Genomic DNA, 72,089 nt, shown 5'->3' on the forward strand with positions numbered 1-72,089 from the left:
ATCGCGATGATGTACCGTCGGCTCCAACATGTCCAGTTAGGCATTATTACCCTACGCATGCTCCTATTTTGCACCCCCACTCGATCCGACGCTCGGGGTCATACCCTACCGGCATCATCCCTTGAGTGTCCTAAGTGCTCAAAATTGTCAAACGTTGACGGGCCCTAACTCGAAATCCATGGCACCTATGAACAATTTGTTTGAACCTATGGGGCCATGAGAGGGGTCCCTACAAAAGCCTATCTTGGTTTTTCAAGTTGCCCTACGGTTTTATTAGGGCAGCAATTTTTCGGTTGGCAAAAAAATTGTCAGTCTCACTCAATCAAATGTTGTCAAGTGGCCGATTTCTCGTTCTTCTCGTCGCGATGACGAACTGTCGACTCAGACATGTCCAGTTAGGCATTATTACCCTATGCATGCTCCTATTTTTTCCCCCCATTCGATCTAACGCTCGGAGTCATACCCTACTGGTGTTGTCTCTTGAGCGCTAAAATTATATATAAACAAGCATTACACTATAGACACATAATGATCATCAATATTTCCATGTATTGTATACACATAATTACCATTACACTTGCATGTGACATCCATGAAGGGATATGCAAACATGATTTTTTTTATTATTATCAATACAACTACACCAATGTACTCATGTACAAATACATGGACATTATCATCAATATAACTAAACCAATTTGCTCATGGACATTGTATATCATCATAACAATGTTACATCAATTCACATCCATATACAAATACATCATCCCACTTCATCTGCATCAGACATCCTCATGTCCTAAGAGAAAAGCTTATGTACAACAATGCCTGCATATAAATGAAGACCAAAATAAGTAACCTTTTTATGCGGAATGAATGTGCTACAAGAAACAAATTATAACACTTAATACAAATTAGTTTGGCAAATTATAAATAGATCATTTCAAACATTTTTAAGATGCACAAGATTGTATAAATACGAAACTTACCAGTTTCTCTGCAAAGTATACAAGCATAACTTTGAAGAACGACGCATCTTGATTAAACCCCTTCTCACTGCATTTCTCTGCATGGTTGAAGATGATGGTAGATATGGTCATTTCTAAATAGCAATACATTCACTTGACTTAATGTTTATGCACAAAATAATATGTACCATCACCAAGAGAGGGTCTTGTCAACGACGAATGATCTAGCATGAACCTGTATATAATAAAAAATCATAATGTGATGTACTATTGTATATCATCAATAAAGACCTGCATGAGCATACAGGTTTTGTGATAATTATATCATCAAAAATTGTAAAACTCATCAAATGCATGATAATAAGTCGTTTTGCAAAAATACGTCCCTTCCGATTATATCGTGTACCCGCTATGTGCATGCAAAAACCGTGTTGCCAAAAAAAAACGTTCATCAATAGACCTGCATTTTCAATACATCCTTAATATACACGTAACAAACTTGATCATTAAGGTTTAATGATCATTGTTCGAAATGAAATGCATGATAAAAAAAATAAGGCACCATTAAAGACCTACTACTCAAGTGTGCCTGAAGGGTCATCTCTTTGTTTAAGAGTATCCAGTATTGCTTCATGATCAACATTAGTCACTGTCCATAGCTCTTTGGTCTTCGGTTTTGCTTGATGCTTCAACAACTTGACATTTGTAGCTATAATAAGGTGTGAATACATTATAATGGTTTTGTGTCTCTCATAGTCTTCAAATACAGGTATGCCATTCTTTCTAATCATGTATGTTCGCAACCAAGTTCCCACAACAACAACTGAACCTGTAGGATATGTGAACCCGCCATCATTTGTCATTGGTTGTGTTAGCTTTTGTTTTCCCTGTACACATCGTGCCAACCAATATTCTTATCTCTCTTCATTCCCTTGCGGTGCAACAACTGCAAAAACATGTCCTCGCTGTACAAGATCTGATAGACGATCATACTCAAGTGAACTTTCCATGTCATCATTTGACAAAGATATTGTTTGAGATAAATGAGTTAGATAGTGGGGAACCCACGTATCAACCCTCTCACTTGACTCTCACTGATCCCAATCACACCGAACACAACTCTGACAAAAACAAGCCAACGCTCGTGTCCAAATGGTCCATGTACTTGCATCTGAGCTGAGAAATGAATGCATCTTTGAAGAATCTTTAATTGTTTGACAATCCAATCTATCTCCCACTGTTCCCTCCTCAACCAACCAAAAGAATCCGCTCATTGCTAAATCAAGAGTACCTCCATGTGACAATGCTGAACTACACCAATCAACAATAGAACGTGCATCAGAGAAATTTGCACCTGAAATCCTCAATTGCTCCTTAACTAGAGCTCTCTTCAAACATGCACCTGCTCCATCATGCTCTCCCTTCCCATGCCTTGCCTAAAAACACACCAAATATGAGGTATACGCCTCTCCACATGCATTCCACTCAACCAATAAAACATACGGGCATTCTTGAATTGACCCGTACAGTTATCTGACCATATTATATGTCGGTCAATTGCAATATCTTTCTCATGCAAGAACTCAAAAAAATTCTCGAAAGAATGTTGCACATATTCGGAGGAGTGTGATCTATCATCACTCATATAAAATTGATACTCCTTGATTATCTTCCTGTCCTCTTCTGTACTATCAGGAGCATGTCTATATGTAATGTGAACAAAAATAGCAATCTGGACTGAATTGTAGTACTGAGATTGTACCTCATTTTGTGGTTGCAATGTATAGTTCTTTGCAAAATCAACCACCGATACTATAGTGCCAATCGGGAAAGAGTTCTTACACATCTTGAACTGTTGATCCAACCACTGAGACCTATGGGTGTGCCTTGCATACTTGTAGAAAAGATTTTCCTTAAAATCCAAAATAAAATCAGCAATACTCACTTCTCTTGAGACTAATTCGCATCTAGAACCTTCACCTCCACTCTTCAAAGTATATTTCACTATCTGATATCTTTTTTTCTCAACATAATTATTTCCAAACTCGTGTTAGTTGCCCTCATGAAAACATGAAACAAACTTTGACAACCCACCGCATTCTGAGCATTCCTCATTCAAACAATCAATTCTATAGAAATAGTAGCCATCATCTCTAGGGCATAAAAATAGATCTTGCAAGTCTCATGATGATCTCGGAAATAACATTGCACCACACTCCTGCAACATCTCATTAGTATGCATCATAGAATGAATATGACATAAAAGTTCATGATACATTGAAAACTCCACATGGTACTTGCAACAACAGGTATTGCGAATATTAAGAGGAACACAACAAAATGGTTTCAAAGATTCAAAGGCCCTTTGTGATATTTGCAAAGTTGGATGTAATTCACAAAATTTTTTGTACAACATTGTTTGGCTTGATTCCAAGAAATGTTTGGGATGCGGTGTGCGGTCTCGGTTGCCGATTCTTAATTTAAAACGTCCTTTACATTGGGTGAAACTCTAGAATTAGAGTGCTAAAATTGTTGAATCTCTTCCTTCACATTGTCAGTCAACTTTCTATCAACACGTGGAAGCCTCCCACCAAATGCCCATGTATCTTGTTGAAGTGGATTGTCAAGTCTTTGTCTTCGCGCAAGTGCTCTATCAGAAGTTTTACGGTTTATGTTAAAATCAACACAAGTTTGTCTCATTTGACGAGCCTTCCTCAATTGATGGCTTACTAAGGAGGTTGTAATCACTCTTTGAGTGGATCTCTTATCTCTTTCTTTGATATTCTTTCCAATAGAATTGAGAGCATCAAATAGATTTTTTGCAATAATAGAATTTCTCTCCATCTTCTTGTTCATACAAATCTTCAATTTGTTTAGCAATGGTCTCATCTTTATCATCTTTAGCAATTGAACAAAGAGTTGGCATTGCTCGGTCAATGTCTTATTGCTAAAATTTTGGTTGAAAAGTTGTGTAGCCCACAACCGAACGGTTCTTGTTGACCTCTTGCCTTCAAGATTCACAATAATGTTCTCATTGATTTCAAATAACCATTTTGGGGTTCTTGAAGGTCTTGGATTTGGAATTTGTCTTTCATCCATGAGAGGGTCTTCATTTCTAAAGTAATTAGGTGTTACATATGGTTCACTTGGTTGAGCAATTCCACCTTCAATGTTAAAGTTTTCCACATTTTCACCTCCTATGTCAAAATTTTCCACATGTTGAGCATTTTCATTATCACTTTCAACATTTTCAAAATTTTCAATATTTTCACTTTCAAAATCTACATTTTCATTTTCAATAACTTGTGGCACATTTTCAAATTCAATTTCCTCTTCAATTGAAGTAACATTAGCAATATTTAACATACCTTGTCTTCTCCTGCTATGACATTCTCTATCTCTTTCTCTCTACACTTCAATTTGGTCATTTGAAAGTTTTCTTTTGCGTTTAGACTTTCGACGACTACTACTCCCCATTTCCCTCCACACATGGTCTTTCGTGATTGATAATGTAAGTTTTCACTTTAAGAATCTCCCATAAGCACAAATTTGTCTCTAGCTATCTGAAAACCCGTGATCCTTGACAGAAAATAGAACATGCAGACTGTGGGCCGTTGGAATCTACAAAATGGCCCACAAACCCTTTTTCTCCTGGTTTTTTGTACTAAAATCGGATATCCGATTTTTAGTACAAGAGAAAGAGAGAGAGAGAGAGAGAGAGAGAGAGAGAGAGAGAGAGAGAGAGAGAGAGAGAGAGAGAGAGAGAGAGAGAGACCATATACCCCTAACGACATGATTTGGTGTCTTAAGGGGTCCTATGGTGTCCATAGGGGTCATACAATGTCTTGTGTCTTGGGACACCATAGGACCCCTTAAGACACCAAATCATGTCGTTAGGGGTCATATGGTGTCCCATGAACCCTTATGATCTCTTAGGACACCATATGACCCCTAATGACACCATATTGGGTCGCTTTGGGTCATATTGTGTCCTAAGCGGTCATATTGTGGCCTACGACCCCTTAGGTCATATTGGGTCCTATGGTGTCGTTAGGGGTCATATGATGTCCATAACGGTCTCTCTCTCTCTCTCTCTCTCTCCCCTAATGTCTCTCTATCCCTCTCCCCTATTCTCTCTCTCTCTCTCTCTCTCTCCTACCCATCTCTCTCCCCTAAGCTCTCTCTATCCCTCCCTCTCTCTCTCCCTCCCTCCCTCTCTCTCTCTCCTCCCACTCCCCCCTCTCTCTCTCTCTCTCTCTCTCTCTCTCTCTCTCTCTCTCTCTCTCTCTCTCCCCCCTCTCCCCCCTCTCCCCCTCTCCCCCCCCTCTCTCTCTCCCTCTCTCTCTCTCCCCCTCTCCTCCTCTCTCTTTCTCCCTCTCTCCCTCTCCTTGTCTCTCTCTCTCTCTCTCTCTAAAATATGACTAATAAAATTCGATATCGGATATTATCGGATATCATATTTCTACCATCACCATTAATGTGGCAGTTCAATAAATAAAAGGCGGCAATGGGAATTTTTTTGGGGACCACAAATTTATATATTAAAATCGGATATCCGATTTGTGTAGTCAAATTTTCAAATTTCAAAATTTGGCTCGGGAATGCTTTGGTATTTGGCTTGGAAGTGACAAGCCTGGAAAGTGAACTGAAAAAACGTGTTTTTCAGTATTCCTTGATTTTCCAGACTTTACACTGGTGGTTGACGACTTTTTTTGTAGCCAAAATTGATAAAAAGAAAAGGGTTTTTTAAGGACGTTCCCAGATTTCCAACAATATAAGGCTTGTCTTATTTCGACTTTAATAAATAATTATTATTTATTTTCTAATTGAATTCTGACAATAGTCCTGGTTGATATACTGATTGAAAAACACTCATAACTTTCAAACGGTATAACATTTTTTGAATCCGAAACATGCGTCACATTCTATGCTTCGTCTAATATAGGGAAAAATTAAAAAAAATTAAATTTCATAAGGTTTTGACCAAGTTAAGGTGGTCAGACGTAGGAGTTTTTGAATTTCTGAAAAACTGTAGTAAAAAATTCATAAATAATTATTTACTTTATAAAAAAAAATAAAAAATATGTGTCACATCCAGACATGAGTCTAATACTTATATTATAAATATTATAAAAAAATATTATGATTTGATTGTGATTAGGGTGGTCAGACATACGTCTACTTCTTATTTTCTTCTTGAAAGTTTAGTACCACTACATTGAAATTTGAAATTTTCATCAAATAGGATTTTTTTTTTCCAAAAAACAACTTGTAGCTTAGAAACTACATTCAATTTTCTATATATTCTCTTCTTACATATTTTAAAAATAATGTTCACAACTTATTCAAATTTTCATGTCAAGTTGCATAACTCTGATTTTTTGAAATTTGATTGCCACTTAAGGGCCTGTTTTGGCACACCATGATCCTGCACATACCCTTAATGCACATGTTTTTGATTAAGTGAAAAGAAGGTTTTGAAGGGGCCCCAAAACCCTTTACATCAGATTAAATAATAGATATAGCATTGAAAGCCCAGCTAGAAAGAACAACCAGAAAAAAATAGGGACTGCCCCTAGAGACAATAGGCAACCCATACAAAGAAAGGGCCAGAAAAACCAGCCTAAACAACCAACTACAAGGGCCCTCAAGTTTTTCAATTGGCCTTGTGGGAATGAAGGGTCATATCAAAAGAAGGCTTGGACGTCTTAGAATTCTTCCCCTTAACAGTAATCGAACCTTCTTCAACTTTAGCTGCCGCAACTGACCAATCCGAAGGGCCCAACACCGATCTTTTGGGACTGGAAAAAAGAGTGTCAGAAGAGGGAGCAACAACCGTCGCGAGCACATGATCACAACATGCAAACGAAGTTGTGCGAAAACCCTGTGAAGCAGTTGGTGGGGTAAGAGACACCATCGCGAACACATGACTGCAACCAACAAATGGGGCAAAAGTTGTGTCAACACACGGTGAAACCAATGGGGTAAGAGACACCAATCCATTTTCGGTAGAGGGGAAAACATCATCCTGTATCACAACATCTTTAATCTTAGTAACGTCCTTAGTGACATTCGAAGAATCTTTCATAGTCAATAAAGAATCCGAACCAACCAAAGTAGAAAACTCAACATCTAATGATTCTTTAGAAGATTCCTAACTGTATAATGCCAGTGAGAGGCCCCTGACCACCAAGAGGTCGAACAATTTTTCTTCTCAAGCCCATAATTCTCTCCCGCATGGCCATTTTTGAAGCATCTATGACACCTGAAAGGAATACCCTCATAATCCAAGGTCTGGACCCAACTGCCAAAAGAGGAGTTAATGGCGATTTCAGCTGTAGACCCTTAGAAACATCTAGCTCAACCAGAATGCGAGCAAAAGTAGTATGATAAAGCCCATAGGAGTCATTATCCACCATAATGAAGTTCCCAATAGCATCACCAATTTCCTCAAAGAGAGAATCAACCCACAAGTGAAGAGGAAGGTAAGGAAGCCTAACCCAGACTAGAATTTTGTTGAACATCTCTGAAAGGGGATTAAAATTAGAGTGCTAGGGTTTGGCCAAAAGCAACATATTATCTTTCTCATAGAAAAAACTTTCACACATGATAATTTTTCTTCTGTCATTAGCATCCTCAAATTTAGCAACAAAGAAACCTTTACCCATAGGGAATATGTGAACTGTACCATAAATGAGGGGATCCTAGTGCTAGGAAATCCATCTATGCAACTTTGGGAGGCTGGGCCAGATACCCTTGAATCTATAGATTGCACTATGATCCATGAAGACCTTAACATTGTTCTCTATTTCTTGTTCAGACTCCTTATTCACATTAACAGAAACAACACAGGAGACAGGGATAAACCCTCTCCCAACCCCTCTGCGTGAGGACAATCCAAGGGGACATGTTAGCCTAGAATCACTTTTCTACATTTCAAGAGGACAATCCAAGGGCCACAACTAAGGATAGCCTCAACATGGTTAAAGTTCAATGAAACAAAAATTAAAGAAACCTTTAGTAAGGTTTTTCATAACATCAAGACAAATCCCATGTAAGAACCAAGCCTTGTTGATCTAGTTCTTGAGCATACTTGTAGGGGGTACCCTTCTCACAAGATACCCTATCAAGGTAAAATTATTTAACCATTAGCATGCAATATCAAATTTAGGAATGAGAAGAATAACATCTAGGGGTGTTACAACTTACAAGGGACACACTTCATGAAACATCACAGGGTTAAAATTTCTAGCTCACTCAAGCAAGGGTGCCATTAATAATCATCGTTGATCCTTTAGCTCCAACAATAGTAATTGTTGAGTTATAAAAACACAAGGTCATTTAAAAAGAGTGAGAATTCTTGTAGACATGACACCTTAAAAAGTGCTACAATAAACATAGAAAAAAGCTAAAGGATCTTGCTTAAGAAGGCAATATAACATGAACACTAACAAAACCAAAAACTCTTTAAGAGAATTCACTTTCTAAATAGAATATTCAACATTTAATCCAATCTTCATATATAAAACAAACAACTTTGTTAAACATATAACTTATATAAACCACATGCTTGTAAAGGCCAAACAAAATTGTTCTCTTTGATAGTAACATATAAATTCAAACTTAGACCACATTTACATTTATATTTATTTTCCTACCAACTATTAGAATCCTTTCACTATTGTCCAAAAACTTGTTCACCTATTCTTTCACCAAAATAATTATTATTCATTTTTTAAATTTAATACATAAAACTTAAATTTTAATAAATATTATTTTGATATGGTCCAAAAGGAAAAACATTAAAATCAACGTTGTACAAAGCAATATGATATGGTTTGATTTGTACGTGTCTATTCTGGCTCCAAAACAACAGTAGGACGTCTTACACCGTCGATTTTACAATAAACGACTGCAATTGACTAACAGGTCGCTATCACGCTGTATGAAAGGTCTGTTTTCGAACCATAATAACCACGAGAAAAAACGATGATAGAAAGACCATCCTGATGATAAAATGACGTAAACCAGAACAAAGGAATCTGGCTCACAAGACGACTGAATCTAACCAGATCTCATTGATCTATTTAACGTCACGCAACGACTGAATCTAACCAGATCTCATTGATCTATTTAACGTCACGCAAACAAATTACTTAGCCTACCTCCTGTAAGTCAAAAGAACCGAAAAGTCCGGTAAAACTAAAACAGAGAAAGCATTCATATTTAAACAAATGTTTGCTTCATTCCGTTTAACGGAGCTGCGGCAGCTGCTGAGTCAGATTAGGAGAAATTTGTGAAAAGAAGTCAGGTTGGATTGTTTGTTAAGATGTTTCAGATTAACCTAAAATTTAGAGTTTGAAAAGAGAATCTATTTATCTTATAAATTCTTTTGGAAAAAAAAATCAACATTTTTTCGACTTAAATTTTAAGATTGAGGAATGTTCATTTTATCTGAAACTTAGAGCTAGAAAAGAAAATTTATAAATTTCCTGTTCTGAATTTTGCCCGTCTTTCAGATTTTTAAAAAAATATTTGAAGATTTTCTACTTAAATCACATTAGAGTCGTTTCTGTTCTGAACTTTGATAGCTTTTCAGATTTTTAAAAAAATATTTGCAGATTTTCTACTTAAATCACATTAGAATCTAAAACTACTCTAATATCATTTTAAAATTTTTCCAGGGATCAACTAGAAATTGAACCTAAGATATCATGATAAGCTTTTTCATGTCTCAATTAAGAGTTGAATTTAGTATTAAGAGTTGAATTTAGTATAACCTATTTGCTGGTATCAAATAGGAGTTGTATTTAGTATAACCTAATTGCTGGTAGAATATTCGACCACTGAACTACTAACCTACTGATCTATCTGGAATTTTCCACCAGATCAAAATTTGTTCGAATACTACCAACTCTAATTGTAATTTATATTTTAATGACCTATTCTCAGACTTTTTTATATTTTGTAAGATTCTGATTTCTATTGCTTGGATTAGCAAAACATAAAAAAATTTAGCTTGTCTGTAAGGAGTCCGATGGAATGTTTGTTTGTTTCTAATGTTGGGAGGCCAGAGTCTTTTTGATTTGAAGGTAGATATATGGTTTCCTAAGCTCTGAAACAGAGAATGTGGATCTTTATTGTTTTGGCCTCCATTTTCTTTTAAAAGATGAGAAGTTTCAGTGATTTTATTGCTTTGTTAATCTTTTGCAGATCGCAGAAGTTAAAAAAAGAATGTGAATGCATCTGTAACACAGGTATGTCTGGGTACATCTTTCATCTATGTAATTTGGAAAAAATATATTAGATGTCTTTTTTTATAAGATTTATTAAAGATTTGAACTTTTTATATATTTGAGGAAATGGATCATATAATTTGAATATTAATTTTAAGAAAATTAATTCAAATGGTTAATATATTTTTAATTATCAATTTAAATTATATTAATATTTAAAATATAATTTTATTTTATAAAAATATTGTTATTATTAATATCTATTTTTTGGTAAATATTATTTTAATGATAATTGTTCATTAATTATTATTAATTATTTTGAAATAAATGAAAAATTGATATTTTTAGTCCATATAAATATATAATTTTTGTAAAGTCAAGATGTACTTTTTTAACTAAAATTATCTTTGTTAATATAAGCCTTACAAAAAGTAAAAATAACTATTATAATATTATCTTTAAATTAAAAAAAAATATAACACCCATAATCTCTAATACCATCTTAGAACAATGGTAGCACTTAGCAGTTTTGAAAGAAAGAAAAAGGCAAAGTAAATAAAGCAACAACATTGACATGTTTTCATTTAGAAGATTTAAATTCATGTTTTTATGTTTTCAGGTTACCTCGGATTAAATAGTATGTGGTTGGTTAAGACAATAGTATGTGGTTGGTTAAGACTTAGGCTGCTTCTTGTGAAATAGTCTCCCTTCATAAAAAACCATGTATATATAAATCACAATGATGTCAATATATGTATAAAACAAAATCATTTATAAATAGATTAAATAACTCTAAAAAATAAATTAAAATGTTTCTTTGAATTGAAATTTAAAAATTAATATAAATAAAATAAAATAAAACAATTCTCACATAATTCTAAAGTAAAATAAAATAATTTTAAGTAAATAAAGTATTTTTTTAAATAAATAAATAATATAAATAAAATAAATATTTTGTTATTTCAAATAAAATAAAAGAATTAGAAAGTAATTTTTTTATAAATATTAATAATAATTAAAATTATTACTAACATTATGTAATAAAATGTATTTATCATTAATTATAATATTACAAAGACAAATAGTATGATATTAGCTAACACTTATTAATATTGTTATGCTCATTTTTAATTTATGTTATTATTATGATTATTATTGTTATTATGTATAAAGTTATAAATTAAAAGTCTTTATAAATTTATGATTATTATTGTTATTATATATAAAGTTATACATTAAAGATCTTTATAAATTATAATATTGTTAGTTTGATGCATGATTTTGATATATTTTTTAGAGATATCTCTTCTAAAATTATTTAATGTCAATACTATATTTAAATGATAACAAGTGATTTTTCATATTTTCCATTCTATCATTTGTAATATTGTAATCATGCTCATTAATTATTGTTTATATAAATATATGTTATTTGGCACAAATAAATTATAATGTACATCCCACTACTTTGATGGCCTTGTTTCCAAAACATTAATAGATAGGAAAGTGATTGTTTTATTTCTCTATTTATGGACAGGTAAACCTTCTATCTATTGCTTTCTTTTTCATTTGTCTTCTTCTTTGCATAATGAAATTTGTCTTATTTAGTAGGTAACCCTTCTATCTATGATATGAATGAGCTTGTAGGTATACCTGCTTTTGTCTTTTCTTGTAAGCTTTTTGTGAAAATATTCCTTCTCCTCTTTCTATTCATAAATATATTTGAAATTGACACAACCGTATTTTTTTTTATTACTATGTGAACCATGCACGTAGTTAAAGACTAATAAGGTGCATGAGAACACCATTAGTTTTGTCCCTACCATGATGCAAATATGCATTTATGTCATCAACTGATTTTGTTTTGGGGGATAAATTTCAAGCACTTATTTTTCAAAGTTCTAAATGAAATGGTTGGCCACAATTAGCGTAAAGAATAGCCCATAGATATAAATTTATATATTTTGTTCATATATATATCACTTCAAAGCTAAAGAATATTCAATTAAGACTTAAAATTTGATCAATTTTGTACTTTCTTCATCAATTATTTGAGCAACGATTTCTAACACTTAATCATTTTTTGTGACGAAGGGCAAGATGAAAGAAAAAGGAGGTTCTTTTGTTTTCAACTTTCCATTCTTTTTTAAATCCAACAAAATCACAAAAATGTAAGGATAGTCTTTCTTGAATGAATTCACATACCACTTAAATCTTTAATGTTACTCTCTTGTGTCCATGCTGATAATGATCTAAAGGGAACCAATCTATGAGGAAAAAATTCTCCCAAGCCCACATGTTGGCTCCACTATATATAGGCCACTCCACCTCTCTCTCAACAAAAGCAACCTTGTTATTCTACATATTACATGGTTAATATTTATTTTTACAATTCAAATATATATGAATTTATTTGATTTTTCAATCCACACTTAATCCTAGCTAGAAGAATCTTGCTATCTACTTGGATGCACCTAGCCATGGATAAGTACTAGTTAGTCCAATTCAAAAGTTTGCCTCTGATTTTGTTAAAAGCTAATTACACATTTCTCTTAGAGGCATATCAATGCCAAAGGGGATTCTAAGACATCTAGTGATGGCACAATGCTTCAATTTTCCATAGTGGATTAAGGTTGGGTTAGGTCATAATGAACTTAGTTTCATGCATGACCAAATTAAAACTTGAGAGGTATAAATACAAGTTCCAACATATCATTTGTATATGAATCCATCAATTAAAAACTTTTTTTTTCTATTATGTGTATTTATAAGACATTGAAACATGTTCTTTGTGTGTTATTATCAACTAGAGTTTGATCAAACTCTTTGCCAAAAATAAAGACAAGAACACAGTGAATCGATGGTGGTCCATCACCTAGCTTAATCCCTCTTATATGAACATTGCCAAAATATAAATAAAAAAATCAAACATGTCACTCAAGATATTATGTAACCTAAACAAACATATTTTTTAAGAAATAAATTTATCTAAACTTGAAAGAACATTAAATAGACTCAATAAACTATAAAAAATACTCTTAATTGATTTCAATAAATACACCTACAATCACATCAAATGAATCAAATAACTCTTCATTCTTAATATGTTGATTTTTAAATAATCTAAGATTCATGGACATCTATAACATTTGATTTCAAATATTTCCTATAAGAAATGCCTTTTTGGATATAATAATATTAGATTAAACATAAAAATTCCCTATGCCCCATTCCTTTTGTGCCAACGGCTAATGCTCTGGATTATCTGTTCCAACATGTGGTGCCCAGTAGTCTTTTATCCATGGTATTTCTCTGCAATGGAATGCTAGGATTCTTAACTCTCATTTTACAGATGATGCAGGCTTTTCCTTTGTGATTAAAAAACAAAAAAAAATTAACTCAAAATAATTTATGTTACAAAGAATAATGGACCACTGTTGTGTAAGAGTCCACTGGAATTCTTGTCACACAGACAGCCAATAAAAATCTACCCACAACAATGCCGTGACATTTAAGGAGAATATTCTCTCAACAGCTCCCTGCAAACAATCTACTCCACTATTCTTCCCGCCGTTATTTGACGGGAAATGATGTAAGCCAAGATAAAGGGAATCTGGTTTCCTGGTTTCCCTGAAACCAGATTCCCTTTAACGTGATGTAACCAAATTACTTCCTAACTGCCAGTCAATGGAATATAAAAAGAGAGGACAAAGGTTCGAATCAACCAATCTATTGTTACAAGAAAGAAATTCTTGTTTGATTCTGTCCGAGGGAGCTTCGGCAGACATGGAGCCAGGTTTGTTGAATTTTGTGAAAATTTGAGATTGGAATTCTAGCTAGAGTGTTTCAGATGTAGCTGAAATTTATAGTGGAAAAGGAATTTGATTTTAGCTGATGAATTTCCTGTTCTGTGCTTTGCTCTGTTTGCTGTTACATTTCCTGGTTGGACTTACAACTACCTGTCTAATTAAAGAGGGCGTTGGAGCCCCCCTCTATTGGATCCTTTAAATATAGAATTTAATCTTCAATTACGTTTATGTTATAAGAGATTATAGGCTTCAGCAGTTCATGGATTTACGATGAAAAAGCTTCTGAAAAAAATCGTTTGTAAGAATTGAAGGAATCTACGTTTCTGCTCATACTTTGTGACTCAATCTTGTATAAAATTCAAATATACGGTATACAGGTCTCCGATTTTCCAGTAGTTTACGGTCATAAATCACATTCTAGACCGAATTAAGTAGTTTACTCTTGAATGGACAGCATATAGCAGTACAGTAATACTGTAAAATGAATCTTATCGGTAGAAATAAAAAATCGACTAAAGACAGCATGAATAAAGAATTAAAAATGTTATCCCAGAAAGTTTCAGTTATAATTGCTTAAAGCACCGATAAATCCTCAACTATAATGAAATCTATTTTGTTTAGTTGCAAAATTAATAAGACTAATGAAAATCCTGGATCTGTGTGGAGAAAATAACTCTCGGAATCTGATTTATGAAAAAATGAACCTAGTTTGAATCTGTTTTGAAGTCCTGACAAGAGGTATAGAAGAACAATCTTATCACACTGACGGCCACAGAAAAATCTGCCCACAACAATGCCGGAGCCTTTAACCAGAATAATCTCTCACAGCTCCCTGCAAACAACCCACTCCACCATTGTTCCCGCCGTTATTTAGCGGCAAATGATGTAAGCCCAGATAAAGGGAATCTGAAAGCAGATTCTGTTTAACGTCCTATCTGTAAGTCAAAAGAATATAAAAACCAGAAAACAAAGAGAGAGGACAAAGGTTCGGATCAACCAAACCATTCGTACAAGAAAGAAATGCATGTTTGAATCTGTTGAGGGAGCTGCAGCAGCTGTGGAGCCAGGTTTGTTGAAATTTGTGAAATTTTGAGATTGGAATATTAATTTTAACAGATGAATTTCCTCTTCTGTGCTTTGCTCTGATTGCTCTTACATTTCCTGGTTGGACTTACAACCACCTGCCCAATAAAAGGGGACGTTGGAGCTCCTCTATGGTATCCTTTGAATAAAGAATTTAATATTAAATTACATTTAAATCATAAGAGATTATAGGCTTCAGCAGTTCTTAGATTTACGATGAAAAAGCTGCTGGAAAAAATCTCTGGTAAGAATTGAAGGAATTTACGTTTCTGCTCATACTCTGTGATTCAATCTTGTATAAATTTCAAATATACGGTATGCAGGTCTCCAATTTTCCAATAGTTTACACTCTTATAATCACATTCCAGACCGAATTAAGTAGTTTACTCTTGAATGGAAAGCACATAACAATAGACACTAATACTCTAAATGAACCTTAGCAGAAGAAATAAAAAGTCGACTGAAGGCAGCATGAAGAAAGACTTAAAATGTGATCCCAAAAGGTTTCAATTATAAATTCCCAAAACAGGGATAAATCCTCAACTATAACGAAATCTATTTTGTCCCAAAATGTTTCTGTTATAATTACCCAAAACAGGGGTAAATCCTCAACTCTAATGAAATCTATTTTGTTTAGTTGCAAATTTAATAAAAGTAATGAAAATTCTGGATCTTAGCGGAGAAAACAACTCTCTGAATCTAATTTAAAGAAAATTTTGAACATGGTTTAAATCTGTTTTGAAGTTCTCGCAGGAGGTGTAGAAGAGCAGCATCTTTTAAAAAAGGAGCAGATACCTAAATCTTGATGTTTGATTTATTCTGTGTTTTGTTCTTGGTATATATTACACGGGTTTTCCTTTATACAAGTATATTTGTCTCTCTATTGTGAACCTAGTTTATTTTTACACCCACCATATAGAAATGACCCCTCACCAACTAACAGTAAAATCTTGAGTTCATACCACATTCTTTTATTTCATTTGGGGAGATCTGGAAGCTACTATTGGGGGGCTAGACCGTGGCTCAAACCTGGTCAGCGTTGATAAACTCCCGGAGATTTACCGGCAGATTAGCCTGGAAGCCCAATCCACACCACTTATATGAATTAAGATTCCTCTACCAGTCAAGAATGGCATTTTCTGAAAATCTTATATGAAAAGCATTGGGCCCCGACACAGCGCAACAGAGTAGTTAAGATAATTATATTAAAATCTTACATTCGAGTAATTCTACCAGAGTGATATTAAAAAAAATAAAGATATTAGCTTTCTAAAGCTATTTCTTCCAGGCTAATTCAATATTGAAAACTATTAGTTTTATACTTTCAGTGTCTCCTCCTGTAACTGTTGTCATCATCCTTTCCATTAGAGCACTCTATGTTTTGATCTTCATTCTCAAAGTGTAACTCTTTCTCTTACGATCAATTTTAGTATTCCAAAAGAGTGCTTTTCTTGATAATTTCTTGTATGGCATCTTTCTTATTCGTTCCAGATTGGGGGTAGATTAATTACTATGTCCCCATCTTATGTGTTTTGGGTTTTTCTGTTCTATCCGTGTTCCAGCTCACTAGCTGAGCTAACAGGCTCAAATGCTGTACTTAGCGCAGTTGACATTTTGTTTTGTGTTTATTTCTGTCATTGCCAGGTTATATATTGCTTGCTAATTTAAGATTGATAGCTTGGATGTGGCTATGGCATGCTTATGTTTTATAGCTATAAATTGTTCCCATTATGCGAACTCAACTTCATGTAGCTTATATTTCTAATGGCTCGTCCTCAGAATTTATCTACTGATTTCTATTGCTTTGACTGCAATAAAAATATAGCTTTTCTGAAAGAAATCACATGCAGTGTTCCTTGTTCCCAATTTTTAGAAAAAAATAATTGCATTATTCGTGTAATTTTAAAAACCCACATTACAGTGCCAGGAATATTTTTAATTTTAAGAGAAGGTAAATGGTTTTTCTTTCGAAGGAAGCTCTGCAATAGATTATGCCTGATCATTTATTGTTGTTTGTTTCTATTTCATTTTGAAAGAAAGGAAGCCTTGGTGATTCTTGCTCCTTATCGTTCTCTTGCAGATCCTTGATTCGACAAATATATATATCTTTCCTCCCTCTCAAATTCTTTGAAGGAAAGATTAATTGAATCCAAAATGGCCCAAGAAAGTTTGTCAACATCGCTTCTGAGCTCTCGTGTGGAGACTATTCCCAAGCATTCGCTGCATAGATCAATTGCCAGAGCAATATTTGCATGTAAGCAATGCACATTTTTGTTCTCTTGTTTTTATTTCTTTGGAATTATGTTTTAAATATTATGTTAATGTGTTTTCTGTAAGAAAATAAATTTAGTTTTCTGGATTCAGCTACTTGTTGAATATCTGGCAAGGTGTAACTTCCTAATTCACATAGTTTGTTACTGTCATCATCCAGTATGATAAGACACAACACCATAAAACGTGAAAAAATCTGTTAGTTCACTGATAAAAATGGTTTGAATATTTCCACAGTGTCTAAATGACACTGATTTTGATCATATTCTCCTATTCCTGTATTGCCCATTTCTATTGCCCTGTTCCCCATCCCTGCTAATGTATTTATTTCATCAAGGCTTGTCAATCGTTGGTATTCTTCAAGCTTTCGATCATATTAGAGATCTCAACTTCTGTATGGACACCATGGAATCCGTTGCTTTCTCTTTTTTACTTCTCTTCCATGGGTCGATACACATTGCATTCTGAGCTCAGAGTTAGATATTTGTTCTTGATCACTTTTGACATTTGGATCCATTAAGAGTTTCATTCCTCTGCAATTTCTTCTCTTAATTATGAGATCTATTGTGGCTTCCAGTGTACTCAGGATGACATATTCATGATGTCTGAAGACTTTGATGGTGCTGTGCTCTATAAACAGGACTTTACTATTTGCTGTTACACTGGGGAGTGTATTACCATGCGCTCTTCATTCTTGTTACTTTTCCATGACACCTTATCATGGACTCCCTATTCACATAGTCGCATAGTCATTTCCATTTACAGAATGCATGTACAAAATTACTTTGAAAATGTGTTCCCTTCTAAATGGAATTTGGTCATCCAATTATTTGTTTTGTTTGATATTCATGAAGTATTGATGACCTGAGGGTATCCCAATAATATTCTGCTCCCATATGAGTTTCCTTCATAGAATGAAACAATACTCCATGTTTCTGTTGCGGAAGATGAGAGCAATAGCATGTACTATTAATAGTCCAAATATCAGAGTATCCTATTTGCGGCTGAAAGGTCTTCCTTGCCAGCACCTAAAATACTGGTGTGATATATCATCCTGGTTTTTAGAAGTTTATAAGATTTCTATTTATGGCCAGAATATTATGCAGTGCTTTTGACTGTATTGGATTTTCATCTTCTCTTTCCTATCAATCTTTTTACTATCTTATTAGGTACCATGACTCAAAAATTGTCTTTTTACATTCTAACACCATTGCCTCTTTTTCTGGTGGAACTGAGGATGAGAGATTAAAAGATATAATATCATTTAAAGGTGCTAACTTTCACTTATTCCATTGTAGTGCTTGCAGCTACACTGATTGCTCTTGCTTGTATCTGGACATTCTCAAATTCAAATCACATCGGAGCTTTGCTTGACACAGAAGGCTGGTTTCAAGAGGCAAAGACTGAAGTTATAGAAGCAGAACATGGAGTTGTTGCAGCAGATGATGAACGTTGTTCTGATATTGGGACTGATGTGCTTAAAGAAGGGGGTCATGCTGTGGATGCTGCTGTAGCAACTTCTTTGTGTCTCGGAGTAGTGAATCCAATGTCAAGTGGTCTAGGTGGAGGTGCTTTCATGATATTAAGATCTTCAAATGGGGAGAGTCAAGCCTTCGACATGAGGGAAACTGCACCTCAAGCTGCTTCTGAGGTATAATGGCATGCTGAAATTCAACTGTTGATTTTGATTATGATAGGATTTCATAGGAAAACAATGTAGAACCTCAAAAGAAAAAAACCATATTATATAGCTGCATTAAGTGAGTTTTCATCAAGTATATCGAACATTATTACAAATAACAATCCAAATACATATAACATATCCTGGCATTAGTTATCAGTACTAGTTGATATAGCCTTAGGAACTAGGTAGAAATCACCTAGATATTCACAGTCCAAATATGTGATTTGAAATTAATTTCTAAGTGTGATAAGTATCTGCTATATCTCAGTCTGTGCTCCAAGCCAATTAGAAATTTGTGCAATTTGTGAACAATGTTTCTGACACGATTTAACTTTAAGCCTGGCATTAGTTATCAGTACTAATTGATATAGCCGGAACTTGGTACAAATCACCTAGATATTCACAGTCCAAATATGTGTTTTGAAATTAATTTGTAAGTGTGATAAGTATCTGCTATATCTCAGTCTGTGCTCCAAGCCAATTAGAAATTTGTGCAATTTGTGAACCATGTTTCTGACACGATTTAACTTTAAGCCTGACATAAGTTATCAGTACTAATTGATATAGCCGGAACTTGGTACAAATCACCTAGATATTCACAGTCCAAATATGTGTTTTGAAATTAATTTCTAAATGTGATAAGTATCTGCTATATCTCAGTCTGTGCTCCAAGCCAATTAGAAATTTGTGCAATTTGTGAACCATGTTTCTGACATGATTGAACTTTAAGCCTCTGTTATCTTGTTGAATATCCTCTCTTTATGTGCACCTTCTAAGCCATTGTGCTACACCGTATTGTGGACTTCTAAGAGTCCAGCGTGAAACTTTGTAACAGGAGCCTAAAAGACTCACAAACTGGAAATCTTCGTTTTCTTCCTCTTCCCCATATCACACCTTTGCTACCACAGTATTTCAGTGTTCCTATTAAAGCATTGGCTGTGTTTCATCAAGATCTTGCTCTCATTTCATGAGAAATGCTAGAATATATATTTGTTATCTATTTTTCCAGCCTATTTATTTCTCTTGTTCTCTTGTACCTATTACAATAATATTCTTAATATTCTCTTTTGAATAATGTATTTCATGTTCCAAATGTTCTTCTAATATTTCTCTTCACGCTTTTTAACTCAGGACATGTATGCAAAAAATCCTTCAGAAAAATATATAGGTCCTCTCTCTATGGGTACACCGGGTGAACTCGCAGGCCTCCATCTAGCATGGACACAGCATGGAAAATTGCCTTGGAAGAGGCTTGTCCAGCCTGCCTTAAAGTTGGCATCCGAGGGCTTTGTTGTGATGCCTTACCTTGCCCTTGGCATGAAGACCTCAGAAAATAGTATTATGGCAGACAAAGGTCTCCGAGACATCCTGACAATCAACGGAAAGCTACTGAGTGCTGGTGATATTTGTTATAACAAGAAGTTGGCAGAGACATTGCAAACAATCTCTGATTATGGACCAAGTGCCTTTTACAATGGCAGCATTGGGAAGAGTCTAGTAGCAGATGTACAGGAAGCAGGGGGAATACTTACTTTCAATGATTTGCAAAATTATAGAGTGGAAGTGATGGATCCAATTTCAGCAGATGTCATGGGATATACAATTTTGGGAATGCCACCTCCGTCTTCTGGAGCCGTCGGGCTTATTCTAGTGAGTACATACATATTTCCAAAATTGCATCATTCTTTCATAAGTCATCCACAACATTTGCATTTGAATATTTTTTAAGCTTCCAAGCAATGAATCCATATTAGTGCACAAATAGTTTGACAATTCTGCAGACTGTAACACATTCTAAATTAATAAATCTATATTAGTGTACACATAATTGGGCAATTCTTCACCTTATAACCAATTCACACCCAGATGTCATGCTATATAGTGCATCAATGATTTTTATTGTCACAATTCATGACATTGCTCTTTGATGGTTGTAAACCAGCATTCTAAACCTCCATTGCTAACTGTAACAGACTCTCAATATACTTGCAAGTTATGGAACAGCTGATGCTGTAAAGGATGTATTGGGCCTACATCGTACGGTTGAAACACTTAAACATATGTTTGCTGAGAGAATGAATCTTGGTGATCCAAAGTTTGTTAACATCACAGATGTGGTAGCTGACATGCTTTCTCCACAGTTTGCTGAAAAACTTAAAGAGAAAATATATGATAACACAACATTTCCACCGGAGTATTATGAATACAAGTAAGATCTTTTGTCAGTTAAACTGCTATAATTTTTTTTGGATTGATTGCTAATAGATCTTTTTAATTTGTTGGTTTATATACATGCTTCAGTTTGCCATTTAAGAACTTATATTGAACGTCTACTTCCAAGCTTTGATATGTCAAATATTCTTGAATTCCCTTAATATATAGCCAATATGTTATGCAAAACAGAAGATAATCTAAAGAAACTTGAAATTGTTTTGCAGTCATTTCAATTTCAAATTGACTTGTGTCTGCTGGTGCTGCCTTTTTGCAGATATAGTCAACTTAGAGACCATGGAACAAGTCACTTTTGCATCGTAGATAGTGAAAGGAATGCATTGTCAATGACAACCACAGTGAATTATTATTTTGGAGCCAAAATGCTTTCTCCATCTACTGGGATTGTGTTGAACAATGAAATGGATGATTTCTCCACACCAACAGATATTTCCCCAGATAAACTTCCACCTGCTCCAGCAAATTTTGTCAGGCCTAATAAACGACCACTATCTTCGATGACTCCTACAATTGTTCTCAAGGTACTTTCTATCTTTCCTTTTTCTACTTAAAAAATAGGATTGCAGTATTGAGGTCAATCTGTAATAACCACTCCTGCTTATTACTAATTTTATTTTAATATTTTTTATAATTTCATTATATCTTCAATATCATCTTGATCAAGCAATTTCTTTTCAATTAAAAGAATTCGTTTCATAACCTTATTCAACCATAACAAGGGGAGTAGCTCTACACCACAAATGTACAATTTTGCATTGAACAAAATAAACTAATGTAACAAGACAAATCTCTAGATCCAAACCTGATCGTTGAGGGTTCATTCAAAATAAACCGCATCTCTTTTGAGGAATTAAAGGCACTATAGTTAACAAGGCTTCATCCATAGTGATCTACATAAGGACCAACTTACATGTACGTCACATATATACACATAGTGATTAACTCATACATACATCATAAATACATCATATATACACAATATGAATAACTTAAAACAACATGCGCATACACAGTGGCTATCTTGCCTTTTACTTATAACTGAATAAATATACTTAGAATGTAAGTATAGAATGTTAGATAGGATTGACATATTCATGAGCAACTAATAAAAAGTATATACTGAAATTTATGGCAATAATATTAAAGCTAACAAGATGTTACCTTCAGCCCAGATGGAATCCAGAACACATTTTACAAAAACTCCTTTGCACCAGCTGGGTCTGCACGACAACTGTAGCCAAAATACAGAATAGAGGATATTGAATTTGATTGAAAGTCATCAATATGAGAAAACAAGACTGTTTAATCAATCCAGCAGAGTTCTAAGTAGTTGCCACCAGTGACCACACTGTAGGAATGAGAATGATGTATTTAGGATCTTTATATCAATTTTCTTTCAGTATAAGGATCAAATCTACTCGGACTTGTATTAAGGGAACTAATTCGTTGTAGTGAGAGCCTTCCTCGTGGCAAATTCAGAGCACTTGATTTCCTATCTCTTTTTTTCAGTTCTTAATAACCAGTTTGTATAGAGTTGCTGTTTAGATGGTGGAGAAGCTCCTAGATCTTTGAGGGACTATGGTGCATCTAGATGCAACAAACAGAATATATGGTTTGCTCCAGTCTTCGTGATACACTAGACAGAATTCACAATCTTTTAGTTGGCTTTATCATCAAACTAAACATACACCAATTCGGCCTGGACAATTTCCTCTTCATGAGAACATATTATATACTAGGCATTGTTGGAATGTGAAGTCCGAATTGGGCTCTTAGCTTGAGTGGTTGAGTCATCTTGGATTCCCCTCTAGCAGTGGTTGAGTCATCATGACCTTCTTAGCTAGTAGTGGTTGCATCATCATGGATTGCCCATTAGTTTTGTTAGGAAACTTTCTATAAATAGTAATTTTGACATGTGTTTTACATGTAGTTGTGCGAGGCATAATTACTATATTCAGTAAGTTGTCTTCAAGTAGGACTCTGCAACTCGGTTGTTTTAGGCTGCTTGAAGTCATGTTTTGAAGTACAGTTTTGAGATTGTTGTGACTCTGAAATTCCTGAGAATCAATACAAAAGACAATTTGACCATGGTTTTTTACTGATATATTTTTACCAGATTTTTCCACGTAAATCTGAATATTATGTGATTTATGAATGTAATTTTCTACATTAGTCTTATTTTCTTACAGGCATTATATATTGGGCTGCATTACTAATTATTTTACAAGTTAGAGGTAGCCCTTGCATGGTAGCAGAATTGTGGCTTATCACATGCGACATTCCTCTGATTTTCCTTAGATAGGTGCTATTCTTTGCCAGCTGTCTTGCACTTATACCATATTTAGGTGTGTTTCCTTTCCTTTTCAATAGGTTGTCTAGAAACCTCTTATGCAGTCTCTATGATTTTATTAGTTGCTTGAATCTTACGATCCCATTAACCACTTTTGTAATCCCTGGGCATTGTTATTCTTCCTTCTCCATTTCTCTCCAGAAGCAGAACCAAACAGCACTTCATGTTTTCTTCTACCTAACAAGTAAGACCAATCATCAAGCATGATATCCATTGGGGAAATTCTCATACACATTACCAAATCACAAATCATTTTTTCAAGACATTCATGTTGAATATGTAGCATAACAGTAGTCCGTGTTCAGAAGGAAAAGCTCTTTATGTCCTAGCCTATCTAGAAACAGCTGCAATTGTATCCCAAGTCAGCTGACTGCTAAAATGCACACTGGATGCAAGGCAGTTTCTAAATAATCTTACAGTGCATATGCACTAAAAATATAAGTAAATTCGATACCATCTTTTTGTATCCTTAGACATATAAGTAAATTCCAGGTTCAAGCTTGATGGCCATCCATGCCCGTCCACCTAATATTTTTTCGATCATTTGTGTTAATCCCACCTCAATAGAAATTAAGAGAAAATTATAGCCCTCATTCTTTCAAACTACATTACTCATGTATGCTCAGCAGGCAACATCCATAGGTTAAATGCATATAGCACGTATAACCCTTTACAAAAACTTTTCTATCTCTATTACCAGCATCTGTACTGCCCCTATGATATCTGTAGTGACTTGTTTTTAAAACAGAGCAAGTACAATTTTCCACTTTTGTCGGGTCATATTTATGGCCATAAGATATGCAATGATTGGCATTTAACAGTAACAGACCATACTTGATGTTGATTCTATTAATAGACAAGCATAACACACAAATGCAAGGCTTTTTGAATAGACAGAATGTATAAAATTCATTTTCAGAGGTTTTGTTTACTATTAGCGTGTGCTTACTCTGGAATGATCTTCCACATAATTATACAGATGTCAAATGCATTTATTTACACTAATGAACCCCAATTGTATGCAAGCAGGATGGGCAATTGGCAGGGGTACTTGGTGGCAGTGGTGGACTGAATATAATTCCTGCAGTCGCTCAAGTATTTTTGAACTATTTTGTTAAGGGGTTGGAACCATTGGCTGCTGTGAAAGCTCCAAGAATCTATCACAGGGTATTCTTATTCGTTTTCCAAATTTGATTAATTCCTAGAATGCGTTATGAATTGCTCTACTTAGTCTATGATTTCATAAGGAGAGACCATAATTTATTTTTGTGTTGTTGTGTGGCAGCTGATTCCAAACATTGTTTTGTACGAGAACTGGACAGTTGTGGATGGAGAACACATTGAACTTTCAGATAAGGATAAGGTGGGTCTGAGGGAGAGAGGTCATCAGCTACAAGCGAAGTCTGGAGGTGCCATATGCCAATTAGTTGTGCAAAACCTGCAAAACCCTATCAAGAAATCTGTTAATCAAGTCTTTTATGGGTTACTCACAGCTGTAAGTGACCCCAGGAAAGATGGCGCTCCAGATGGGTTTTAGATTTTAAATCCTGTTTGTGTCTGTAATATACCTTGCCTGTGTACGCCTATAAATGTATCTCCATGTGCAGTTTACCATTTGAGAATCGCTCAACTTGGACCTTTAGTAAGTCCCTTTATCCGCTTGAGTTCCTGCGCTGTTAGTGCAAAGACAAACTTCATTCACCGGCCATTACTTCTCAATGGAAGATCAATCTTACATCATGATCAGATCTGTGCACGTCTGTATCACACAAAATGTTATTATGTGAATATCAACATAAAAACTCGAGCAGCCAGTGAGGATGCTTGTAGCTCAAAAATGGTCAATCTGTGTGGATGCTAAGTAAGTTTTCATATGAAATGAAAAGCAGCCAAATTATAAATTTTGAACTGTTGCTCAAAAAACCAATTTGAGGGATTTGATAAAGCTATGATATAGATTACTCGGGCATTCAAACCAACTTAAGAAAACCAAAGCCACGTAGACACATATTTATTTCTTCATTTCTCTAAAACATTAATTTCTTTAGAAGGTAAACATTACACTGGAAATGATAAAGTTGGAAGCGTTTTTATTTTATTTATTTATTTTTAAATAACACATTTTTTTGAATCGATCATATATTTTGAAGCATAAAATAAAAAAGCAAGTCTTGGATAAGAATTTATCTAGTAGTGGATTCTAGAATTGATTATGCAGTCATATATATAGCAAGTTATACAAGGGACATATCTCTTGATGCACATTTTTTTTCCTTATATAACTTACTTAATATATGGGTAGGGAGCTATTTCTGTAGACTCCTCACTCCAACATCCCCCTTTCTCACCTTCTAAGAATGTTATCAGCTCGTGTTAAAACTAAATTTTATAATTGGTCTAATGGTGAAGGCACCACCATACTCCATTCAAGGTCATAGACCAATTATGTACAAATGTGAAAACCATAAACTATAAAAAAAATAAAGAGAAAAAATCAAGTCATTATTCAAGCCAAGTCTTCTTTCTTATTCAAATTCATTTTACCTAGTTGCCCTCCCCCCATGCCTCTCTCCCTTATATTGAAGGCATCTCCCACAAAATCTCTAAGACCCTTTCAAAAAGAGGTCTTTAGTATGTCTTCAAGTCCATTTCAACTTCGAGGGATCAATTGCCATCTCTTAAAGACTCTAGAAACATCCTTCTTGACTCTAGAGTCTAAAAAGTGGCCTGTCCATGTGGCACACCTTACTTAGGTGACATTGGTTGTTTTTTTATCACTATATCAAAGAGCACAATGCTGATATTAGACATGACCACATTTCTAAATCGACCTTAGCTGAACTTGCATCCTCCACCAAGCTCCATATTTGTTTACAAAGCACTCAAATCTTGTTCAAGGAAGACAATTTTTTTGAACGAAAGCTCAAAGAAGTCATTCAAATAAATAACCAAGCCTAAACTTAATCGCAATGAGGGGTGGAGTCTTAGTTTGACCTAGCAACCTTTACTCTCCAACCTTAAAATTTGCCATCATCGTCATTCATGATGTTTCTCTTCCTGGTTCTTCTCTCCCTCCCATGAGTGTACCCCTTGGCTCTCTTGTTGATTCTCTCCTCTCTTCATCTCTATAATTTTTTCTTCCTTCCCTCCCTATTTTCATTTTTTGCTCTTTTTATGTGATTGTTTGATTTTTCCTTTTTAATTTTTGCTCTCCCTTGTTTGCTTTTTATTTTTTGTTTTGTCTTTTTGATTCCCTTCACGTTCTCTCCATTTATTTTTCTCATTTCCTTAATACATATACATACATGCAAATATACACTTGCAATTTTCTTTTCTTTTCTAGGTGTTGTTCGTTTATTTATTTTTGATATTTTTGCGATTTTTTTTCTTTCATTTCTTATCATATGCATATCATAAAATATAATAAAATTCTTAATTTTTTATTTTTCCATTTGAATTCTATATTTTTAATTATTAAGTAATTGAATTCTATAATTGAATATCAACATTTATATTAATATTAATACACATATTGATAATTTTTTACACACACACAAAGGAATATAAAAAAAGGACAATCTACATGATACACATAAAACATAAAATTATTTTATTGCTTATATTCTCCATTACATTTTCATAATACATTGTCATGTATAAATAGATTGAACAATATAATTGAATTTTTTTAACTACTTCTAGCTATCCATAAACAAATAACTAAAATACATTACTAATGTTCATTATCCTTCCTTCTCCCCCATAATGAACATTAGGGAAAAAATGGTCATATTATTCCATCATTAAACAAATAACTAAATATTTTACTAATGTTCATTATCCTTCATTCTCCCCCATAATGAACATTAGGTAAGAATGGTCATTATTTCATCATCTCTCCACTTAATGAATATTTTCAAGAAAACCTCCCAAAATGTGTGCTATCTTGACTTGGGAGCTCTCCCTAGCAATCTCCCAAAAATGGTGAATCTACATTTCTACATTCTCTAATCATTGATGCAATCACATTGTGAGTCACTCTTCTGGTTCTCACTCCAATCAAAGTTGATCAAAGTATAGTTGACCATCATGAGTCACTTTGCTAGTGCTCTCTCCAATCATGACCATACATGATCATCTCTTCTCTATCAACAATTCCCAAAACTCTGGAACCTTCAATCTCAAAATCTCCATCCCACAAACTGCAATATTGATGTCACGTCTCATCTTTTGGCTTGATTAATTTAATGAAATAAATTGGATTAGTGTTATAATTTTTAAATGCAAATAAAAAAGAGATTAAATTGCTATATTAATATGTTTTCCCTACTATTTGTATATGTTTCGATTATAGTTTTGAGAGCTAATTAGTTAATATGTGACTAAGTGTGATTGAATACAAATATGAATTGAAAGAGGGAACATGGTTGAAAAGAAGTGATCTAGCCACTTGATAAAAATGGTTATGATGGGAATGTGATGCAAGAGCATCTGACCAACTAGAAATAGAAAAGGACCATTCAAACCTTCAAACTATAGATTGCAGGTGTAAAGCCAATTCTAAGTAAAATTAGGTGTCACGCCCATTCAAGGTGTAATGTCCATTCAAGCATGAAGCGATGAAGAGGAGGACAATGCATGAGATAAGGAAGATAAAAAGACAATATATGTTGGAAGGGCAGTAGTTGTTATATTTTTGTTATGAGAAAATGTGGATTAATGGAATATGAGATAATGAATGAGAGAGAGAGGAAGCAATGCACAAGGATGGAAGCAGAACGTGAAAGAGAGGTCTGGGGTGAGGCTGCGTAGATTTTAAAGAGGGGTCTACCTAGTAAGGAGAGGAGACTACAGAGGTGTGTGGAAAGTTAAAGAAGGTATCATTAGAAGACATAACGCCCTCAATGATGAAGACACATAAAGTGGATCGACAGAGCATCGATTGCCACATTGAAGAGGTGTTTTTGTTTTAAATTCGATGCAGATTTCAAATGAAAGAAAAAGAGGGGGGGAGGAAGGAAAGGAGGAGAGGTAGGAGATCTATGCACAAAATAAGAGGTGCGTAGCACAAAGCAGAAGGGAGGTGGGCTGTGAGCATGGAGATAGGAGAGGGAGCCAATATGTGGAAGTGTGGTAGGACAGCAAAATGAGAATTGGGAATTGCCACAAAGATAAGAGTAGCATACAAAGCAAAGAGGGCAGAGCTGAAGATTATGAGAGAAAGAATAAGAAAATAATAAAAGAGGAGAGATTGAAATATGAGAGGCAATGAAGGTCATTCTTGCAATGTGATTATCCAGTTATTTTATTTTGAGAATTTATAGATGTATTTTCTTTATGTTGCATTCTATTTTGTTAGTAGCATAGAGTCTCTCCTTTGTTAATAGTGTCTCTGTGTTGTGTGTTGATTTGTAAGTGAAGTTTGAGGGCATGGTTGTTTGTTCCCATGCATTAGAACATGTATATACACATCATGTAGTTTCATGTTGAACTGCATTTATAATGATTAATGTTTGCATTTCTTTTAAATGGTGATGATGCTTATGATTATTGTTTTCATTATGTTGCTTGAATAGTACGATAAGGAAAATATAACTATCTTCTTTGGTTTACATTCATGATTATATGCATTGGAAAAATGAATGACTATTTTATAGTCATCTTTTTGAAAGAAATTCAAATAATTATATATGTATATGTATCCATAAATGCATAAATACATATTAAAATATGTAGAAATGCACACGCACACACACACACACACACACACAAAGTTGGTAATGCTTGATAACACACACACACACACACACATATATATATGTATGCATATATATACATATAGAAGAAGATTAGGGTTAAGAAACAATTACTAATCAAATTGAAGATGAGTTTTGAATTTTTCGATCTTTCAATTGATTCAATATCCACTGGACCAAATACATCTAAGTGAATAATTTCCAATTTACTCTTAGATTTATTACTCCCTAAAGGAAATGACTCTCTATTTTGTTTTTCAAACACACAATGTTCACAAAATTTAAAATTCTCATGAGAATAATAAAAACCATCTAACAACTTTTTATTCAAAATGATTTTTAAGCCATTCTCACTAATGTGGCCCAATCTATGGTGCCACAACATACAAGTATTTTCAGATTCATTTACATTAGAAGATTTAGCAATTGTAGTGACTTCAAGCTTAAATAGAGTCTCCTTCCTTGTCCCTCTTGCTGTCACCAAATTTCCCCTTACTAATCTACAACCATGCTTGTCAAATGTTACATGCAATCCCATATCATTCAACATAGAAACTGAAATTAAATTTATTTCTAAACCTGAGACATGCAAACCATCTGAAAGAGACTTAACAAAGAGATAATGTATAGATATGTATGTATTGAACAAAGAGATGGACATGAGAATGAGGATGGGGAAGAAGAAGATGAGGGTTAGGGTAAGTGCACCAAGATGGTGAACAAAAAGGGGGGTATAAGTGGCCACTTTTTTTCTTCTTCTAAAAAAAGGTAAACCTGAACTTCAAAGAGATATTTGAAGGTCATGCACTAAAAACTAGGATTTGAGAAAAGAATAATAATTGTAGTAATTTGAATCTAGTTTCTAAATTACTAATTTTTTAAAAAATTGGATAAGATTAAGAGGTTCAAACCTCTCACGCACGAAAAACTATTCCTGATTTTTTTAGAAAAAACATAACATAGTTGTTTTCGTGCGTTGCACAAAGTATATAGTTAGATTTAGTATTTTGAAAAGCCCTTTGGTAGGATGATAGGTAAGAGTGAGATCTAGAAGTTGCGTATTTTTTTGTAATTTTCTGTTGAGTATTTTTTTTATGATTTTTTGAAGTGATCGCATCCTGAAAATTTGGTACCTGTTCGTGCGCTGGGCATAACTTGCATCAAAATAATAAAAAATGCAATTTTTTTTTGAAAGTGTATAGAATCTAGTGTAGAACAATAATATGTAATTTATTTTGAATTTGGTCAAGTATATCAAAAGTTATTAAAAAAATGGTAGACATATGTCTGTGAGGACTGTCAAGGTACTGATAAAGAAAATTAAAGTTTACTATGCTAATGTTGTCCAAAAATAGAAAAAATTATATGGTCAGAAAACTGAGAAGATGTGTGAGATTATGGTGGTAATTTTAGAGATACCCACTTGATCATTTGTAAATCTAATGATGACAAAATTGATAAATCATGTTGGACGATGAAAAAACATGTAAAGGGGCAAAAATGGGGGGAAAATGGGCTTGCAAGCCTTAGGGTCTTTTTCCAACCCTCTTACCAAGCTAAAACCCGCATGAGTTTTGAAAAACAAAAAGTACTATTCACAGTTCTATGTAACCCGTACGGTATGTAGAACTAAAATCATTATTTTGTGTTCACAAAACCCATACGGGTTATGTAGAACTAAAACCATTATTTTGTGTTTCACAAAACCCGTACGTGTTATGAAGACATAATAATGTATGCTTGTAAACTTAGCATTTACTACACATATGTATAGACATACATATATAATATGTGTTTATGTATGTATATATGCATATCTATAGTTATATATACATATATATATATATATTTATTTATATAGATATATGTATATATGTTTGTATACATGCATGCCTCTCTTCTTTTCCTCTCTCTTATCTTCCTTCCCCCATCACCGTCTCTGTCTATTCTAAGCCCTAATTATCCTCCTTGAGTTCTATCTCATCTCCCTGCCCCTCACACTTCTCTCTCTATCGATTCTCTCACTCCTTTCTCCTTGTTTTCTCTCTACCTCATGTCTCTCACCCTCTCCTCCTTCTCCTACTCTCTCCCTATCCCATTCTCTCTCTCTCTCTCTCTCTCATTATCCTATCCTATTCTCACCCTCTCCTCCTTCTCTCTCTTTCTCTCCCCCTCCCTCTCCCTCTCCCCCCTCTCCCTCCCCCTCTTGTTATCTTATTCTACTCTCTCTCTCTCTCTCTCTCTCTCTCTCTCCCAATCTCCTCTCCCTCTCCCCCTCTCCTTATCCCATTCTCTCCCTCTCTTCCTATCTCCTATTCTCTCTCTGTCTCTGTCTCTGTCTCTATCTCTGTCTCTATCTCTGTCTCTGTCTATCTGCCTCTGTCTGTCTGTCTATTTGTCTATCTCTGTCTCTCTCTTTCTCTCTCTCTCTCTCTCTCTCTCTCTCTCTCTCTCTCTCATATTCTCCCCATCTCCGCCCTCCCTCTCCCTCCCTCCCAATCTCCTCTCCCTCTCCCCCTCTCCTTATCCTATTCTCTCCCTCTCTTCCTATCTCCTATTCTCTCTTTGTCTCTCTCTGTCTGTCTGTCTCTCTATCTGTCTCCCTCTCTTTATCCTATTCTCCCCATCTCCGCCCTCCCTCTCCCTCTCCCTATCTTTATCCTATTCTCCCCATCTCCACCCTCCCTCTCCCTCTCCCTCTCCCTCTCTCTGAATATCTCTCCTCCTCTCCTTATCCTATTCTCTCTCTCTCTCTCTCTCTCTCTCTCTCTCTCTCTCTCTCTCTCTCTCTCTCTCCTTCTCCCAATCTCCCTCCCTCCTCCTCTCCTTATCCCATTCTCTCTTCGTCTCTAACTCTCTCTCCATCCTCCTCTCCTTATCCTATTATATTCCTTTCTTCCTATCTCCTATTCTCTCTCTTACCCCCTCTCCCCCCCTCTCTCCTTATCCTATTCTCCCCCTCTCTTCCTATCCCCTATTATCTCTCTTACCCCCTCTCCCCCTACTCTTTATCTCTCTCCCTCTCTCCCTCTCCTTTTTCCAATCTCCCTCTCTCTCTCCACCCCCCCTCTCCTTTTCCCAATTTCCCTCTCCCCCTCTCCCCCTCTCCTTTTCCCAATCTCACTCTCTCTCCCTCTCCCCCCCTCTCCTTTTCTAATCTCTCTCTCTCTCTCTCTCTCTCTCTCTCTCTCTCTCTCTCCTTTTCCCAATCTCCCTCCCTCCCCCTCTCCTTATCCTATTCTATTCCTCTCTTCCTATCTCCTATTCTCTATCTTACCCCCTCTCCCCCCTCTCTCTCTCTCTCTCTCTCTCTCTCTCTCTCTCCCTTCTCTTAATCCTATTCTCACCCTCTCTCTCTTCTCTTTATTTTCCTCTATCTTTCTCTCTCCCTCTATCTCTCTCCCCACTTCCTATTTGGTTCCTAGTTCCACATAACCCGTACGGGTTATGTAGAACTAAGGCAAAAAATTCTAGTTCTACATAACCCATATGGGATATGAGAAATTGTGAATGTGTTGGCTTGATGATGATTGTAATGTTTTCATCATTTGTTGTCATTGATGAAACACTCACACACACACATGATTATATTGACTACCGGTGTAACTTCAATTGTTTACTCTGTTAACCGATATGTTAGAGGTGATACTAAGAGGTTTATCTCTATCCGGTACTTTGTGTCAACCGATATGTGCATAAGAGATAGTTTGTGATTATACTAAGTCGGTATCAAGATGAAGATCAAGATGGAGATCAAACGGAGATTCAATGACAATGGTTCATATGTTTTATTCAAATCGGTATTTGGTAATTTTGTGATGAGTTACCACATTTCGTGATGAGTTACTTGCACCGACTGCTCGGCGACAATTTTTGTGATGAGTTCTGATCACTTGTCCAGATACATTGCACTTAGGAAATTGTGTTATGATTTCTTAAGGACGACATGAAATCATAAGGTCTATATATTGACATTGCAATGAATTTTTTGATATAGTAAAAAGAGTTATGTTATGTGTGAAAGGAAAAAGAGTAAAGTTGCAGAGTATGCAAAAGAGCAGTGTTGAATACGTTTAGAAGGATTTGATTAAGCAAGTATTGTGATAATTAGAACGGATCAAACCATTCTTGTTGTTTTCTAGCCATTACAGCAGAATCAAATCCCCTAACCGAGGAAGCTCTAACAAGCTTCAATGTATAAATCCTTTAACAGGGTGATCCATTAGCTTGGATTCAGGAATCCTCCACTGAGGTTACTTCTAACAGGGTACTACCTTTAACAGGGTATAAGCTTCTAATCAAGCTTTGGGATCTCTAAAAAGATTCGCTCCTAACAGAGCACTTTGTAGACCTTAACCGATCAGTTATCTATTACTGCAGATAGTTAACTTGTGAGTTTCATGTCACTGTGGTTTTTAACTATTTGGGTTTTCCACGTACAAGTACTTGTGTTATGGTGGATGCTTTACTTTTTGTGGATGTTGTTGTATCATTTTGGATTGCATGCATTGTGTTTAAAAGCTTTGTTAAGTTCATCTACCGGTTAATGTTTGAAGTAGTTTTATTTTTGGTGTCACTGATTCACCCCCCCTCTCAGTGATTTTCAAGTCCATCAATTGGTATCAAAGCCTAACTTCCTTGAAGCCTAATCGCTTAGAAGGGAGCCTTGAAACCACCATGGGGGACATGAGCTACTTTGAGATGGCTAGAGAGCTAGAAGCTAGCAAAAATGAGATTGAAACCCTTAGGGTCAAATTGAAAGCTTCACAAGTCAAAAGGAGAGAGCTAATTGAACAACTATTAGAGATATCTGATAATAGTTCTTTAGATGAAGCCAATATTGATGCTTTAGCAGAGGAAGTTGAAAAGTTAAATGGTGAGAAAATAAATTTGAGGAGAGAGTTAGAAGGTCTTACTATCCGCATGAGTCAAGAGCTGGAAGCCATAAGAGCTGTTGAAGATCTTATCAAGGAAAGAGATCAAGAGATTACAAAGATCAAATGAGAAAATGTCACTATTCATGAGCATTTGGCTGCTGAAAGAGAAGAAAAGGAGAATCTACATCTAGATCTTGAACTTACATCATCTCTGAGAGAGAACCTATCAAAGCATAATGAAGATCGCACCAAACAGTTTACTGAAGCCAATGAGAAATTGGAGAAGTTTAGTAGAAGTTCTACCATACTGAAATAACAAATTCAATCACAAAAAATGAAGGGTGATATCTCTAGACTTGGTTTTCACACAACTGAAAAAGGTGAATCCTCCGGTACAAAGAGCAACAATCTTAGGAACAAATATGCTCCTAAGATCAATAAGCCTACCGGTGAGAAGGTCTTTAAACCTGTTTGTTTTGTTTGCCATAAACCTGGTCACATTGCAAATGTTTGTGGAGACAAACCTAACATAAATACAAGTTACAATACTAATGCTAGGTATGTGTCCAAGAAATTTGAAGGTCATTGCTTCACATGTGAAATGTATGGACATAGATCTGTTGAGTCTAGATATGGAGCAAACAATCTTGTACCACACATGCATCCAAGACCAAATGATGACCGGATAAGGAACTTTGACAACCGGGTAAACCTGAACTGGCAAAGATCCTATGACAACCGGTTTAGTCCATTTGAGATGGAAAAAGGTAACAAATATTATTTGCACCATCTGTAATAACTTTGGTCATGTGGCTATGAACTATAGAAGAAGAACAAGAAGAGGAAATGCAAGACCTTGGAGATCATCTGGTATGGCCTATTATCACTGTAACAAACTGGGGCACTTAGCAAAATTCTGTAGATCCAGAAATAGCAAACTGGTCAATTCTTCTAAGGATCAGAAAGGAAAGCATAAAGTTAATGTTGAAGAAACCAGAGAGGAAATGAATCAGATTTGGAAGAAGAAAAGTGATGACTCACCTGGAGAAGAAGTTGTTCCTTCACCCAGTGAAGAGAACCCTGTACTTGTGACTTAAGCCTTTTTAATATGGCTAAGGGGAGCTTAACGGTTAAAATATCTCCAAACCCCTTGAAAAAAATGAGTGGGAAAAGAATTTTGAAACATGAAATTTTGGTAACTTTTTGTCAATATGTTATCAACCAGTTTTCCCCTTGAGCGGTGAAATTAGGGTTTGTAACCCTAACGGGTGAGCATTTAATGCAGTCGGTAAAAAGGATAAAAGCAAGTTTTACTTTGTCGTTTTACCCTAACGCATTCGAGAAATAAATTTGGAGCGCTTGCTAAGCTGAGAAAGATTGTTTTGCTGTTAATTGCCGAATTGTTTCATGATTTGTGAAATTAAGCTAAAGTGAAGGTTGCAGAAGGTCGAACTGGTGTGCACTTGGGCAATTCAAACTGGTAAACAGGGCAACGTGTGTGAAACAAGGTATTTATTTGAACATACTACTTCGAATCTTGTTCATTTGAAATGACATTACCTTCAAAGACTGTAGAGAGGTTAATGATTACCTCTGAGCCTATGGAAGCTATAAAGGCTGAATAGATTGTGTCATATAATGCATTGTCATAAGTTCCGAGTGGAGTTTTGGTCAAAGGTGATTTGTCTAGTTACATTGATTGCAAGATAGAAGACTTAGGATCTCTTTACATTTACACAGTTGAAATCACTTTATGATGAGAACGGTAAGATTAAGACAAAGTATGCTAAGGTTTTTGAAAAGGGTTTTCATAATGCCGCTTATTTTATTGAATATTTCGAAGAAGTGCATATCAGAATCATTTTGAGTCGAGTTCATGGAGAAAACATGTATTTAGAAAGAACTCACACAATTACAAAGGAGGGCATTTAGGCTATGACTGACTATTTCTCAACCGATGAAGTACCTGAGTTAATGAGAATTTCTAAGGATATTGTCTTCAACTTAACCGGTTCTACATCTGATGGGCGTTCTTTTTCTGTTAACAACATTAAAGACCCTGTAGTAAAACTAGCAACAATGGTAATAGGCTACCGAGTATTTTACTCCAGTAGACTTAACAATGTCCCTTCAACAACAGTTCATACAACTCACAGAATGGTTGTTGATAGTGCTAATTATGATCTCTGAAGCTATTAGGAGTCAATTGTTTTTGAATTTGCAATCTATCAAGAAGGATAGTAGTTTGAAATTCAAGTTTGGTTAGCTATTAGTTGGACTATTCTTTTATTTTCAGAACTTTCTACCAGGAATTGGAGACATTGAGTGGTCAAAGGACTCACTGGTCTCGACACAAATTAATAAAAACATCAAGGCTGTAAACCATACTTTCCCTGCTGCCATGAATAATTATTTTAATGAGTTTAAAAAAAAAATGAGCATGAGAATGAGACTACCAGAAGAAGTGGTAAAACACTTTCAAAAGGATATAATCTTCATTGTTACCACTGATTTTTGCTTGATGCAAGCAATTGAGCCAAGAGAGGAAGAAATGAAAGACATAAGTTATGTGGTGAACTATGATCTACTGGTTGGTTATGCTAATACCCTATCAACATCACCTAAAGACAAAAACAAGGCAAAATCGGACATTGTGGCAGTCCAAGATGCACCTGCACAAACCAGTACTGCACCTATTAAAAGTGCAAGAGGAAAGAATAAAAAATCTAATGAAGCATCTCCAACAATAAAGAGTACTAGGGTTACCCAGAGTGTCCTAACCAAAAAGGAACCAGAACCTAAAGTATATATTAAGAAGGAGACAATGAAGAGAGGCATAAATTTAATTTTTCAACCAGATTCTGAGGGAACGGATTCTGATGAAGAACCAAAGAAGGCAAAAACAACCGACAAAATATCCAAGAAGGTTAAGGAAGTGCCAAAGGAAACTGTGCCTATTGATATAGCATCTTTCAAGCCAGAAACCCATTTTGAAATAACAATGAAGACACTAAGGAGGAATAGGTTTGACAATGTAAAAGAACATTTTGATTCCTTCACTGAAAATGAGAAAGAGCAAGTGATTCAATAGGTAATCACTCATCTATGTCATTATAGTAGATATATGAACTAGAAAAGGATATCTCAAATTCTTTGTACACTATTCTTTTGAATAAATGGGAGGAAGTTATTAAATTAGAAGAAGAAATCATTAATGAGGTATTTGTACAATATTTCTCAGAATTTTCTAAAGATGATATTAGTGCCTTAGTTGCTCGATACAAATATCAGTTTACATTCAAAGCAAGAAGACTGAAGTTACTCAGCGGAAAGAAGGCAATTGTTGAAACTGAGACCCATCAAATAGCCTACAAAATCAAAAAAATGGAAGAACTCATCCAATCCAATATGAATAAGGATAATGTTACTGATGATGTTAATTGACCGAAAATGGATGAAGAAGAGATTATTCAACCTAATGAGCTCTATCCTCTCAAGAAAAAGGATGAGTCCATTAGTCATGTTGTTGATGATGTTCAAGACATAGTTGACATATCTGGAGATAACACCACACCAGATATGGAGCCTCTTGCAAATACTGATGTACAGGTTACCTTAGTTGAGCAACCGACAACTCAACTAAAAGTGGACAATCCATTGGCGACATAACAACTGGAGAAACCCCAATCTCCACTGATTATTCAAGTTATTTAGAAGGAGCCTACTGAAATTGTTGTCACATAGTCCTCTGTAAAGTAAACGAAGAAGAATACAGAGAAAGCAATAATTAAAGTTGTATCCTCTGAACTAGCAAATCAGAAACAACTTGATGAAGATGATGATGATTCTCTAAGTATTTCAGAACCTATTGATATGAACAACATGAGTGCATCAGAAATGATGAAGATTACAAATGTCATGCAATCTAGAGCGCATAAGAAGAGACGAAAGAGAAAAGGGTTGAAGCTGAAACAATTCAGATCGCAGTAGATATTTTATTTGGTCTGCTACTGGCTACAACACATCTATCTACACCTATTAGAAAACTTGGTCAGTTAGTTGTAGATGCATATGATCAAATCAAGTCACTAGAAGATGCTGCTCTATTGTATGCTGAAAAGAGTCACAAGAAGAAATATGGAGAAAAATTGGCAAAGGATATTTATAGTGGTAAAATGGCTCTATCACACAATAAAATTCTGTTGAGTAAAGCTATTGAAACAAGAGGAAAGTATCTTGCTTCTACCTCCAACATTAGTTTATTTTATTATGACATTTCAAATAGTCAAATTGCAACAGAGCAAGAACTAGAAAGGATATGCAAGGCATATGTCCCACTCCAGGACTCTATACTTGCCTTTAGCACATCTGTAGATGATTTGCTTAACAGACTGGACATCTATGATAATGAGAAAGCAAAGAGACTCTGATCTCTTAAAGAAATCAAAAGTGAGCTCACATTACAGGTAGACATACTTCAGAGAGCCTACTCCAATGCATAAGCCATTCTTGCAACCCCTGAAACCTGCACACTGGACTCAATGGAAGAATTTCATTCATAGCTGATGTCTACATTTGATATACTGAGAACATATTGGAATCATGGGAAAATGATTTGTTGCAGATGAAGAAGAGCTACAATGATATTTTTATGAGATTAGCTAATGCATGAAATTTTAAGTTATTGCTGTATATGTTGAATAATTTGATACAAATTTTCTATATATATATTTTTTGCTTTTTCAATTTGGTATTGTTGTCAAAGGGGGAGTAGAAATATGTATGTGTGTTTTTGAAAATTTTGTATAATATATGCATTAAGGGGGAGCATGAGTAAATGTGTAAATTTTTTGTGTGTGTACACTTAGTGGTATTACTATAAAATTTTCTAAGTGTTGCCATCAATGCCAAAGGGGGAGATTGTAGGCTTGATGATGATTGCAATGTTTTCATCATTTGTTGTCATTGATGAAACACTCTCTCACACACACATGATTATATTGACTACCGGTGCAACTTCAATTGTTTACTCTGTCAACCGGTATGTTTGAGGTTATACTAAGAGGTTTATCTCTAACCGGTACTTTATGTCAACCGCTATGTGCATAAGAGATAGTTTGTGATTATACTAAGTCAACATCAAGATGAAGATCAAGATGGAGATCAAGCATAGATTCAAGGACAATGGTTCATATGTTTTATTCAAACTAGTATTTGATTGTTCCAATCGATATTTGGTAATTTTGTTATGAGTTACCACATTTTGTGATGAGTTACTTGCACCGATTGCTTGGCGACAATTTTTGTGATGAGTTATGGTCACTTGTCTAGATACACTGCACCTAGGAAATTGTGTTATGATTTCTTAAGGCCGACATGAAATCATAAGGGCTATATATTGACATCACAATGAATATTTTGATATAGTAAAAAGTGTTATGTTTTTTATTAAGGAAAATCCGATTTTAAGGGACCCGAAACCCACTTACATAACGAGAAGATAAGCATAAAAGAAACTAGAGAGAACATGACATAGAAAGAAAAGCTGCAAAAGACTAGCAGAGAAAACAACAGCTAAGGAAAAGGAAAACAAAAAGCCAGCGAGAGACTGGCAACCAAAGACCAGATTGCATGTCAGATAAATTTTTTTATACTCTTCCTTGTCCTTAACCAACATCGTCATAGCATTAGCATCTTCTTTCAAGTCTTTGTTATCCTACATCTGATGGGTGTCTTTAGTCTTCATCTCCAGATCATTGGTAGTTTGCCTTGTTCTTCGTCTGGAGGAGGGAGGAGGAGAACTGGTGGCCGACACATCATCAATGATCACCATCTCTTTGTTCTGTTTGTTCTTCTCTAGACAAGGAACCAGAGCGTTCATGTTTTGGGATGACATCTTCAAAACCTCAAGGCTATGATCCATAAATTTCTTCAGGGCCTTATCGGTTTTAGTAATCCGGTTGATAATAATTTCATTGTCAACCTCTCCCTTTTCTTTGATGGTTTTGATCACATCTTCAACATGCTTCAAATCTCCCTTAATTATTTCTTTTTCCGGCCAATCCTGCATTTATTCCTCGTCCTCTGCCTCATTGGTATCCACCGCCGCATCCTCTTTACCTATAGTATTGGTATCCTTAATCAAATTCTGAATTTTATAACCCAAATCTCTCTGTTTATTCTGAATACTGGAGATATTTTCAATCACCCATTTCTGGAAGTTCAAAATTTCCAGAGTGCTATTTCTGGCACCGTTCAAAATGGAATCCGTGGTCTCCATACCCGGAGCAGAGCTCACAGACCTAGGGTTTACCTCCTCCGTAGTGTGCTAAGATTCGTTCCTGCTATCTGAGACATAAGGGTGATTATTTTCTTCCGGCTCTTCAACATACTCTTTTCTCTGCACCTTCTCTTCCTCTCCCTCAACCTCTTTCTTCTCACTCTCTGCCTCATCATCAACCACCTTCCCCTGTTCCTCTTCTGAACCAGCATTCACTTTCATTTCATCTTTAGCTCCATCACCAACCCTCACTTTCTTATGAAGAGGAATGCTATATGAATCTTCGTCAGACTCAGAACCATCATGACCCTAAAAAATGTGGGTATTTCCCACCAAAGGATCTTCCCTATTAGCCCTAGCTTTACCCATTAATTAGCAATATAAGACCTTGGTGAGCAATGGGATAGGACTTAAGTTTTTTGGCATGGTCAGCCAGGCTATCATTAAGGGAAGAAGCTAGATAGAAAGGCAAAGAGATCTTCAAACCATGGTGAAAATGGTTTAGGATAACAAAATGATAATTGTAAACCTTTGAAAACCTACCATCAACCATTAGGTATTCCATTAAAACTCTTAACATCTTCTTCGAGAAAGATTTAACCTGATGATGGAGATAGTAGGACACATTGTCCTTCTTGGCGAGCTGAACCCTCTCTTCATCACTTTTAGGGAAGTTCTTGGTGGCTTCCACCGAGAACTTGCGGTCTCTATAAAATTTGGTACCTTCCTTTTGTAAAACGGTAACCTCCACCGCCAAATATTCATCCAACTTCCAAGTCTACCCGAATAGAGTGACTTTGTTATTGCTCCATCCCTTGGCAAAACCATGTGACACTGAATTTTTACTCCCGTGCAGTTTTTCCATGTAGTCAGTGAAACCATATCTATGCAGCCTCCGCCAAATTTTCCATTCACTTTTCTAGTTATCATAGCTGGAAGGCTTATTTCGATTAAGATTACCCCCATAATGTGATTCAGGTCGAAGCCCTCAACAGAGCATGAGATAATCAAATGTTGAAGAAACAAGATAATTGGACTTAAGCTCAGACTCTGGAAGAAAATGCTGGAATCAAAAAACAGGGTTGTTTCCTTATTATTCAAATAGTCTTTTAGGACATTCAAAATGAACCAGCACTTAATATGATTAGCCCCATCACACCGGTTATCATAATCACAATGCCTTAAACAAATCATTAGCTGACACTTCATATAACTCCAATATCTGTCTTTGACATCTGAACCCAGAAAAGTAATAATGAACTTAACTTGTACCATGGACTCGATCATATAATAATTGCTCCCGGACTACCTTTTTGCAAGAAACTTCTTCGATATATTTAGTGTCCTCCTCTAAATAAACCCTCATTAGCTAATAAGTCAGCTACCTTGTTACCTTCCCTTAGAGTATGGGAAATGAAAACACTATCATAGGCATCTAATAATTTTTTAGCACTCTCAATGATATTGTAAATGTTCCAAGAGGGGGAACTAGTGCCTTTGATAGCCTAAATAATATTGAGAGAGTCCCCTTCCAGCCATATTTTTTTTTAGTTAAAAATCTGAGCAAGCTGGAGGCATTTTAACATTGCCTGTGTTTCTGCAACATGATTGTTTTGAACTCCAGAGGGAGAGGCAATTGCAGCAACACAAAAACCATAAGAATTTTTTATGACTCCTCCCCCTCCAAACTTCCCAGGATTTCCTTTAGCTGCACCATCAAAATTCACCTTAATCCAATCATGAAAAGGAAATCTCCAAACAACATTTTCTCTCCTGCTCTTTATATCAGATTTGTAGACCTTGTGAATCAACTTCCATTTAGTGAGGATGCTTTTCTCATTATCAGTCATATTAAGATAGCTCCACTGCTTGTTGTTTTTGTGAATAGTATTTATGTTTTCTTTAATTTCCCTGCAAATCTTTTCAAAAACCACCCGAGATGTACACTTAGCTTCCTTGAAAATTCTATTATTTCTCTCCTTCTAGATGTACCAATAGGTCATAGGAAGGACAAAGGACCAGTGGGTCTTAATGAGAGAAAAAAGTGTTATGTTATGTGCTAAAGGAAAAAGAGTTAAGTTGCAGAGAATCGAGAAGAGCAGTGTTGAATATGTTTAGAAGGATCTGATTAAGCAAGTATTGTGCTACTCAGAGTAGATCAAACCATTCTTGTTGTTTTCTAACCATTACAATAGAATCAAATCCCCTAATCGGGTAAGCTCTAACAAGCTTCAATGTATAAATCCTTTAACAGGGTGATCCATTAGTTTGGATTCAGAAATCCTCCACTGAGGTTACTCCTAACAGGGTACTACCTTTAACAGGGTATAAGCTTCTAATCAAGCTTTGAGATCTCTAACAAGATTCGCTCCTAGCAGAGCACTTTGTAGACCTTAACCGGTCAGTTATCTATTACTGCAGATAGTTAACTTGTGAGTTCCATCTCACCGTGGTTTTTACCTATTTGGGTTTTCGATGTACAAACACTTGTGTTATGGTGGATGCTTTACTTTTTGTGGATGTTGTTATATCATTTTGGATTGCATGCATTGTGTTTAAAAGCTTTGTTAAGTTCATCTACCAGTTAGTGTTTGAAGTAGTTTTGTTTTTGGTGTTACTGATTCACCCCTCCCCAGTGCTTTTCAAGTCCATCATAATGTTCACATTAGGTTTCCATAACCCATATGGGTTATGGGAAAATCTTAATATATTTTAGTCCCAACGGCCTAAAAACCAACATTGCTAGATGTTTGAAGGCCCCACGACTTTTGCACATAATTTTCTGGGACAGTAACATTCAGGTTTTCATTATTTTTTATCACTTTTGTTTTGAAATGATTGATTTGTCTTGTATATTGGATTGTTTTTGAAGTTATTTTATCATTGTTACTTTAGATTATAATAAAATGATGATCATTTGTTGTTTTTTTTCTTTGATCATGATTGATTTGTCTTGTATTTTGGTTTTTTTTGAAGTTATTTTATTATTGTTACTTTAGATTATAACAAAATGATGATCATTTGTTGTTTTTTTTCTATTTGATTGTGCATTGTCATCATGATGTTATGTGTAGGACAATGGGAAAGAACAAGAGATGAACGAATGAACAAAGAGAGGCAACAAAGGAAAGACAAAGGGAGCGTATGGGGAGATTACGTAAAGGTACTCCATCTAATGCACCTAATGAAAGTGATGAACATTCAACAATTGAAATTGATATGATGAATGCGCCAAATCAAAATGATCAACATACACCAATTCAAATGCATATGATGAATGCACCTAATGAATGTAATAAACATACACCATTTCAAAATGATTCGGTGAATGCACATGTTAATGAAATTAAAGAAGATATACCATTTTAATTTGATATGATCTATGCACATAATGCACCTAATGCAAATGAAGAGCATGCACCAATCTTATCACCTCTTAGAATAATTTGTAGAAAACCAAAGTTCCTAATAGATATTGATGAAAATATTGTGAAGCCAATGCATGATAAAATTTCCAAAAGAACTTGTAGAAGAATGGTTAGAAGAATTTGGAATAACTATTTTGAAAACTTAAATCAAAGTGGATGATGCCAATTAGTTGTTGAAATGATTTAAAATCTGAAATTTAGAGAGACAATGAAAATTTTGGGGTTAAGAACATCCGAATTTAATAGTGAAAGAACCATTGTGAGAAATATTTTTGATGCATACCAAGCCATTGGTTCAAAATCACGCACTAAAGATGCTAATATTACTCATCGTGTCCTCACATCAACCATAATAGGAAAGGAAAGGAAAGGAAAAAAACTCATTTAATAAGCAAAACAAGCAAGTCATTAAGGATAAGTAGAACCACATTACACTATGCCTTTGAGAGGCGAGAGAAAATCGAGGATCCTAACAATAATTCTCTTTGGGCATTCTCAGGTAGACTCCCACACAAGGACAAGGTTGTTGTTGATGCACTGAGAACATTAATTGAGAAATATTGGCATGACAACACAAGGGTTTCACCAAACCAAAGAGATGTTGTTAGAAGGTGAATTGGAATTTTTAGAATAGCCGGTGGACAACTAAGAGGGGGGGTGAATCAGTTGTCAATAGATTATATTAATCAAACCACTTAATAACCTTAAATCGGAGCACATAAACATTAAATACCAGAATAGTAGAAACAGATACCGGTAAGCATTAAAACTTAAGAATGAAGCAGAGAATCAACACAATGCAACCATACCACATAACACCATGATTTGCATGTGGAAAACCCATAAAGGGAAAAACCATGGTGGGAAGCCTACCCACAGTCAGATAATACTTCTGCAGAAAGTATGTGATACAATGAGGGTCCTGCACATGCAGGAAGGCACACTGCCTAGAGCATATTTCTCATTACAAAAGAGTCTCACTGACTACAGACAGGTTAAAACCACCTCAATATAACTGGACAACAATCCAAAATAATGAACTGCCAATGATAGCATCTATCATGCCTGATTACAGTCCTGGTTAAGCTTAATACCAGAGGACTAAATCCTCTTACAAACCCAGTTCGATCTCCAATGATCGACCAACTCCTCTGCCTGAATGATATTACATTATTCTCACATTACATTCCTTGACCATGACCTCTTATGAATAACCATGATACTCTACAATGAGATCTTACATCTTATTTATACAAACCCTAAGGCCTAAACCAATTTGGTCAGCCACCTTAAAGATATTAAAATAAGATCATTACACATATCCATATTACAATGATATGACATGTCGGATTTAGACCAAAACATCATTAACCAATCCACAAATCATCCCAGTAACGTGTAGAGAACACGTAACATGATACCGGTCCATAACCTAGATAGGTACCAGACCCAAATAGATTCACCATGCTAAAGCAAAGTCTCCAACCAGTTGAAGCATGAACAAAGATCACCTCCTGCATCCCGAATTCCATCTAGAAGCCGCACCAACACCACTTATGCATCCTGTCAAAGATTCTCAGTAAAAGATCTGCCAGTAAAACCTTAAACCTTGCCAATATGGGCATACCAGAGTGTATGATAGCATCCAATCATCAAGTCAATGCCAACTGACCAAAACATACTCTAGAAGCATCAAACCAAACATATGTTGGTAGTATCCAACTGATAGTCCCTTCTGTCGGTAACACAAGTTCTTCTACTGGTAACCAAAATATGTCTACCGGTGCCGGTAACCAACCATAACAGCTAGTGTTGACATCAATGACAAAACATCAATGCAACACATAATCAATTCCATCATATTGCCAACAATATCCCCCTTTGGCATTGATGGCAACACTAGATGTGAAAAAGAAAACATCTAAGTGCCAAAAATATCTCATAGAAGATATAACAATGAAATACTGAAAAATTCCAACAACTCCCCCTGAGGAGTGCCATCCAATCTAAAACTGATCTGTATCTCTCCACATGATATTATTTTTCACATATAACTCTCCCCCTTTGACATCAATGCCAAAGATATGACATAGACATCAAAATTCTATGTATCTCAAAGCTGACTACTCCCCCTGAGTAGTAGCACTACTTCATCAATATAGAGCAAAGAATAAAGTTGATGATGCATACTAGACTGATGCACTTCTTAGTCAATTAAGTTTCTACCAGAGGGGTAGATACACCTAACCTGTCTCTCAAATATTCAAATGATTCCTTAGACATTGGTTTAGTGAATATATCTGCAATCTTCTCTTTAGTGTTCACATAAACCAATTTGACTTCCTTCTCCTCCACTCTCTTTCAGAAAGTTATATTTTATTAATATGTACTTAGTCTTAAAGTGAAATATTGGATTCTTAGACATGTCAATAGCTGTAGAGTTATCACAATAGATAACTACCGGTTCACTACAATTTACCTTGATATCCTTCAACATTTGCTTCATCCACAAGACTTGAGTACAATTAGTTGCTACTGCAATAGATAAAGAAATGCATGACTATTTTTTGCTGATCCATGAAACCAATCTCTTTCCAAGAAAGAAAGCTCCACAAAAGTGATCTTCATGTAATCAAGATCTCCTGCCTAATTTGCATCTGTATATGCACATAAAGTGAAGTTGTCATCTCTAGAATACCATAAGCCATATTCTGTTGTTCCTTGCAAAATATCCTCTTTACTGCACATTCATGATTTTCTTTAGGATTACTTTGATATCTTGAAACAATACTTACTGCATTCATAATATCCGGTCTAGTATGAGTTAGATACAACAATCCACCAAACATAGACTTATACCTTGTTGAATTTACTGGTGCAGATGTGTCTTTGATAGATAATTTTCACTTGTCACCATAGGAGTACTTACTGGTTTGGAATTATCCATACCAAACTTCTTCAACAATTCCCTTAGATACTTGGTTTGACAGATAAAAATTCCTTTGTCAATTTGAGTAATCTGCAAACCTAAGAAAAATCTCGTTTCTCCAATCATAGACATTTCAAATTCATTCTGCATATTATTAGAGAATTCCATGCACAATTTATCTTCACCTCCAAAAATGATATCATCAACAAATACTTCAATAATCAGAATATCATCATCAATGATCTTGTAATACAAATTACTGCCAACACTGCCCTTAGTAAAACCAACATTGAAATGATATTTATCCAGCCTTGCATACTAAGCTCTAGGAGCTTGTTTCAATCCATATAATGCTTTCATTAACCTGCAAACCATATCTTTGTCATCTGTCAGTGAAAATCCATTAGGCTAATCAATGTATACTTCTTCCTCAAGTTCACAATTCAAAAATGCACATTTAACATCCATTTGATAGACCTTATAGTTCTTATAAGCTGCACAAGCAAGAAATAGTCTAACATCTTCAATTCTAGCTATAGGTGCAAATGTTTCACCATAATCAATTCCTTCCATCTGAGAATATCCTTTACAAACTAGTCTAGCCTTATTTCTTATAACTTGACCATCCTCATTCAATTTATTTCTAAAAATCCATTTAGTTCCAATAACATTCTTATTTTTAGGCCGGGGAACTAAAGTCCAAGTCTTATTCTTCTCTATCTGATCTTAATTCATCTTTCATAGCCTTTAACCAATGTTTATCTTTACAAACTTCAATAACAGATGCCAGTTCAATTTGAGAAATAAAACATACCTCTTCATTTGCCAGTCTTCTTCTTGTCATAACTCCCTTATTCTTGTCTCCAATGATTTGATCTTCATAATGATTTAATCTCACATACCTTGGTGTCTGCTGAACTTGAGGTTCTTTGATATGATCATTAGTCACAATTAAATTTTCTGATTGTAGTGGTGTAATTGTCTTAGTGTCTTGTACTAGTTGAGGCATTGCCAGTTCAGTTATGATCATTTCCACTGCCGGTTCTCTGTCATATGATATAGATTGATCTCTGTATTGCTCATCCACTTTCACATTTGTGCTCTCCATAATTTTCTGCAATCTTTTTTTATAATATCTATATGCTTTTCTCTGAATTGAAAATCCAAGAAATATCCCTTCATCACATCTAGGATCGAACTTCCCAATTGAATCATCCCTTCTGATATAACATTTACTTCCAAAAATTCTAAAATATTTAACAGTAGGTGTATGTCCAAACCATAATTCATAAGGAGTCTTACCAGTTTCACCTTTGATATGTGATGGTATGATGAAAGAATAAGTATCTAGTAGAATACTGAGAGGGGGGGGGGGGGTGAATCAGTATATTGAAAAATTGATACAAGGTTCCCAAACTCAAATTCAGTCACACAAAGTAAACATATCTCAATCAAGATCAATATTCACAAGAATACTTGACATTAGCCGGTTTAACTGTTATGACAACTTTTAACAGTAAACATCTTCAATCTTCTAAACATCAACAATGCTTAATCTTAGTTCAACATATTCATCTCTCAATGCTTCTACTTAACATGCCTTATTAGAGATTAACCAAATCAACAAATAAGATCACAACTACACAAGCATTCACCACTTGACACAAATGTTTATACGTGGAAAACCTAAATAGGTAAAAACCATGGTGAGATGAGACTCACAAGGATAGCTATTTGAACTCTTTCAAGGTTCGCCCTATTAGGAGCCAAATCCTGTTAGAGCTTTACAATAAGTCCTATTAAGAACTAATTCCGGTTAGAAATCACCCGGTTAATAGATTTACAAATATACCTTGTTAGAAGCACAATACCCTGTTAGGAATAACCTTACTAGAGGATTTAAGAATCCAAGCTAATGGACCACCTTGTTAGAGGATTTAATGAGTAACCAAGCTTGTTAGAGCTTACTTGGTTAAGGGATTTTACTTCTACTGTAATTGTTAGAAAACAATAGGTTTTCTTGATCTGTTTGAGTAGCACTACATTTGCTTGATTAGATCCTTCTAAGCTTCAATCTTCCTTCACTCAAAGTGCAGATCCATTCACTGGTTGGGCAACCACACACTCAATAGGTTTTCTACCAAACTAGCCAACAACCTTTACAAACAACTTCACCGACCTTAAATACAAATCAATTAGGTCGGTAACACAACAAAAACCTAATTCTCATCATTGAGATTAGAAACAAGTTGGTTCAATCTTGACCGTTAGAAATCGTAACAATCTCTTCACATTCTTTAAAATAATTCCAACTGCTCCATGATCACCACTCCATTGGACTTTGTAATTCATCACACGCTGTGCATTAAATACAATCCACTTTGCTCCTTCCTTAGACAATAAGCAAACACACCAAACTAATTTGAATTTATCCTCATACAATGATCATACGAGTCTCCATCATTACCGCTCATCCAATAATAAACCAACAAACTTGGTCGGTAAGGGCTTAACAACTGATAGGGTTTTACCAGTTACATTACATAGAAAGGTTTAACCTTTTACACCGGTTCACCAGTTCAACTTACAAACTTTACATACCGGTTACAACATCTTCTACAACTCTGTTCTTACCGGTTACCAGCCAATATCAAAAACAACAATATCAGTACAAGCATGAATACTATTTGTAGACGTATAAAAATGACCACATTCCTAAATGAATATTTTATGTTGATTTCTCTATTTAATTAAATCCAATTTAATTAAATTATCCACATTCTTCTATTTTATTAAGTAAGTTACTCAATTTATTTAAATAAAATTCACTATACCATTTAATGAATAAATCATTTTATTCAATTAAATCCCCCCTATCCACTTTTAATTAAATCCAAATTTAATTAAATAGTTATCCTAAATTGAATAAATCTAATTTATTTAATTGCAACCAAATTGAATGAAATACTTTATTTCATTTAAATCCTATTATCCCCCCATCTACTTGCAAAATCCCAAACCCATTTCTAATCCCTTCTAGAATCTTCTAATCGCTTCTAATTAACCTAACCCTCCTCTAAACTTTGTCACATCCCTAAGCAAAGGGAAGTCACTTCTCAAAAGCCTCAAAGTCTTTGATAACCATTAAAGGTTTTCAACTTTCAACCACCAAAACCTTTAAAGTCTTTGAAAACCATTAAAGGCTTCCAACCTTCAACCACTTAATCCCTAAAGTCTCCAATAACCATTAATAGTTAATTCAAACCCTCCCACATGGTTAAAACATTTGTTTTGACTCAACCTCTATCCAACCCAAGGGTCTCATCAGGCCATTAATGCTTTGACCATGATTATCTCTTAATCATTTGCACAAAGGTTTATCCTTGGATTAACTCTTAATCCAGTGGGTAATCTTAATTTAGACTTGACCCTTAGCCTTTAGATAACCATGAGGTCTTCTCAGGCCTTTAATGCCTCCAACCTCTTCTCTTAACCCAACCCTATGTTGACATTTGTCACCATTTCATTGGTGCCAATTGTGCACATGGATCCCCAACTTTCAAACTCAACCCTTGATTAAACCATTCAATCTTGACCATCCATTGCCCTGTTTATGCTATAAATAGAGCTCTCATTCCTCAATTCTCAACAATCATCTTTCAAATTTGAAGCATTACACTTATGCTCAAATTCTTTCAAGCTTTCTCATTTCATATATGTTCATCATTTAGCCTCTTTTAGATTAGGAATTAGACTAAATATGCATGTTTAGTGTACTTTTTTTATCATTTAGCTCAATCATAGACTAAATATATTATGCTAGGATAGTATTCATACTAACCTCGTCATCTTATCATCTAGTGTATTGCATTTTAGAATCATACATAGCTTAATTTCTATTTCATACTAAATTTAGCAAAAGCATCTCTTGTTCTCATATTTGCCATCCCTAAACCATTTTGCTCAGTGATCTGAGAGCAAAAACATTGGTTTGAGGGACATTGTGAGATAGAGAACCATGGGACCCTCCTTGGGAAGCTGAGTAACACTACGTTACTCCATAGCTTGCATCAAGAAGTCCTGTGTGTGTGTGTGGACTAGTATTTAACTAAATTTTCACATATTAAGTTTTATTCGCCCACTTTTCCCGCATACATTTCTGGCGCCCACCGTGGGGCTCGACCCCAAATAACAAATCGGTTTTTGAAAATAAATACTTTTGCAGGCATGCGGGAAAAATGAAGTAGCACTTTCAGTTCACTGTTTAGCGCATCCAGTAAACAGAGTAGCGCATCCAATCCACTGTTCAGCGTGTGGGGACCATCATCTAGCGCGTGCAGTTCAAACATTAGCACATGACCTCCGTTAAGTTTTTCCTGTAGGCCTCAATGCGGAAACAAAACAGAGTAGCGCATCCGGTTAACAGCCTAGAGCATCTAGTCCACTGTTTAGCGCGTGGAGTCTATCATCCAACGCGTGAAGTCAATCTTTTAGCGCATCAAAACACTAATATTTTCCTGTAGGTATCAACGCGGGAGAAAAATAGAATAGCGCATCCGGAAAACAGCTTAGCGCATTGGGGGCACATAATAGCGCGTAGGGGCTTTTTCTTAGCGCATAGACATCATTTCTTAGCGCATAGAGTTGGCAGAGCCAAAAATTTATGACAGAGTCCAAATTTAGGCTTGTGGGAGACATAATATATATGGAATATAACATTTAAGTATAAGTGACTTTAAGTTATATTCCATATATACTTTCAGGATGTTTGAGAGGGGTTTCAGACCTCTAGGAGTTATAATGCAAAATCTAGTTTTTGGAAGATCTTCCAAATTTCAGACTTAGTCAAATTTCAGGGCATTTCAGGATCAGGATTGTAAAATTTGTAACCAAGATCAGAATTTAGGCTTGTGTAAGCCCACACTAACACTTGATCACTGATTGTGTGCAGGTTCTAATATTTTTTGTGCAGGGGAAGGAGCAAGTTTAGAGGCTTTAAGTTTTTTTTTTTACTTTCTTTCAACTAAAGTTGGTTAAAAAGAACTCACTCTCCTTTTTTGCACAAATTAAAATAAACCTCATCATTTCATTTGGATGCATAAAATGAACTTCATGCCTTCCTTTTTGGTGTTTTAAAAGAAAATTCATCTTTCTTTATTGCATGGTAAAAAGAACAACAAACTTCATATTTGCTTTCTTGCAAGTTAGGAAAAACACTTCATTTTGGAAGCTGTAAAAAGCACCAACAATCTTTACTTTGGCAAAAGTTTTAAAAGGAACCTCACCATCCTTTTGTGTTTAAAAGGATTCACTTCATTTTGCAAAGTAAAAGAACCTCATCTTCATTTTGTGCAAGGCAAAGAGGGAAAGTTTTCCCCTATCGACTTTAATTTTGTTGACCAAAAATCACGATTTACTTTTGTTGACCAGGCTTGTTTTACAAAAGTTTTGGAAATACACACTTTGCTATGAAAGGTTAAAAAGGAACACCATGCTTTTTGGAGCAACATCTCCAAATAGAAGTTAGCAAATCATTGTCTTGGAGGCTAAAAAGAACAAATTGATTGCCTTGTCTCGAAAGTGGAAGGTATATGCTCTCCCCATAACTGGGTGACCAAAAAGCCAAGCCACTCTTAAGCTTTTTGTACTTCAAGCATTTAAATCCTTTAGCAGGCCTGCCTTCCCGAGGGGTTGAAAAACTTTTAAAGCCATTCTTTGGCCGGTGTGAAGGGAACGACCTAAGTGGGGAATGACTTTGACACCAAGAATTCCAACCCACTATAATCAAATGTGGAAAGTGATGAAAATCCTTTTCAACGGTTGTGCGCAGTGATTAGCCTTCCCCTAGTATCCTCGAGATACGTAAAGCCTTTGTTTTAAAGGTTGGGAAGCTTCTTGAGGGAGTTTATCACTGACGGCTGAACAGGAAGCCTGATTATGAACCTTAGAAATAGAAACCTTGAACCGAGTCAGTCGCCAAACATTGGCAATATCATAGTGCAAGGGTGGGGAAGAATCCACCCCCAAGATTACTCACCATATATCTCCCAAAATAACTACTCAATTGTGAAGCAATTCACTTTGAGTTAAATTCTGGCAAAAGGCAAAAAAACGGGCACCCTCTAGGGGGTGACAAGGCTGTTTGAGCTGACGGAGTATCGAGACTAGTGGGCTATGATATTGTCAATGACCTTTGAATAAAGAGTCTATCTAATGTGTCTTTTGTTGTAGATCAAACCAGTGATAACATCGAGGATTTGAACACATCCTCAAAAGAATATACACTCAATGTTTAGCATTAGGATGATCATTGTCTTCATGTGTGCTATGTATTTTTGTCACAAATGTTAAAATATCTTGCAAAGTATCCAACAATCAAACTCAAAAGTCAGTTCAAACAAGGAAAAAACATAAAGTGGAGAAGATTTCCAAATCCAACAAAGCATCTTTTGAGATGGTTATCAACATTTCAACTATCTTTAAGAAAGACTTTCATCCAACAAGATTAGGGGAATATCAAACCAAGTGATCAAGAATTTATCTATTCGACGTAGTAAGCTTGAGTATCCAAAAAGAAATCATCCATCAAAATCACAAGTGTTAAAAATTTCAAAAATCACAGAAAAACAACCAAGTCAAAATAAATCAGGGCAGTTTAGCGCATGAGAGCAACTTCTTAGCGCGTAGAGAACTTCTGTTAGCGCATCCAAACCTCAAGTTAGCGCGTCGAGTTTAAACAATAGCGTTTTTATCATAGGTCAAAACAGTGTTGACATAGTTAGCGGATCAACAAAACATTCTAGCGTGTGGAAGCAACAGCTTAGCGCGTGGTATACAAAAATTAGCGCATAAAGTCAAACAGTTAGCGCGTCGACAACCCAGGATAGCGCATAGGTTTTTCAACAGTTAGACAACACTTTTAAAAACAATCCGAACTTTAGCGCGTGTCCGTGGGCAGCCTAGCGCGTGAGCTTATTCTTTTAGCGCATCAAGGAATTTCAGTAGCGCATATAAACTCTGTTCTAGCGTGTGATCGAAAACAGAAAACAAAGAGCAAAAACCGAGAAAAATTTTGAAATTTCAAAAACATTTTTAGAAGCCTTTTTTCATCAAAAATCATTTTTTTCATCACAACAGAGTGACAAAAACAAACTATTAAAAACTTTTCTCAAGCTAAATTTGTGTTAAACAAAGTTGTCCAAGTCCTAAACAAATCGCACAATAGAGGATGTCTCTCCTATCATAATCCGGAAAATTTTCATCATCAGTGTCATCAAAATCCTTTACCATCTTACGGATTTCTATCTCAAAATACTTGTTTAAAATTCTCAAATCATCAAATCCAGTTTCCAGATCGGGAAGCTTTTATCCATATCATTTGACACACTTTATCGTGAAGGGGCAGCCTTCACTCTGATAAAGTAAGATTTGAAATTTCCAAAACAAGAATCAACTGAATCCAAACCAATCAAAGGAAATCATTGATCACTCTTGCATGACTAATCCCCTTATTCTAAGAAGAAAGAACCTCTATCGTAACATCACGTTAAAGAAACGACAACCTAGTTTTTCCAAATTCATCAGGCGAAATAAGTTTTTATACATCAATCGTCAACTCTTCAAATCTCATCAAGTATTCTTTCATCACGTCAAACAGTATATCCAAAACAGACAACCTAGTCCTAAGACCCTTATCAACAGGAGTAAATTTCTCTACATCAACCTATCAAAAGCATCAACTTTGATCATTCATCATCAAACCGAACAAAACAGGAAACCCAGTCAAAGGAAATGAGTCCTAGCATAAATCAAGATCACAATATCAGGGCTTCCCAATCTAATCCCATTTTTGATCAAGATCCCACCTGTCAAGAATCTTATGATGATCCCCTAAAATTTTGGTATTCCATCCACAATGACCCTCTTTCATCTCAAGAGCAGAGTCCCATTCAACATCCACCTCCTAAGCAAAATCATGATATTCCTTCCATATCCTCCACTATTCTAATTCAAAATCAAGAGAAAAGCACAAACTCCAATGATCCTACTCCAAGTCAAGATCAAGATCAAGGAATCTCTTCATCCTCCAAATCTATCTTACGTCCTTTCATTCCAAAGTCAATCTCTTCATCCTCCAAATCTATCTTAGGTCCTTTCAATCCAAAGTCAAACTCTTCTTCTTCTAAATCTATCTTAGGTCCTTTCATTCCACAATTAAACTCTCCATCCCTTTCATCCATCTTGGGTCCTTACCTCCCTCCATCCACCAATCCATCACCTCAAATGATCCATAAGAAAGATCAACGAGGAGCACATCTTTGAAATTCTTTCAACCCTCTATCTAAACATCTTTCCAAAACTATTCTTCTATCATTTCCTCTATCTATTTTGGGTCCTTCTGTCCCAAAATTCAATTTTCCTCCATTTCTTCATCACTTCTCAAGTACCAACACTCATCCTAAAAACATTTCTATCTATCCTTGCACAAATCTTCAAACATTCTATCTATTATCCAACACCTCTTTTCTATCCTTCCATCCCTTTGATTCAATCATTTGCATAAATATTTCATCTGTGAGATAGGTATTTGTGTCATTTTGTCACATACTTGCTCATGCTTGAATCTATTGTTCAGTCCTTTTCCTAGATATCTATTCATAGAATGCTTCAGAATCCGAGGTTGTTCCTCTTTAACATTTTCTTTTGGTTGGGATACACACTCAATCCAAAAAAGAACCACTTATCGTATCTTGGTACTAACATCTTTTGATTACTATATCTCATCCACTTAATTGATTGCTCTAAATCATTGTGATCTCTTAAATTGAAGACATGGCTAGTGAAAAATCAAAAATCTTGCTTCAGCGCCACTGTAATTATCAGACCCATGTAAGTTTCATCACTTACAAGCCAATGCAAAAAAAAAGAAAAAAAGAAAAAAAAAAAAGAAAAAAAGAAGAGAAATATCAAAAGCATGAGCAAGAAAATGAACATCAAGAAAAGAAAAATGCAATGAAATCCAATATCATAATGATTAGCTATAGGAACATGCAAGTAACTCCATCGGGGCTATGGACGCCTGGCTGGCAATGGAGTAATATTTGTGAGATTACAGCGATAACCTTGTCGGGGCTATGGACGCTCGCTAGCAACAAGGCTCTATCCAGGATGCTTTTGAAGTCAAGGTAACTCATGTAGCTAGCCATGTTGGATTCTAAAGATTACAATGATCATATGAGCCAGAATAAACCCACTTGCACACATGGGTAATCAAAGACTAAGTACCTTGATCTAGTTTGAGATTCTTATTCCCTTTTGAGTCTGCTTCCTAGTTGCTAGAAATGTTCAGTTGAATTTTCCAGAGGTTCTAAGTGTGGGTTGGGTCTCTATCTTTGAAAAGTTCGAGAACACTTATTCAGATGATGCTAAATGTTGTGACAATCCTACATATCACCTCTTTGCAAATGGAAACCTCTATGCTTGGGGGCAAAGTTCATCCACTCTATTCTTCTTACCATATCTCCCATTATCCTTCCTCCAATATCCATTACTCTATCTAACTTCATCATTATCTATAACCTTGCTTCACCTCATCCATATCCCTTATCCTATCTATTCATTTCTTCTATCATCCAATTCTTTCTACAATCTTGCTTCACTCTAATTCATATCTATCTATCCTATCTATTCATTGCTTCCATCATCCAGTGCTATCTATATCCTATTGTTGGATTTTGCCAAGATCAAGAAGTCATTGAAATGTACAAGATAGAGACATAATATGGGACAAGAATAAACTGTATTCTCATCAATAGAAAATGATCAACAATTGTTGTTATCTAGTTGCATACAATGTAGATGAGCCTGCTTATATAGGCAAGGCTAGGGATATGTATGAGCACACAAACATGACATGTGGCTCAATAAGAAACAAGGGTAGGTAGGAAATAGGTGTGGGTAGGTAGGAGAAATAATATAATATTCCACATGAGGTGGATCACCCACCGAAGGTGGAATTATCACTCCACAATAAGTGGATATGATAGTATAATAACAAGATCAACACCATAAGAGGTGGAATTTCTCCTATACACACTATCCCAATGTGGCACAAATACCCAAGTGTCTCATATCCAAACTACTATGAAATGCATTATCCTAAGTAAACTTAAGTAAGTGTAATAATATCCATGATGAATAATTATTTACACCAACACCTATCTCTATCCATATCCCCTTTTTCATCCTTGATCTTGATCAAAACTATGGACAACAAATCTATTTCCACCTCAATGGTTCAGTCATCCATTCATCCATTCCTTGTCTTGATATACATTGGGGCAACCAAATGCATCTTTCTTCTAATCCAAAAAATCAAAAAAATCAAAATATCCAAAAAACTCAAAAAAATCAAAATATCCAAAAACTCAAAAAAATCAAAATATCCAAAAACTCAAAAAAATCAAAATATCCAAAAACTAAAAATCAACAAAATCAAAAAAAATCGAAGCATGAACACATGGACCATCCATCAAATCAGATCACCAATAGGAAAACTCTCAAAGTCTGCAATAAAACTTATCACATGTCTTGTTAATCAATTCATTACTTGAAATCAACATCAACATCAAACATGTCTTATACAGGGATAGGTACACTCGAAACCAGACAGATCGGTCTTATATGGGGTACTCACTCTTTGAAACCAGACATTCCTATCAATCATCAAGTCTTGATAATCAATCCATCTATCAACATCAACATCAAACATGTCTTATATAGGGATAGGTACACTCGAAACCAGACAGATCGGTCTTATACGAGGTACTCACTCTTTGAAACCAGACATTCTTATCAATCATCGACCAAATCATAACAATGACATCAATCAGTATGACTGCTGGATTTTATTCTAGTTAGCCTTATCTTTATCAATTGATGGTAGTACAGGGTTCACAAATCATATTGTAGATATCATATCCACCCATCTGAGGCATCACCAGAAATTCACAAATGCTTATCAATCTTGGACATACTTAGTGTAGTCACTGTCCTTGGTTTATCTGAAACAATTATCCAAATAATATCCCACCATGGCTTGGTGATCAGTATACATATACATATCAAAGTAGTATCAATGACAAGGGGCAAAATCCTGACCTCGCTTGGGGCATTTCGCCTTCAAGATTTTCAACATCAGACCAAAAACGTAGCAAGACAACAAGGATCAAAACAACCAACAAATGACAAATGACAATGCAAGAAGGCTAAACATCACGAACTTGAACTGATTTCAACTAAACAAAGATCTATTTTGCAAGATGTTTTAATTGACAAGAATACATTTCCAATAGCATGCATGATTACTTATGGTTGTTAATTTTTTCTTATCATATCTCCTGAGCACCTCCAGGATGTCTTACGACTAGAGAAGCAAGGAAGGAATGTGATGTTTTATTTGTCTTCTGTCTGTGAGTGAAGTCTTTTACCATGCAAATTTGTCCTATGAAGAAATCCGGTGGCATATCGCTGAGGACATTTCGGATTTGTATGGGACAAAGGTTAACTCTTGTATGTTTACGCAATACGCACTTAGGTCGTCCTGGTTCAATTATACCTTGACACTTGTGCTATCTTGCAAAATCAAATATCATGTAAATTTTTCTTAGGTCATTATGGTTCAATTATACCATTATGCTTGTATAAATTTTCAACATATCCTAAACAAATCAATGCTCAATGGTGATATCTACAAAGAAAGCAAACAAATGGCTATATCGGATGGCAAATGCAGAATGAGGATGCTACCAAAAACATAGTTGCATATCATTTTACAAATAGTTACATATCATTTTACAATTAGTTGCATATCATTTTACAATTAGTTGCATATCATATCATACATCTCATTTTCAAAATATCATTCATCATTCATCATTGCATCCCTCGCATGCATATCTATCATATCATCATGGAATCTTTCTTCACTTTCATATCTCTATCATTCTTCCAACCTATCTTCTATCATTCTTCTAAACTATCTTCATCATTCTTCTAAACTATCTTCATCATTCTTCCAAACTATCTTCTATCATTCTTCCAAACTATCTTTTATCATCCTTCCAAACTATCTTCTATCAACTCTTATACAGGCGATATCATTCCTAAACCCAGATGATCGATCATCCATGTCTTATACAGGAGGTGTCATACCTGAAACAAGACTTGCTCTCATTCCAATCAATCTAATCAATCTTATCAAACCCATGCATGCCATCACTATCTACTCTTCCATCTTTCAAACAACATTCTTCTTCTTTCGAGAGATCATTCATGCTTTGTGTGCACGAACAATCTCCCGAGGGGGCATTATCATATCAAATCTCAAAACAAATCCAATATCAGTTTCCACATCAAAACAAAGATATCAAAATCAAACTCACATCAACAACATGAAACAAATTTGCTCATCTACATCAAGTTCAAAAACCTATCATTTCATATCAACTTGTAACACAACTCAAGTTCTCAAAAACCATATCAAAACTTGTAAAACAACTCAAGTCTCCACAATCACATAAACTTGTAAAACAACTCAAGTTTCCCACCCATATCAGCTTGTAAAACAACTCAAGTTTCCAACCCATATCGGCTTGTAACACAACTCAGGCTTTCACACACATTGAACTTGAAAACAGACCACACAAATAAATCATATTCTGATCAATACAACAGATTGATATCTATACATAACTTGGAAATTCGCAAATCAAAACAAGTTATACCAACACTCATATTGGATAAATCCATCACATCACGACAGGCAAAGCACATCAAATCAAATCTGGCATCACCATCAAATATCAAATCTGGCATCACCATCAAATATCGAATCTGGGGCATCACATCAAATCTGGGGCACAACTGGCAAATCAAAAGAGCGACACAAAAATTGCATTAGATCATAAATCATGATAAAGCATCATTTTCTTTGAAATAACATGCACACACACGTCACTTCAAAGAGGGGCAAAATGTAGACGTATAAAAATGACCACATTCCTAAATGAATATTTTATGTTCATTTCTCTATTTAATTAAATCCAATTTAATTAAATTATCCACATTCTTCTATTTTATTAAGTAAATTACTCAATTTATTTAAATAAAATTCACTATACCATTTAATGAATAAATCATTTTATTCAATTAAATCCCCCCTATCCACTTTTAATTAAATCCAAATTTAATTAAATAGTTATCCTAAATTGAATAAATCTAATTTATTTAATTGCAACCAAATTGAATGAAATACTTTATTTCATTTAAATCCTATTATCCCCCCATCTACTTGCAAAATCCCAAACCCATTTCTAATCCCTTCTAGAATCTTCTAATCGCTTCTAATTAACCTAACCCTCCTCTAAACTTTGTCACATCCCTAAGCAAAGGGAAGTCACTTCTCAAAAGCCTCAAAGTCTTTGATAACCATTAAAGGTTTTCAACCTTCAACCACCAAAACCTTTAAAGTCTTTGAAAACCATTAAAGGCTTCCAACCTTCAACCACTTAATCCCTAAAGTCTCCAATAACCATTAATGGTTAATTCAAACCCTCCCACATGGTTAAAACATTTGTTTTGACTCAACCTCTATCCAACCCAAGGGTCTCATCAGGCCATTAATGCTTTGACCATGATTATCTCTTAATCATTTGCACAAAGGTTTATCCTTGGATTAACTTTTAATCTAGTGGGTAATCTTAATTTAGACTTGACCCTTAGCCTTTAGATAACCATGAGGTCTTCTCAGGCCTTTAATGCCTCCAACCTCTTCTCTTAACCCAACCCTATGTTGACATTTGTCACCATTTCATTGGTGCCAATTGTGCACATGGATCCCCAACTTTCAAACTCAACCCTTGATTAAACCATTCAATCTTGACCATCCATTGCCCTGTTTATGCTATAAATAGAGCTCTCATTCCTCCATTCTCAACAATCATCTTTCAAATTTGAAGCATTACACTTATGCTCAAATTCTTTCAACCTTTCTCATTTCATATATGTTCATCATTTAGCCTCTTTTAGATCAGGAATTAGACTAAATATGCATGTTTAGTGTACTTTTTTTTATCATTTAGCTCAATCATAGACTAAATATATTATGCTAGGATAGTATTCATACTAACCTCGTCATCTTATCATCTAGTGTATTGCATTTTAGAATCATACATAGCTTAATCTCCATTTCATACTAAATTTAGCAAAAGCATCTCTCGTTCTCATATTTGCCATCCCTAAACCATTTTGCTCAGTGATCTGAGAGCAAAAACATTGGTTTGAGGGACATTGTGAGATAGAGAACCATGGGACCCTCCTTGGGAAGCTGAGTAACACTACGTTACTCCATAGCTTGCATCAAGAAGTCCTGTGTGTGTGTGTGGACTAGTATTTAACTAAATTTTCACATATTAAGTTTTATTCACCCACTTTTCCCGCATACACTATTTACCAGTTCATTTGACATCAGTGACAACATATCATTAATGCAATCTATATGCAAAATGCCAACAATCTCCAAATGCCAACAATATAAACTCTGTTGAATGTGTAGACTATTATAATCACTGCTTCTCTCCAGTAGATGTGAGAAAATTTGGCTTCCATCATGATAGTTCTTGCTGCATCCAAAATGGTTATATTCTTCCTTTCCACTACTCCATTCTGCTGAGGAGTCCGGGGTGCAGATAACTGTCTCCTAATTCCATTTGTCTCACAAAAATTGTTAAATTTATGAGATGTGAATTCACCGCCTTGATCTGATCTCAGACATTTGATTTTGAATACTGTTTCTGTTTCCACCTTTGCCTTAAATATCTTGACTTTCTCAAAAGCTTCAGACTTCTCCCTTAAAAAAGTCACCCACATCATTCTAGAATAATCATCAATTATTAGCATGAAGTATCTATCACCTTGAAAGCTTCTGATCCTTGCTGGACCACATAAATCAGTATGAATCAAATCAAGTAAATCATTAGATTTATCATGTATGCTCTTAAAAGAAGATCTAACTTTCTTTCCCAATTGACATTCCTTATATACCGAATTATGAGGCTTCATAATCTTAGGTATATCTCTAAGTGCCTTTGTTGAACTGATCTTAACAATACAATCAAAATTAACATTTCACAACCTTTTATGCCATAACCAAATCTCATCAATATGAGCAATCAAACATGTCTTATCACCGGTGTTCAGGTGAAAGATATTACCTCCAGTTTGAGTGCCAGTTGCAATCTCCAAGCCATTTCGATTCCTGATTTTGCATTTTCTATCCTTGAATTGAAGTTGGAATCCCTTATCCACCAATTGACCAACACTTAAAAGGTTATGCTTTAAACCTTTTGCATAGTAGACATTATCAGTATTATGCTTGCCATCTAGAGAAATAATACCTTTACCTTTGATCATACATGCTTTGTTATCTCCAAATCTGACTTGATCGCCATTGTATTCCCGTAGGGACAAAAATTTTCTTTTATCTCTAGTCATATGATGTGAGAATCGACTATCATTTACCCATTCATCCTTATCTTCAACTTTTGCTGCTAGGGCCTTTTCTTCATTCATGATAACTGGTTTAGGTTCATCTTCCTTCATAGCATAGAGCACCCATTCCTTTCCATTACCAGACCACTAGCAGAGTCTCCTGCCAGTTCATCCTCCGAGTAAACACTTACTCCTTCCTCATCCGCTATGTAGCATTGTTTGCTTTTCTTGAATCTATATCTGTTCTGATTAGGCTTGAATATTTTCTTAACTCTTTCTTCAAATCTTGCATTCCTTTCAGGACATCTAGATGGAAAATGACCAATCTTATTACATGCAAAACATTTAAAAGGTGTTTTTCCTTCATACTTACTTCCTGCTGGTCCTTTAGGTACTCTTCTAGCAAATAGGGCTTCAAGTTTCTCAAATTCTTCATCTTTTTTCCTCATATCTTCCAATTCTTTTGCATATAGGGCTTTCCAATCACTTTTGCTAGTAGAGGATGATGCATGAAAAGCAGGTTCAGATTTTGCAGCTCTAGAGGGTCCAAATTCTTCAAGCTCAAAAGCAGATAATTTCCCAATCAGAATGACTCTGTTAACTGAAGTGTTTGCCATTGTTCTCAATTCGTTAATAATAGTAGCCTTCATCTTGTAAGCTGGTGGTAAGGCTCTCAAGACTTTGGAAACTATTTCATCTTCACTCAGAGTTTCTCCACAATATTGAATTCCCATGACAATCTCATTTACTCTTTCCATAAATGTAGCAATTCTTTCATTATCTTCCATCTTCAAGTTCTCATATCTTACCCGGTAACCATCAAGTTTAGCAATTTTTAGAGTAGGATCACCTTCATTCAAAGTTTGTAATTTATCCCACATAACCTTTGTAGATGATTTATCAGTCAATCCTATGATTTGCTGATCAGTGAGTGCACACAAGAGGTCTTCTCTTGTTCTGCAATCATTTTCAATATTTATTTTCAAGTCTGCTAGAGCAGGATTGCCAAATGTCAGATCATAAGGTGTATATCCTTTCTCATTGATCTCCCAAATATCCTTGCCAAGACATCTAAGATGAGTTTCTATTCGGATCTTCCATATGCCATAGTTTGTTCCATCAAGCTTAGGAATTTTTCTTCTGAAAATAGTTGCCAGTGGATTTGAATTGTTAGTTGCTATAGAATCTACCTCAAGCGGTTAAGCTTCTGCAAAAGAGGACCAAATCTTTGATACCAATTGTTAGAATAACCGATGGACAACTGAGAGGGGGGTGAATCAATTGTCAATAGATTATATTAATCAAACCACTTAATAACCTTAAACCAGAGCACATAAATATTAAATACCAGAATAGCAGAAACAAATACCAGTAAGCATTAAAACTTAAGAATGAAGCAGAGAATCAACATAATGCAACCATACCACATAACACCATGATTTGTACGTGGAAAACCTAGAAAGGGAAAAACCACGGTGGGAAGCCTACCCACAGTCAGACAATACTTCTGCAGAAAGCACGTGATACAATGAGGGGCCTGCACATGCAGGAAGGCACATTGTCTAGAGCATACTGCTCATTACAAAGGAGTCTCACTGACTACAGAGAGGTTAAAACCACTGATGAGCTGAGATATTAGGTCCTTTTATTCCTAGAACTCATAAGTTTTTGTCACATTTTTTATTTATATGATGGGATGGTAATGATGTATTAAAGTTTGACTATATGCATTTAAGATATTAAATGAACCCATTAAATCATATTTTGTCTTTGCCCGTTATTCCTACAACCATGTGATTTATTCATGTTTCCGTACAGATTGTCATAGGTGATATTATGTGTGAAATTAATAGATGTTATGATTAATTAAAATAGATATCTATATGCTTGTATGTTCTCTCTTTTGAATTGCAGGAATAAATGAGATGTTGCGGAGAAGGTTGTCCTATCATGCCAATAGCAGTTTGAGATATTCAAGGAGGCGACTAAAAGTTCAAATCAGTGAAGAGGATAATGAGTGTAAGGAATGACAGAGGAGAAGTAGGCGCACAAGACTCATTTATGTCCGACTCTAGTGGGCATCAATCTTGTAATACCGCCATGCTATGTTTTGGTTGTGGTTTGGTTTAGATACACGTTTTTAAGTGGCTTAACTCTGACTGTTCTCCTTCATGAATGTTATCCGCCTCTTCTCATCGATGTGATCTTAATTGTAGGAAGTTATTATTTTATTTTAAATGTGTCTCTCTCTCTTTTCAGAGGTTAGAAAGGAAAGAGAAGGAAAAAGAGTAGAAGATTTAGAAATAAAGCTGCAGAGTGTTTGAGTTTCTTTTCATTCTGAATAATGTATCGACTTTTGAGAAACAATGAATAAAGTTATGTTATTCTGAGCACTTAGAGTTATTTTGGAAGCTTGGAAGAACTCATCCAAGGGGGCCCACTTGGTGAGTGTTCCTATGCCTTTGTTGAATTTAGTTTTCTTCTTTCACTGTAGTAGATGTCCTTGCATTGACTGTTCCTGCAACCATTGGAAACCGATCCATTGACTGTTCTTGTAGCCAAAGCAAACAAAGTAATTCCTATTTGGCAGCTTTGGGCTTAGTTAGTATTTCTTGAGTGAGATTTATGTTAATGCAAATTTTTTCTATAGACATTCAGTTGTTTTAATTCTTTCTTACTTTTCCAACATAGATTTTAGTTGCTACAGTACTGCAGGGTAGCTATCACAGGAACTTAGTGCATATATAGTGCAAACCCATTTGAAGTATTACGTCCCTGGGTTGATAATCAAATGAACTCCAGCTATGGAGATAGTAACTTCATAGAGTGAATGTCCAAACTTCCGGTTGATGCTTTAACTATAGTTATTATTCCTATTATTGGACTGAACATTTTTGGCGTCGTTGCCGAGGATGGCGTCAAACTAAGAACCTGTTATGGTTATTATCTTTTTAGTTTTCAATTTAGTTTTTTTTGATAGACTTGATTGTTAAATAATTTTTATGAACTTGCATGCATAGGCGAAGAAGAGATGCTCAAGGTAGATTCCTCCAAAGTCATCCTAATCATGCATGAATCTAATCATGCATGAATTGATCCATATGATCCCCCATATGTAAATCCTTTTTTGCACTTTATCAAATCCCAAAAAATTTGAACCATCTTGAATTTGAACTTCCTGAGAACAACCTCCATTTCCTCTTTTGACCTCCTGAAGAGGAAATTCATTTAGTGAATTATCCCTAAAGCCCAATGCAAGGAAATCCACCTCCTGGTGGGAATAATCCACCCCCACCTGTGACACCAACATTTGAGTTCCCTATCTCTGATCAACATGATAATGCTAATCTCAAGAACATTCCAACTTCTTCTCTCCCTAAATTTTATGGATTAGTGACAGAGGAACCAGACACATTCTTGTTTGAGTTTGATGTTCTCTATAGGAGTTTTGATTATACTACAGATGCCCATAGACTCAAAATATTCCCTACCACTTTGAAAGAATCATCTTTAAGATGGTTTATGAGTCTAGGGAGTAGCACAATAACTACATGGGATGAGATGAAACAATTGTTTCTCAAAAAATACAAGGATTATTATAGAGGCACCGATCGCCATGGGGATGATATTTTTAGAATGACATAGAAAGAAGATGAGAGTCTTGAAGATTATTTGGAGAGGTTTCTATTTAGTGTCAAAAAGTCCAAGCATGACACTCTAAATGAAGATTCTCTCAAGCTGATATTTTTGAGAGGAATCAGTGTTGAATGCACAGATGCTTTGGATCTTATGGGATGAGGTGACATAACATAATCCACATGGAATGACATTGGACAAATTTGGCAAAAGTATTCCAGATCCGCTTCTAAGAAAAATAGGCTTTTCAAGCCAGGAGTTTCTTCATCAACATCTGATAATGGAATTTCTAGGATGAAACTTAGCCATTTTTTGAAGGACTTTAAGGAGGATATCATAAACAATATGGCTACTCAACTAGACACACTCTTAGCTAAGAAGAAGCATAAGGAAGCTGATGCAGTTCTTGCAGAATTCTGCCCTCATTATAGACAAAGGAAAATAGATTACAAATGTAAGATGGTTGAAAATATTGAAGTCCTTGACTTCAAGACAATACAAGGTGATGATGAACAAGTTTTCTATGTTGCTCAAAGAAGGCCAAATTTTCCAAGACAAGGTATGCCTCCCGATCCACTTTCTTTTTCTTGTTATAGTGGAAATTCCTATGCACCAAATAATTAATGGCAAGCTCCATATACTCAAAATTTTGGTAGTTATCCAAATTGGTATGGTCCTCAAGGCCAAGGGAAGCATTTTGCTAGTCAAAATCCATAGTGGCAGTAGCCACAAGGAAATTGGTCTCCACCTCAAGGACCATGGCAACAATTTCAAGGAAATTGGCAACTTGCTCCTCAATGGAGGGGGAATCAGCCATAGACAAATCAATCTTTTGGATATCAACAGCCTATGCAGCAGCTACAACCACCTGCAATAATGCCTCCCCCTGCAATCACTACTATTCCACCTAAACCCACATAGTTGCCCACTCAACTAATGCCGAATCCTAATAGAAAATCTCAACAAAAACAAGTTTATTCAGCTGATCCTAATTAATACCCAACCTATTCTCTATCTATAAGTGATATTCACCTCAAACCTGGGACAACTTTGCCTAATCCATCCCCTCTAGTTATAACTGAAATACCCAAAGAACAAGAAATCTCTAGTCCAATAGTCCTAATACCTCAAAATAAGCAACTACCCCCATTTCCTCAGAGGTTGCAAGAAAAAGAGATTCTTCCAGAACAAGAACACAATTTTGATATTATAGATCAACTGAAACACGTATGTGTTAAAATACCATTGTTACAAGCTATACAGGATGTCCTTGTATATAGTAAGCCACTTAGGGAAGCATGCCTAAAGAAGCCTGGCAAAAAGAAAAATGATCCACAAATAGTGCATGTAATGGGTCAATTGGCTGATATTATGTTAGGAAAAGTTTCAATTCCTAAGTATGCTGATCCTGGTAGCCCTGTTGTGAATATAGTCATCAATGGCACTCAGATAAAGAATACTTTGATAGATTTGGGAGCAACCATTAATGTTATGACAAGGGATATTATGCAACGACTTGAAATAGCTAGTCTTAGACCTACACCTACAGTCCTACATCTTGCTGATAGTTCTATAGTTTGACCTGATGGTACTATTGAAGATATAGTTGTTGCTTTGGATTCTTGGGAATATCCTGTAGAATTTATGATCCTGTCTCCTAAGGACACATTGGGAGGATATCCAGTGATCCTAGGAAGACCTTGGCTTGCTACAACTGATGCATATATTGGATGTTGGTAAGGGGATATGACTATCTCAGATGGAAATACTACCAAAACATTAGCTTTGTATTCTCCTGCTCAACCCCAATTTGATCAACAACAAGCCATTTGGCCTAACTTGGGAGAATAATTTGAAGAAGGAGTTGTCTCTATCAATCACCTAATGATGATTAATAGAGCATCATTCATTCGACTTCATGATGATGACTCAATTCTTTATAAAATTCTGACAAACAAGTTAAGACAAGAGCAATAGTTGCAGGAGTTAGTATCAAATATTTCATAATCAAACTTTCTTGCAACCACTGATATATTGCATACTTTGTTGCCACAGGAAGTGCACTTCTCATTTTTTTGAAGTATCTTAGATTGATCTTACTATCAAAGTGGATGTTGATTCAAACAAATATTTGAATATCAACAGTAAGCTTATAGAAACTCAAAGAGTAGCACTTGTGGACTTGCTCAAATGTCATAAGCATGCTTTTGCATGGGATTACAAGGATATGCATGGAATTGATACTACCATTTGTACCCACCGTATCTACATAAAAGAAGACTGTAGACCACTTAGACAACCACAAAGAAGAATCAATCCTGCATTAAGAGAAATAGTTAAAAAATAAATGCAGAAATTGTTAAATGCTGGATTTATCTATCCTATTTCGGATAGTCAATGGGTATCACCTTTAGTGATAGTTCCCAAGAAAGGAGGAAAATGGCGGGTATGTGTGGATTATAGAGCTTTCAACTTGGTAACCAAAAAGGATCAATTTCCAATACCATCTGTGGATCATGTATTAGACTCCTTGGCAGGGAAGTGATATTTCTTATTTCTTGATGAATTCAATGGCTAAAACCAGATTCAAGTTGCCCTAGAGGATCAAGAAAACACTACATTTACTTGCCCTTGGGGAATATATGCATATTCTGTTCTTCCTTTTGGATTATGTAATTCTCTAGCTACTTTTCAAAGAGCAGTGATAAGCATATTCTTAGATATTTCCCAGGACAACATGGAAATTTATATGGATGATTTTACAGCCTATGGTTCAAAATTTGAAGAAGCATTGAAGAACCTGAAGAAAGTTTTGCAATGGTGTGAAGACTATAATTTATCATTGAATAGTGAAAAGTGCTTCATGATGATGCAGGAAGGTATATATCTTGGTCATCATATCTCTATAAATGGAATACAAGTTGACCCAACAAAAATAGAAGTTATTCAAAATATCTCCGTACCGGTAAAGCAAAAAGATGTCAGAAGTTTTCTTGGTCATGCTGGATATTATAGAAGGTTTATCAAAGATTTCAGCAAAATTGCAATCCCTTTATATTCTCTTTTGACCAAGGATATGGAATTTAAATGGACTTCCTCATGCAATGAAGCTTTCTTGAAGCTCAAATAAGCTTTGACCCAAGCACCGGTTCTTAAAGGTCCAAATTGGTCCCTACCATTTCAAATTCACATAGATGCATCCGATTATGCCATAGGAGCAGTCTTAGGATAGAAGATTGATAATTTGGAGTGCAATTTATTAGATTAGCAAGAACATGCAGAGGCCTAAGCTAAATTACACTATCAATGAAAAGGAAATGTTAGCAGTTGTTTATGCACTCAACAAATTTAGGAATTATATAATAGGATATCTGATATTTGTGCATACTGATCATACCGCAATCAGATATCTCATGAACAAACCTTCAATTATAGGAATATTGGCTCGCTGGTTACTGTTGATGCAAGAATTTGATATCATAGTTCTTGATAAACTAGGAAAGTCCAATGTGCTTGCACATTATTGTTCTAGGCTTCAATTACAAGATGATCCTGTAGCCATAGATGATGCTTTTCTAGATGAACATTAATTCCTTATACAGGCACATAGTCCCTGGTATGCTAATATTGCTAATTTTTTAGCTACAAATAAAATGCCAATTCATTTCTCTTCTAAAGAAAGAAGATTGCTGGTTGATAAAAGCTTTAGCTTCTCATGGATTGCTGATTGTTTATTCTATACTGGACCTGACCAAGTCATGAGAAGATGTGTTAGAGAAGATGAAACATATGATATCCTTCATGCATGTCATGATGAGCCATGTGGAGGAATTGTTTTTGCTAAGATAACAACACTTCAAATATTGAGCACAGGATATTATTGGCCAACATTATATAAGGATGCAACACAATATACAATTAAATGTGAAAAATGATAGCGTATGGGTAGGCCCACTAGATCTGATGAGATGCCATTATATCCACAGATATTAGTTGCACCATTTGATAAATGGGGATTAGATTTTGTTGGGCCAATTGATCCCCCTTGCAATGGAAAATCTTATATTCTGGTATGTATTGATTATGTAACCAAATGGGTGGAAGCACAAGCTATGACACATGCAAGAGATAATAAAGTGGCTGAGTTCCTCTATGAAGAAATATTTACTAGGTATGGAGTTCCAAGAGAAATTATTTCAAACCAAGGACCACAATTTACTTCCACATTGATTGCAGCATTGGTTAATGAATATAATATAAGGCATAGAAAGTCTACCCCATACCATCCACAAGAAAATGGACAAGTAGAAGTCACAAATAGGGATCTAGAAGCCATTTTTACTAAAATAGTAGTTGTTCATAAAAAAATATGTTAGATACTTGGTTAATCCCAAAGACACTGAGAGGGGGGGGGGGAGGGGGTCAATCAATGTCTAACCGGTAGATGAGAGATTTAAACTTATTTGCAATTCTGTAATTGAAATTAATATACCGGTAAATAAATAATAATGCAATAAAGAGAAACAAAAGAATTAGCATCAATGCACACTATAACACAAATATTTTGGCGAGGAAACCCGATAAGGGAAAAACCTTGGTGGGATTTGTGACCCACAATATTTACTCACTGGCCAATATGAATAATTATTACTTAGTACAAAAGGGGCCTGCACATGTAGGAAGGCTAACTGACTAGAGCTCACTTCTCAACAACAAAAATGGAGTCACATTGACTACAACATCACAGTGATGTAAACACAAAAATGAACTCTTACAACTTGCATCAAAATGCTGGATGAGTTCACTGTTATGCTCTGTCTGATACCGATTTTGCCTCTGCTAAAAACCCTAGCTAGTATGCTGTCAAATGATTCTGCTTACACAAAATAGTCTTCACTCAGCTTTGCTTCTTATTCACTCCAAAATAAACATATCAAAATGCATATACAATTATTCGCTATCATATCTCTATCCTATCTCATATCATCGCTCATGCATATACATACATTTCATATATTTCAAATTACGTACAAGATCTCATAAATATATGAGTCTTTACAATACAACATTTTGGCCATACAAATATAGTTTACATTACAATTCATTTCATATAAACAATACTATTGCTAAGTCGGTCTGGAATGCTAGTGATCTACTGCCGGTGTAACCTGGATGCCGATGTGAATAAACCTTGTTGTATCTGCCGGTGCTGGTAGGTGAAGTCTATTGCCGGTTGAGCCTGTAGAACCTTGTTGCCATCAATGACAACATCTTCCTTTCTCATCTGAGTGTATAATGCCAATAATCTCCCTATTTGGAATTGATGACAACACTCATGAGAAAAATCAAAAACCAAAAAATGAGAGTGCTCCCCTTGAGCAAATGATCTCCTTCTGTTCACTTTTCACCATGCCTTACTCTGTACATTTTTCTCACTAGACCACTCCCCCTTTGACATCAATAACAAATGATTTCAAAAGTATCAAAAATTCAAAAATTACCTAGATACTTGAAGTCAGTTATGTACAATTTGAAAAATATCTGCAAGAACTAAGTTAAGACCCTGCGGGAACTTTTTACTATCGGTAATTTTTTCTTCAGTCTGCCTGATCATCCCAATAAGATAGTGCATTTTTTGTTCCAGTGATCTGTCTCCTTGAATTGTAGTCATTGATAGTGCATTCCGGTGAGTTAGTAGATTGTCCAATCTTGGGCCAAGCTTATTCTTCAGCTCTTGGGTTTTCATTTTCAATCTAGCCTTTTCTTTTTCCAGATTTTCAATATTTTCCTCATAAATAGCCATTTCTTGATCTACGACTAATGTTAGTTCCAAAGAACCAATTATGTTATCCACAATATCATCAATCTCTTTTTGAGTTTTCCTAATTTGATCATCAATACCTTCAGTTAAATGATGAGGTTTGCAAGCTCCCCGGTATAATTCTTTATATTCCAAAATAGTGGAATTCAATGCCAGTAGCAATGAATCAATCTCCTGAGT

The 72,089-nt window shown here is 35.3% G+C and overlaps 1 protein-coding gene across 2 annotated transcripts; it reads left to right on the forward strand.

Moving 5' to 3' along the window:
• Positions 1–9,254: 9,254 nt before the first annotated feature.
• LOC131036164 (glutathione hydrolase 3) lies at positions 9,255–25,541 on the forward strand. Of its 2 annotated transcripts, XM_057967993.2 has the most exons (9): positions 9,255–9,279; positions 10,182–10,225; positions 17,177–17,350; positions 18,666–19,018; positions 20,183–20,701; positions 21,025–21,260; positions 21,540–21,804; positions 24,663–24,800; positions 24,919–25,541. In XM_057967993.2, the coding sequence occupies exons 3-9, from the start codon at positions 17,251–17,253 to the stop codon at positions 25,168–25,170; spliced, it is 1,863 nt and encodes a 620-aa protein (XP_057823976.2). In that variant the 5' UTR covers positions 9,255–9,279; positions 10,182–10,225; positions 17,177–17,250; the 3' UTR covers positions 25,171–25,541. The 2 variants fall into 2 exon arrangements, with proteins under 2 accessions (XP_057823976.2, XP_057823969.2); XM_057967986.2 differs by lacking the exons at positions 9,255–9,279; positions 10,182–10,225 and adding an exon at positions 13,827–14,000.
• The last annotated feature ends 46,548 nt before the right edge of the window (positions 25,542–72,089 follow it).

Source organism: Cryptomeria japonica, chromosome 10 (genome assembly GCF_030272615.1).
Source record: "Cryptomeria japonica chromosome 10, Sugi_1.0, whole genome shotgun sequence".
In the NCBI taxonomy this organism is placed as follows: Eukaryota; Viridiplantae; Streptophyta; class Pinopsida; order Cupressales; family Cupressaceae; genus Cryptomeria; species Cryptomeria japonica.

Coding starts and splice junctions, on each gene's coding strand:
- LOC131036164 (XM_057967993.2), top strand. CDS start 17,251: ATGGCCCAAGAAAGTTTGTCAACATCGCTTCTGAGCTCTCGTGTGGAG. Junction 20,702..21,024: donor GAGCCGTCGGGCTTATTCTA/GTGAGTACATAC, acceptor TAACTGTAACAG/ACTCTCAATATACTTGCAAG. Junction 21,805..24,662: donor CTCCTACAATTGTTCTCAAG/GTACTTTCTATC, acceptor GTATGCAAGCAG/GATGGGCAATTGGCAGGGGT.